The sequence below is a fragment of the Rhipicephalus microplus genome, chromosome 10, assembly GCF_043290135.1.
Source record: "Rhipicephalus microplus isolate Deutch F79 chromosome 10, USDA_Rmic, whole genome shotgun sequence".
Classification (NCBI taxonomy): domain Eukaryota; kingdom Metazoa; phylum Arthropoda; class Arachnida; order Ixodida; family Ixodidae; genus Rhipicephalus; species Rhipicephalus microplus.
In genome coordinates, this window is record NC_134709.1 from 41,665,295 (window position 1) to 41,726,242 (window position 60,948).

Here is a 60,948-nt window from a genome sequence, read left to right on the forward strand (position 1 = left end):
CAAAATGATGAATTAAAACGTACGGTAGGTACTTGGAAAATGTAGTTGCATCAGTCGCAACAGAAGATTCTATAACGGCAGATGTCACACGCACGGACATTGCTTTTTTTTTTTTTTCCACACGGTAGGACTGAATATCAGTTCATTCCCTTCTCGTCTCTTAAGTGAAAACATAAGATTAGAGCAGAATAATATACTCAACACCTCGAAAAAAAAAAAGAAAGCAACAGTAGCAGGAACCAAATTAATTTTCGTCTACAAACGTAGGTGTGAGTTTTGCTGAGGAACAACCAAACGAACCAAGATTAACTGAAAATGTTTTAACAACGATGTTAACGAGTGATACGAAAGCTTTATGCCAGTATTCAGCAGTGGTGCCACAAGATTCTAGTGCTCTCTGTGTATAGTTTTATACGAGTGCTCATTTGAGAGAGAGAATAAAATGAGGCAAATGCAGGGAGGTTAACCAGAATTTGGAGCATCCGGCTTGCTACCCTAAACTAAGGCAAGGGAGAATGGGGAATACAGGTGGGAAAGAAAGCGAACAGCGAAATAAACGCACGAAAGAGAAAAAAAAGTGATCTGGGGTGCTATAGCCTATTCAATAGGCCACTACCATGCAAAAAGTTCACTAAGGCCTTCACTGATTTTCTGTGCGAGGACAGATCATGTCGCCTTTCAAGCACTGACTGTTCTGACGAGGGAAGTGACAGCGAACACGCTCTATTGTTTCCTCGATGCCGCAATCATCGCAAGCAGCACTCTCTTCCACACCGATTCGGAAGGCGAAAACTTCGGTGAAAGCGACACCAAGCCACAGCCGGCAAAGTGCCGTTGTCTCAAGTCGAGATAGTCCGGACAGAGCCATGACCCCTCCCCTCCCCCTGACCCCCCGCCTTTGAGGAAGGGGAACTCTGCGCACGCTTATGACTACGCGATACATTTTTCGATGATGACTTATCTATAGAAGACTTATAGATAAGGATTACCAATAGCAGACACATAGTTGCCGTTAGTTCGAACTATGAAACTAACCTATTGTAATCTTTCTGCATCGCAACAAGAATCAGTAAGGTCATGAAACGTTTAACGTATCAACCCCCAACTGTTTTCATGCTTACCGTCCACTGTTCGGTTTGTAGTTAAATGTACAAGGCGGTAAGGATGACAACCCAATATGGGAACTTCAAAACACAGATGCAAAAAAAAAACAACAAGAAAACTAACGATAATAATGTATCATCTTAATCGTTAACTACGATAGCAAAGATCAATGTTGATAATGGTATGATCAATGTAATTGTTATGCTCCTCTACGAAGAAGGGACATACTGCCCCATCGCAGTGGTCTAGTGGCTAAGGTACTCGGCTGCTGACCCGCAGGTCGCGGGTCCGAATCACGGCTGCGGCGGCTGCATTTCCGATGGAGGCGGAAATGTTGTAGGCCCGTGTTCTCAGACTTGGGTGCACGTTAAAGAACTGCAGGGGGCCGAAATTTCCGGAGCCCTCCATTACAGCGTATCTCATAATCATATGGTGGTTTTGGGACGTTAAACCCCACATATCAATCAATCGAAGAAGCGACATACTGACGCAGGAATTAAATCAGGTCTCGCGTTTCTAACGCTAACTGCAATAAGAAATGAAATAAAAGAAATCTACAGGTTCATACAGGATCAGGGAAAATAACCTGACAAGGAGCCCGAAAACAAGCTAAACACAAGGAAGTGAGTCGACGGCATCACGCGAGAGGTCTTTGCCGGACAACCTTGAAACAGAACGGTAGGCCTAATCCCTGTGAAAACCTCAAGTATATATACTGCGCGCGAGGCGTACGAAATCCTGTTCGTCGTTCGCTTCCGTCGGCTGAGCACATGCCCCGACAAAGTAACGCGGCGTGAGAAGCGATCTACACACTCAGCCCATGTCTTCGGGCATACCGATATTGCAGCGCTATTGCGAACGCCGCTAGTGAGAACTAAAAATCGTTGCATACCATTCGCGTATCGTAGCGCCGCCCTTGGCATTGCGAAACACGGCGCTCGTCTCGCGAAATCCCGCAAAACACACGACTACACGAAAGCACCGAGTCACGCGCGCATGCATCTCAGACAATGGGATATCGCCGCTCGTGTAAAGGCCGCGGTAGCATCTGTTGTCGCGAATAATCTAACAGGCAGTTACATCCGGCCAAATGTGCAGCCAGATTCTTTTTATTTTTTATTTTTTTTTTTCAAAGGAGGGGTGGGGCGGGATCCTTTTGCATGGCCGTGCATGCGTTTGCACGTGTGCGCGTACACACTAAAATGTAGAAAAAAATTCGGCAGATCCCACGTACCCGGGAATCGACGTTATGCGAAGCACGCAGAGGGAAGGTGACCGTGTTGCAATTTTTTTTTTTGTTGAGCAACACGTCATGAAATGACGCTAAATATATGTACAAATGTTGCACGCACAGGCAAATTTGATATGTGGGGTTTAACGTGCCAAAACCACCATATGATTATGAGAGACGCCGTAGTGGAGGGCTCCGGAAATTTCGACCACCTGGGGTTCTTTAAAGTGCACTCAAATCTGAGCACACAGGCCTACAACATTTCCGCCTCCATCGCAAATGCAGCCGCCGCAGCCGGGATTGGATCCCGCGACCTGCGGGTCAGCAGCCGAGTACCTTAGCCACTAGACCACCACGGCGGGGCGACACGCACAGACATATGTTGAGTTGCAGATGTTCACATAACCAGTTGTTTGCACTAGCGCAACGATGCCAACTGGAACATGCGTGTTAGCAACACCAAAAGCTGATATCAAGCGCTGATGCTGGTGAAGATGCTGGCCCTGGACACTGCTACATGAGTCAACTGCAGCGCGTGTCGCCTAACCACAATTGACGTTAACCCGACATGACGGCTGTATCAAATGAATACATATGTAATGTTTTTAAACTTGGGTTGGCTGCACTGCAACCACGACTGACGTTTTACGAAGATTAGCGTATATTTCAAAAGTTCCGAGACCTGGCGTAGCTCTGTGATAAAATGCTTGCCCGCTATATACGCAGAATGCTTGGGTTTGATTCCTGTTGGGACCCTGAAATTTATTATTTGCATTCATCGGGGGGGGGGGGGGGGGGGGTCAACGCTGCCTATGTCAAATGTCAAGTTTTTCTTAACACTGACAATGATTCTATGCCTTCGTTGGGACGACGCTACCGATGTCAGGTATTGTTTAACGCTCACGCCTTAAAATTACCCATGTGTGTTCTCGTCGTTCCTGGGTAAATACTAAGTGTCAATCACCTGCAGCACATACCCGCCCTTGGATATGTGCCACTGTCTGGCGAGAAGCGTTTGACGAGGTACGCGACGGTATTGTGACATTATTAATGCCTTGACCACCGTGTTTGTCAAACTATCTTACCCTTCCATGCTAATTTTGGTTCACGCCCAGTTAAGGAGGTGACCACGAGAGCGCCCAAACGTAAGCAGACAGACAGACAGACAGACAGACAGACAGACAGACAGACAGACAGACAGACAGACAGACAGACAGACAGACAGACAGACAGATAGACAGATAGACAGATAGACAGATAGACAGATAGATAGATAGATAGATAGATAGATAGATAGATAGATAGATAGATAGATAGATAGATAGATAGATAGATAGATAGATAGATAGATAGATAGATAGATAGATAGATAGATAGATAGATAGATAGATAGATAGATAGATAGATAGATAGATAGATAGATAGATAGATAGATAGATAGATAGATAGATAGATAGATAGATAGATAGATAGATAGATAGATAGATAGATAGATAGATAGATAGATAGATAGATAGATAGATAGATAGATAGATAGATAGATAGATAGATAGATAGATAGATAGATAGACAGACAGACAGACAGACAGACAGACAGACAGACAGACAGACAGACAGACAGACAGACAGACAGACAGACAGACAGACAGACAGACAGACAGACAGACAGACAGACAGACAGACAGACAGACAGACAGACAGACAGACAGACAGACAGACAGACAGACAGACAGACAGATAGACAGATAGATAGACAGATAGATAGACAGATAGATAGATAGATAGATAGATAGATAGATAGATAGATAGATAGATAGATAGATAGATAGATAGATAGATAGATAGATAGATAGATAGATAGATAGATAGATAGATAGATAGATAGATAGATAGATAGATAGATAGATAGATAGATAGATAGATAGATAGATAGATAGATAGATAGATAGATAGATAGATAGATACGCTCAAAATCGCCGAAGCTCGCTAAAAAATGCTTCGCACTTAAAAAGTACGTCCTCTCCCGCTAAACTGAACCCTGTGCAGATGCGAAGCCGCGGGCCCTAACGCTTATACACTGGCGGTGGCGCTGACGCTGGTGCTCCCCGCGCTGTTGGGCAACGGGGAAACCTGGGGAGGCGCAAAGCACGCAGTGATGGACCGGTGTTTCCTACTGGAGCATGCCAACAGCTGCTAATGGGCCGTGAGAGCCAGACGACTCCGATCGGACACAGAGACCCGCAGACCACTTTTGTACTCCTTTTCATACATCAGATGCAACGCTGTGGAGGCTAGCGAGACTTCTTGCAATCAAATGCGTTCGCACTAACTTGAAATAGTACGATGATTTTTCCATCTTAGGCATGCTTTTACTTGATCTTCGGTCTTAATAATAAATAAACAGCAGAAGGTCCAAATGGCGGACGAGACGGTGATGTCGCGAGCTTTTACGTCAGTGTCGCAGAGCGGGGAGACGCGTTCATTGGTTTATGACCACTGAGAGACCGAACCGTGTCACAGTTTTATCACCGTGTGACAGCTTCGGAGCACGGCTACATGGCGCCGCCTGCGTCGCTGGAATGACCGAATACGTTGTTCTGGATCACTTAGCATCTCTTCGTTCTCGCATCTTGATCTTTTATTCGTCGCCTTTCGCGACGTTGTGCGAGCGCGTTCGTGCTTGTCTGGAACTAGCATTTACAACGATGAAAGCCAAGCACGAGATGCGCGTAGTCACACACCTTGCTGACCGAGCTTCTTGCATAGCCCCCACAGCGTTGCACCTGATGTATGAAACGGAGTGTGGTTAACGTGCACGCTGCGAATTTTTATTATTCAACAACGCACAGGAGAAATCTCTCACCGGCACCTTGGAGGTATAGTTGGTTCTAGTTCACTATACTAGGAGGTCAAAATCCAGTGTCTACATATAGGGAGTGGCTAATGAACGGTTGTGCAGCTCGAGCAGTCACGAAACTCGCTAGCAGACGCTGCCTGCGACGGCGTTGCGAGGCGAGAGAGGGGCGAGAGGACTTGCATGCGTAGTGAGGGTGTAAGCACCGCGAGGAGGGATGCCTAGAGGAGAAGGAGAGTGCAGCGAGCGTATGCTAGCAGACCCTGCCTGCGTAGGCATTGCAAGGCGAGAGAGGGGGAAGCGTTGAAGAGGAGAGAGGGGAGGGACGCGCATGCACAGTAAGTGTTGTCACGCCGTACACCAAATTGAGCTCGACCATTAGAAGCTTCGCATCTAAAAAACAATGACAACATATCCACGGAGTGCATGATGATGAGTAGGGCGAAGCATCCGCCAGTCCGTCTGCGCTGCTGCCCGTCCGTTCGTCCTGGCGTCCGTCCGTCCGTGCACTCGTCCGTGTGTATTTCCATCCGTTCGTGCGTCCGTCCGTCCACCCGTTCGTGCGTCCACCCGTCCGTCCGCTCGTCAGTGCATCTGTCTGTCTCTCCGTCCGTGCGTCTGTCCATCCGTCCATCCATCTAGTGAACACTCCAAGTACCGCCATCTCGCATCGTTTCATCATATATTGAACATATAGAAAGTACCGCCATCCAGCAGACATTCCAAGGACTAAACGGGGGGAGGCACGGCCGGACTAGAGGAGCGGCACGCGCGCACTTTCTTACAGCTTGCGCTTCGTGTCTAGTTCCCACCGTTCGCCACCTATAGTTCATGGAACTGCCTCCCAACACTCGCTAAACCTTGCTAAAACCAAGGAGGTTACGCCCAGCGAGTTCAACGTGGCAACCAGATAGTGCTCAAAGTGCGTCCTTAATTCTGATAATAGTTTTTTTTTTGTTGGTAAGCGTCAAGTTCAAGGCAAACTTTATTGCAGATTAAGTCACCGATACTCTTCTCTGTAGGTTATTTAACCAGAAACAACTATCTTTCTGTTTATGATTAATGCACGTGCGTTTCCTCCTCCATTCAAACGAGGGCGCGCGTGCCACTCCTCTAGTCCGGCTGTGGAGGTGGCCACATTGTAAAACGACGCACTCATACTACGGTGACGACTAGTACTACTACCGCCACTACACACATAGCGGACGTCCCACCGACGGCTTCAGGAGCTTCGCCTCTAAAAGGTGTGTGTTTATCTTTTCGGCGAGTTCTGGTTTGCCACATACATGGCTCTCTTCGGAGAGGCTGTTAAGTCTCTTTTGCGTAAGACTCTACGGAGGGAGTATAGCGATCTGAAAAGGGAGTTGACGTGTCTCCTCGAAGGTAATCATAGACGTGGAAACTTAGAAGTCCCAAGAAAAAGTCACATGACTTTTTTTTACTTATTTTGTGCACCAATACATACAAAACTTCAAAATATCAGCCAGGTAGGGCGGAGGGGGAGGGATGATTGGAAACTTGAAAACAACGCTGAAGGTCTGAAGTTTTTTTTTTTTTTTACTGATACAAAGGAGTATGTCTTTCGATCGTCATTGAAATAGATACTGAACCCGATGTAAATAGCACAGCAAACTTGTAACTGGTTAATGCCAGAGATCGTGGGCCGCTATTCCTGTATCCGTACGTCTTACATATAATGTACGTGATTTGGCGAGATAAATACATTAATTAGATAGATAGATATGTGGGGTTTAACGTCCCAAAACCACCATATGATTATGAGAGACACCGTAGTGGAGGGCTCCGGGAATTTTGACCACCTGGGTTTCTTTAACGTGCACCCAAATCTGAGCACACGGGCCTACAACATTTCTGCCTCCATCAGAAGTGCAGCCGCCGCAGCCGGGATTTGATCGCGCGACCTGCGGGTCAGAAGCCGAGTACCTTAGCCACTAGACCACCACGGCGGGGCGAATACATTAATTAAATGCTGGATATGTTAGCCTGCAGCTATTCGGCTGACATGATATTCGAGGTCCTTGGTGATGATTATGATATATACATTGTTAAACACACACACACACACACACACACACACACAGAGAGAGAGAGAGAGAGAGAGAGAGAAAGACAGAGAGAGAGAGAAATTTTAGCCCTATTTACAAATTTTCGTTAGGGCTTGAGTCCGGCAAGAACATCAGCAATTCTTTCGTGGCGCGTAACGAACAGGTGCTCTGCCAAGCGTCCAGATCAGTGTTGCTGAGTGGGTGCCTGCATTCTATTTCAATTCCATTGCAGAGAATTAGAACTTGTTGTCATTCCAAGCAATTCAATTCCTCGGAATGAAAAAAAAAAACTTAGCTCCTTCCCGCTCCGGGAATGGCCAGATAGTTCATTTCCATTTTTTTAGTTCCTTAATGCAGAAAACGCATCTTGATAGTTTGTTCGAGTTAAGAATGAACACCCCATAAAGCTCATAAAGCTGTTATCATCACTTAGAACTACAAAGGCTAGTTGGCGTTGTATCTTCGGTAAGCACGCTTCTTATTGTACAGGGACGAACTGAATACACCAAACACAGCGCGCAGACTAACAACTTTACAGACGTTTACCTCACATCATTCACAAAGGAAAGCATCTCAAGCCTGAGGCTACATAAAAATGTTCCCATGGGCACGCGCATTAAAAAGGTGCTTTCGTGAAGTCAATTCCTTTTGAAGAAAGATTAATGCATTGTACGTGCGCTGACACATTCGTCGGCATGTACCTGTGTCATCGTATAAAAGCCGGTCATGACTCATTCCAGTTTATCATGAACCTGCGACAAGATTGTAGTGTTTTCGAAAAGCGGCGTACACTGACACTGCGATACATGTGCTGCTGGATTGCCCGGACGCGTGATTAGTTGGGACATTATTTCAATCCTCGCACAGTGTTGTGGTTAAACATATTCCCATCTGTCCGGCATACCTTCGGCCACACGTCAAGAGTAATGTTTAAAACTAGTTCCTTGTTGCGATTCACAAACTTTCTAACGTGGTTGATACTGTGAATTCCCTGATTTTGTGATTCTGTCAGTGCCTGAAGAGGCCCCGCCACGGTGGTCTAGTGGCTAAGGTACTCGGCTGCTGACCCGCAGGTCGCGGGTTCGAATCCCGGCTGCGGCGGCTGCATTTCCGATGGAGGCGGAAATGTTGTAGGCCCATGTGCTCAGATTTGGGTGCACGTTAAAGAACCCCAGGTGGTCAAAATTTCCGGAGCCCTCCACTACGGCGTCTCTCATAATCGTATGGTGGTTTTGAGGCGTTAAACCCCACATATCAATGAGTGCCTGAAGAGCTCTTATTAAAGACAATTAACGGCAAAGAGAATAGTAAAGAAGAGGAATCGGCTACCGACAAAGCAATAACAATGGTGGGTTTATGCGAGAGTCAAGGTTGCGCTAAATATCTTACAATATGGCGAATAACCAACTAGCCCAACAACAAGTTTTATTGATGCAGCAGTAAGCGTTTTAACTTTTTTTTTCATTAGCAAAGACATGCAAATTTCAGTTTTGGAGTTTCTGCGCTCCGCTTAGCAGCTGAGCGGGAACGCGAGTGCGCATGCGCGCTCCGCTACGGCCGCCGTTCCACGCGCTACCCGCACAGCCGCAACGCACGCGCACCCAAGCGGGGGACAAAAGCGGGCCAACTCGGAGCGGAGCGGGTCGTGAAAACGTCAAACTAAAGCTAAAACAAACACTAAAACTAAAACAAACACGAGAATACGGAAACAGATGACACTTTCATAAAACAGGATAGGACAAGCGGCTTTTCGAACTTCAACACTCTCTCGCTCTCTCAAATCAGCAGAAAAGCATGGAGACACCCGGCGACACTGCCTGGGAGTCGAGACCACACGCGCTGGAGGCGGACGCCGAAAGACTTGACCGCCGCAGCGCCGTACGTCAAACGGGTGGAGGATGGCTGCCTTCTTTCCTTTCACAAGCGAGCATCATAACGGCGTGGCGAGCAATAAACGTCGGCGTTTCTGCGACGACGTCGATTGTCTGCCGCTGCTCACGGAACAGGAGGGCGGTGGCGAGGGGTAAGGTGAGTTCGTGGGCGAGGGAACCACCGCGAACGTTGCTGGTCGGGAAAGCGGCCGGTGGCAGCGCGACGTCGCGCAGCAGGGAGGGAGGAGGATCAGGAGAGGAGGCGGGAAAGCCGCAAAGTTATATATCTTATCCACGTCAGGCGAGTCCAGTGAGCCGCCAGTTACACTTCCTCCCGCGCCGCGCGAAGCGACGTCAGGCTGCGAGAAGGGGAACCCGCGTGCGCGCCTTCGAGAAAGCGGAGACGCTCACAGAGGCTTCCCCCGAAGGATTACGATACTACTACATGGCCGGCGGAGTTGCGGCTTCCTTCGGAGATCTTTCCCGCGTACGCTACAAAACTTCGACGGAGGAGCAGGAGGTCGTGCGGAGCGCTGACGACGCGAACTTCGGAGTTGGTGGCTTTACGATCCGGGCAGGGAGTTGTGTCGAGATTCGTGAGCGCCCACCGCACTCGCAAAGCTGAAAACGTGGCGTCGTACAGTTTCGGAGCACAGCGAATCCGGTCGAAAAGGGAAACCCCATTCAAACGGGTGATTCGGATATCATCTACTGACCAGCAGCATCACCAGTATCATCTACTGACCAGAGACCCAGTGGCGCGGAGCCCGATTGTCCAAGTGCTTACGAAGTGGACGTCGGCACACGTGACTTTTTCTACCGCCCGCCCAAGAAACGCTTGTAACTGTGTAAAACAAGATCGCATACGTTTGTCCAGCACACCGTTTCCTGTCTTCGGGTTATTCAAGAATGGACGTCGATTTCGGCTACAGGGCCCACCGGTGACGCAGTAGCCCTGAGGTGTCCGGAAACAACGAGGTGAGGACATCACCAGCTGACATCGTGTTTATATATTTAAAAAAAAACGACTCGTGACGGATTTCCTTGACGCAAGGATACGTGAACAGCGGGACAGGAAATCTACGCTCCCTTTTTTTTTCTTTTTTGAAGTTTCAAGACGACATCTCCGATGTGCCACTCCCTGTACCCGTCGCCCGATTGTAAAGGATTCGCTGCTTCTCACACGTCAAGCTACACCCGACTGTCAGTAAGCAATTTTCCATCTCTGTTCTTCCGGAGCTGCCGTGCTGCTTCGACTCGTTGAAAGCCCAAGGCAGACGACTGTGCACCTTCCCGATTTCGGGAAGATTGAATGTTCAGAGTTTCAAGTCGACTAATTTCACCCGGTCCGAGTTCTCGTCATGATGGTGACCACAGTATGGCGTGGTGTATGACGCTTTTCACTCTGTAAGCATACGAGTCCGTTCGAGCCACCCACAGTTGCGTTCTCCGCTAAAGAAGAGACAAGGAAGAGAGTGAATTTGCTAGCGCTTCGTGAGTGCCCAACAGGACGCCACGTTCGGAAAGTTTCGCCAGCCACAAGAAATCACCGTCGCTAACACCGTCGACGAAGTTCGGATGCGCATATCCCGTTGAGCCATCGGTTCCTCTTCAATTTGACGAAAAAAAAAAAAAACCTCCGGGACAAATACACCATTCTCACCTGTGTGCCCTCAGTGCAAAACGACGCTACAGGGCTAAGCTTGGGCGTGAGGACCACAGTTGCACGTGAGTTATACAAACTTGCTATCTTACGGTTTTCGTTTGTAAGCAGAACCGACATCTAAAAGAAATTCCGCTATTAAGGGAGCACATCTTTTATGTACCACGTTCTAGTGGTATAAAAAAAAAGCACAATACAAAAGTTTTGAAACTTTTTGAAAACTGAATATGTGAACTGCTAAAGCTACCAATTGAGCAGGGAATTACGAGCCGCCCTTACATCTTTCTGCGCTGTGCTTTTAAAATATGGTTGAGACACAGCAGACTTATAAAAACTACGCCAGAATAATATTTTGAAATATATTTTTCTCTTGCAAGAATTGTAAGTGCATGTGTTGTGAACACGCCAAAAGGCGCGTTGCTTCACATGAGATTTTCATGTGCGGAGTATGCAAGGAGAAAGACTCCGTTCCTTAAAAAAAAAGTGGGGGAAGGGTGTGGATACTTTGGTTAGACATTCTGAAAATGTACCATTTCGACAGTAGCAAAACATAGCACATGCACGTTGAATAGGCCGCTTTGCCCTGCATCAATAATGCGTATTTTATTTTAAAAAAACACTCTGCATAATGTTTTTTTCTGTCATATGCATGTTCTCGCGTCCTAAAACGATAATCTTGTGGGTTAACTAGGCTTTACAATACGCATTTTCTTGAGCCAAATGAAGAGGGATGAGAATAACTGCAATTGCCTGTTTTGGGGATTTAGGTAAATGAACCGATACAGCGCCGAGTTGGCTACATGTTCGGGGTGAACGACATATCCGCTTGCCGATACCGCTCGGGCATTGTTTCTCCGCGTCCTTGCTATTTACCTCGAGATAAGGGTTACACTAAGAGACCTTTATTGCTAAACTGCGTGTGACCAAACGATGGGGTGTAATGACCCAAAGCACACAAGTGTTTCTGCAAGTACTGTGGCTTGTAAGAAAACTTCGAAACACTGTGACCTGTAAGGATCCTTGAAGGAAATCTATGGTTTGTAGAGATGCTTGTATGAGACACTTTGGTCTGTATGAACACTTGTAGGAAATGCTATATGACTTGAAAGAATGCTTAGAAAACTTATGGGTGATATAAATGCTTGTATGAGACATTATGATTTGTATGAATGCTTACAGGAAACTGATTTGTAAGAGTACTCGTACTATATCTAAAGAAAGTCGTGTACAAAACACTGTCGTTTGTATGGATACTTTTAGGAAACACTATGGCTTGAAGAGATGTTTTGGAAGCCTGTGTATTTTAGACATACTTATACGTAAAGCTGTGGTTTGCACGAAGCGTTGTAAGAAACACAATGATTTGCCGTAATTAGAGAAAGAAACAGTAGTGTTTGCAGAAAACATTACGACTTGTATAAAACAGTACGTTAGTAAAGGGATAGCATGGTTTATAGAGACTACTTGCGGGGACATTTGTAGGTAGCAATATGGGTTGAGGCGCTCGATCATGGACGAAACTCAGCACGAAATTCAGCACGAAACGCTGAATTTTGCATAAACCTCGAAGCATACGTGAACATCGCAACAAGACAACGAAACGGGCTAGTTGGTGAACGCCCAAGTGTAAAGCAAAAGCTTTTAAAACGCAAGAAAAAAAAACGAAGACACGAAAACTAAGAATTGAACAGGCTGACTGGACAGTTTTTAACTCACATCCGAATATTGAACAGAATACGATTAAAAATGCACTATACAGAACCAATTGGACACACGTAGTCAACCAAGAGCCCTAACTGCCCTCTGAACCAGGACAAAGATAACAGCATAGTGAGTCAGAATTACGTCTGCATAGTGAAACAAACAATCCATCGCGTTACACGATAAGAAGTGTGACTTTACTGATAAGTGAACATATTTTTACGATGCCGTTGTCTTTGCCCTGGTTCTGGGGGCTGTTAGGCCCCTTGTTCGACTACGCATGCGCGGTTGGTTCTGTTCTTTAATGTTGTTATGTCCAGTAAAAGTTCGCTTGTGGGTTAAGTGCTGTCCTGTCAAATTCTTAGTTCTTCTGTCTTCAATTTTTTTTTCGCGCACAAAGATTTGGCTTTCAACATGAATATACGTGTACATCGTCCATACCCGTGGAGAGTTCCGGGAAGACAAGATATGGCAAAACCTGCCCTTAGTGAAAACCGACTCGGACTGCGCCCTAAAGCCGTGCTTGGCGATAAAGCGTCTCCGTAAACCCCTGCAGATAACAAGGCAAGCCGAGACAACTAAACGTTAAAATACCAAACTATAGAGGAAGCCACGGCTGTTACACATAGCGTGTTGAGCCACGCGGCCGCAATCAAAACGTATACAGACGCCGAGCTTCGCTTTGTGTCCAATTTCGCTTATCGGTGATGAGTCGCCGCTGGCCCTCCACAACGGCCGCTGTATTGAATGCCACTCACTCTGAGTAATCGCTCTTTTTTTTCTTTCCATTCCCGTGCATGTTTTTCAATTACCAAACGCTATTTCAATTCGCTACGAGCAGATAGACAAGGCCAGTGCCGTGGCAGATGATATGTGCGGCATTTTCTGGTACTTTTTTTTTCGTTTAAGCATCCAGTTCGAACAAGTTCGGTCCAGTTCAGCATCCGGTTGTATCAAGTTTTTCTCCAAGCAGCTTTTTTTTTTTTTCGCTGTTTTGCCGGGGTAAGAAATCCTGTACAGGTAAAAATATCCGCAGCATCCGCGCCTTCATAGAATCATAATCGCCGGGCACGCAACACACAAAAAAGATAACTGTCGAGGGGCGAAATATATAGGGAATTAAGTGTGTTTCAGTGCCACTAACGGGAAACCCGGGGAGGGGCGAAGTGTGCAGTGTTTTGAACGACATATTGTTGTTGAGGCACTAGGTTCTTCTATACTTTCAAAAAACGCCTGGTTTCAGTTCCCTATACAGCACGTAGGGAAGGGTGTTTCTGCCCTATTTGTTGGACTAACTGTTGCCTTCTCAATGACCGGCGAGCCGCCACGATGATCTACTGGCTTGAGACACTCGGCTGCTTATTCGCAGGTCGCGGGATCGAATTCCGGCTGCGGCGGCTGCATTTTCGATGAAGGTGAAAATGCTGTAGGCTCGTGTGCCCAGATTTGGATGCACGTTAAGGAACCCTATTTTGTCGAAATTTCCGGAGCTCCCCACTACGGCGTGTCCAATAATCATATGGTGGTTTTCGCACGTTAAACCCCAACAATTTATTATTATATCAGTGGACTGGTGGCCATTATTAGAATTTCTCTGCGGCCTGCATAGAAGGGTCTTTCTGCTCCACTAACGTAGCCGGCTATTTGTTGGGGTGTTGCCTCCTTCGTTTTCAGTGGACCGGTGGCTGGTAGCGGCCTTTACTCATGATGTCGGTAACGCGTTGCAGGTGACACCGTTGTCAATAACGCGTTACTTTTTTTTTTTCTTTTAGGGACGAAGCTCTTCAAGGCGTGGGTTGAGCGTCCAGTTGTAATCGTATGTAGCCACCTCCTGTTCTTGAACCGGCCGTAGAGGGCGGTACATGTATACATATAACAAAATGTATATACGCTGAAAAATGCAAATGGTACGATGCTAGAGAACGTTACTCGTGCGATAAATGAAAATCACAGCATATCCATGGAGTGAATGATGATGAGTGGGGCAAAGCGTCCGTCCGTCAGTCCGTCCGTCTGTTCGTTCTCGCTTCCGTCCATTCATGCGTCCGTGCGTCAATCCTTTCCTGCATCCGTCCGTACTCTCGTGTGTCCATCTGTGCATCCATCCGTCCGCCCGTTCCTGCGTTCGTCCGTTCCTGCGTCCGTCCGTTCATCCGTGCGTCCATCCGTGCGTCCGTCTGTCTATTCGTGCATCCGTCCATGCATCCATCCGTCCGTACGTGCGCCAAACAGACAGACGACGAACGGATGCAGATAGCGAATAATTCACGGTTTCCCGATAAAACCCTTCGAAGCAGCTTCGCCCTACTCATCATCATTCACTCCCTGGATATGCTGCATTTTTTTTCTTTTTTTGCTAGAGTTGCGAATAACGTATTTAGTTGTTTTTTTTTTCGGTAACGCGTGCAGCACTAGATTTATACAACGTAGCTCATACCCTTCTTATGACGAACCATGAGTACATGGCACATCGTGATGACGGGAGAGGCACACAAGCCCATCACATACGCAACATTGTAAGCAGGCAGCTGCGTGTGTGCACATGCGTGCGTTCGTTGCGACGGCTCTTTTTCAGTTCTATGTTCTCAGGTGTTTAGACGCGACACGATCGGGTCGCGTGATGTCACGCGCACAGAGGACTTCGTTAAACATGTCCGCATTGCGAACATGCCGGCTCACGATCGACCAGTAACGTAAGCGACGCGTAAACAACGTCAAATAGCAGCAAAGGGAACACGTGTGCCTGAATCGCGACAGGCGCCATTACACGTTTCCTTTCGCGCAGTTGTGGGAACCGAACCCGCGACCTCACTTTAAGGGGACACTAAAGAGACACAATGTCTTGGTTTAGATTGACACATTGCAGCGGGTTCGAATCCCGGCTGCGGCGGCTGCATTTCCGATGGAGGCGGAAATGTTGTAGGCCCGTGTGCTCAGATTTGGGTGCACGTCAAAGAACCCCAGGTGGTCGTAATTTCCGGAGCCCTCCACTACGGCGTCTCTCATAATCATATAGTGGTTTTGGGACGTTAAACCCCACATATCAATCAATCAGATTGACACATTGCATGCTGGGAACTCTAACGCCATATGTTTCGCTATCATATAAGTTCATTATCAGCTGGGAAAATCAAGGTTGACGCATTATTTTTATTTAACTTTCGCGCCGAAATCTGCGAGCAGGACGTCAAAAACGTTTAAATGTATAATTTCCTATCTCGCAACATTGGCTTACTGGAATTTTCTTAAAAGTTGTATTTAAAGTTGTATTTAACGCCACCACTTCAAGCAGGACATCTTAGCCACCTTTTTTTTTACTTTTTGAACTGAAGGGCTTTTCACACACACACACACACACACACACACACACACACACACACACACACACACACACACACACACACACACACACACACACACACACACACACACACACACACACACACACACACACACACACACACACACACACACACACACACACACACACACACACACACACACACACACACACACACACACAATTTTCTGGACCGATAGTCATAGAAGGATAGTTTCCGGTACAGTATTAAAAATCAAACGCAGGTCAATCGCAGAGTTTCAACAGAACGGCATTCAATAACATAATAATTAAGACAAGCATTATATCCATCATACACAATTTTTTTCAATAAGTTGCGGCTAGGTAGTCAGTATAGATTCGTTAAATATCCTGGGTACATCATAATTCAAATAAACGTTATAAGCAAAATAAACAAGGTTTTTTATAAATTCCACCTATAGGTAATGAATACGGCTTTGTTAGTTATCTTTCTTTGCAGTGAAAAGTATTTACGAGACTGCATAAAGTTTGGTGAGGTTTTAACTTATAGGGATGAAATATTTCCATGTATTAGTTCCACTGGATTCTAATACTATTTCGCCGTATACATTATAACACTTAGGCGAATTCAGCTTGTCTTTCAGAGCGTGTCTCGCATATACCGCGTATTGGAAAATGAAAGACGTCACTTTCTCACAGCGACGGATGTCACCGTCTGCGTTTGCGACTCTTGAAACACGATGTCCTTGTCAAAGGACACTGCGGTACTGTGCTGTGTGAGGCAATCACGTTGTTTGCAGGTATGGGGTAACACGTCCCTGTGTTTTTTGCAGTGTCCGGGAGACAGGTGTTTTTTTTTTTTTCACTTGGAAAAAGAGCGCGCCCCATCTGCTGCTGATTAGGACAAACGAGCAACGACACCGTAGTGAAACAAAGCCAAGAGGGGCAGATGGGCGTGCGCCAGGAAAGTACACAAACGACAAGGCGTAAGCTAAGCGTTTCTATTTATGGGGTTTGAGTTGAGCCTTTTGTTTTGCGAGAAAAGTCTGGAGCAGCTTTCAAAGCGGTGAACGCTCTCTCGAAGCCCTTCAAGGAAGAATTGCGACGAGCATATATACTTTGGTCCATATGTCGTCGTACTCCTTCTGTTAACTGACGTTCTAAATCTCAGCTCTATAAAGTATCGGTGATTTACGCGTCGAAACGCGATGTGATCAAAAGGCACGTCGTATACAGTGTGCAAGTCCGCGAAAAGTTTGAACAGCTGGGAGTGTTTAGTAACGTGCATCTCGATTTAGGTACGCGGGATAGTCCTAAATTTCACGCCCTTCTTAGTGCAGCGGCGGTGCGCGGGACACGAACCGAGCCTTCGTGCTCAATAATCCCAACTTTTTTGCTAAAGGAACACAATTTCGCATACCACAACAATATTAAGAATACGGACAAAAAATGCAGTGGCAAACATGAAATGAAATAAAACAACGACTAACGAGGCAACCGACAAACAGTGATTGCACAGATAGAGCAGCGGGGCGCTTGGATGTCGACACTGTTGTTGGCCGTTGCTTCTACCTCACGTTTTAGTTAGAAGCTTTCTTCGATGCTTAAATTGTAGCGAAAGGGCGTAGCACGTAGTATGACCATGTTTGGTATTATTACGGCGTCTGTTTTGACACATTTGCGAAGAAAAAGGCAGCTGAAAGATGCGGGCATGGCGCTGTAGACAAGTCTGATTCCATCCGCACAAGGTCATATCTCACTCGAAGAGCCTGCGATGTGTATATGTGCCGTGTGCGTGTGATACGTGCAAATGGGTATCTGGTCTTTATCTCTCCATTTCTTTTACTTCCTCATTTCCTTCTCCCCTCGTGTAATGTAGCAAACTGGACTTAGTCTAGTTAAGCATCCTACTTTTCTGATATTCTCTTCATCTATCGTGTGCTTTCACGCATGTATAAACGGGACAATACAAACGCGAGCCTCAAGTATTGCCGTCGAACAATGGCGCATTTCGCGTCCCCGATAAACGGACATCCGGGCGCATGGGAAGCGACAACGTACTGTTGTTGCGCATGCATGGCTGCGGGTCGATTCGCTCGATTCAGCGGGCAACAATCAACGACTGTTTTCGAGCATCCGACCAAATGTAGGAGAGACGGAGAGCCTTATACTGAAGTGGCCCTTGAAGTGACCTTGATTGAAGTGACAGGCAGTACGAGGGGAAAAGAAAAAAAAAAGGGGGGGGGGGGAGTGGCATTTTGGCATCCTTATTCAAGCCTTTTGTTTGGAAAGGCTCAGCGAGCGTCGAATGTGATCAATGGACCTGGTCAGAGTTGGTGAGACTAATGCTTAGTAAACATCTCGCGTATGGAGAACCTCACTCATGGTGAACGCCGAAGGTTTCAAGTGAACATCAAGCGTTACTGAATCGAGTGGTGAACACCGGAAACTAGGAAGAAGTTTTGTGATTAGTGTCAAGAAGGAGGAGATGTTGGCAGGGAAATAGGGTTTCTAGCCTGCTGCTACTCACGGGAGTAAGGGGTAAAGGGAGAGATGGAGAGGTGCACGATGATATATAGCACATTGAGTCGCTGCACACGCGGTCCAGTGTGGGGTATCACGTGAAAGTATCTCAACATTAGCTGCACATATTCTAAACCTGTCTCGCAGAGAGCTTAGCAAACACTTCAAGCTGCGTTGGGCGGGATCTATACGCGTTACCAAGCGCAAAAAGGGTGGACACTCCTGACGAGGCAGCGAGGCACCTAAGTGACTATCTTTCAGTCGCGTATTGAGGGCACAAGCACAGGATGTGATGTATAGTCTCTGACGCGTGATATACACTTGAGTTAGGGTTCTAATCCTGTCTAATGTCGCAAACGTATAGTTGTGTATATGCAACACCCAGCCGCAGTCTATATATAGCAGTGAACTCTTAACTTCATGAAAACGCTTCGGGAGCCGAAAAGATGTGGCCAACCACTTTTGGTAAACGTTGAGACACTTAGGATAGTACAACCTCGTAATTTAATGTGGCTGTTTATAATATGAAGTGGCGGGTAAGCGTTAACACCTTCAGGCTGTCAGCACGTTTTTTTTTTGTTTGTTTCTAACGCGAACATACATTCGTCCGTCCGCCTATGTATCCACCCGTGCGTCCGTCCGTTCATCCATTCGTCCTCTCGTGCACCCGTCCGTCCATGCGTTCGTTCGTCCGTGCGTCCGCCCGTGCGTCCGAGCGTCCGTGTATCCATCCATCCATCCATGCGTGCGTGCGTGCGTGCGTGCGTGCGTGCGTGCGTCCTTCTTTCTGTCCGTCCAGCAGTCCATCCGCTTTGTCCCACTCGTCATCATTCACCTTGTGGATATGCTGTGATTTTTTTGTATATCCTGCTTGCTCTTCTTCGCAGAGGCTATGGTGTGTCACGTGACTAGGCTGGCCCTTTTATACACGTGTGCTTGCGCACAATATATTTCTTTAGTTGCGAGTCAGCGCCTGTGTCCTCGTCCGTTTCTTACATATAGTCCTCGTCCGTTTTAGCGCTGTTATTCCTTTGCAATGAGAGAGTTGCCAAACGGATGCTTTTCTGTTTAAATAGCTCCCAACTTTCTTTTGTTAGTGGGTATCAAGCAAGTGTGCTTGCAATAGTTACCCAATAGTGTTTTGAAAAGGCTCTGAAAGGCCGCTCCTCTAGCTTTCGCCGTGACTGTGCTGCGCCTTCCGCACAAGTCTGTCGTTTTTGTGTGTGCGTGTGTGTGCGCGCGTGTGTGTGTTTATCTTCGTTATGCGGTTTCTACATAAACACAATAATAAGAAGGGCTGAAGCTAACAAAGCAATAAGACTATTTCAAATGGAAAACGCACTCGCTAAATGTAAGGATGCTGGCAGCGACGCTGGCCTACTCGTGCCTATAGCGCTATATATAGTGTTTGTTTACAATTGCACCGTGCTCGACGACTAGCTGTTTTTGTAGCCCGTACGTTAATTAGGTCCGAGGGGTCCCATTACCCGTTTCTGCAGCCCTCGGAGCAGGCGACGATGATGCAGCGCTGTTAGTCGTTCCTCGCACGGACAAACGCAAACACGGCGACGGCAACAAGCACGCGCACGAACGAAATATCTCGAAATGGAAGCGCCCGGCCCGACTTGCGAGTCGCGAGGCACGGTGTGCAGGGCATCGGTAGGGAGAGTAGCTGCACCCTGGCCGGTGTGTGTATATATGTAAAGAAACACGTTTTGAATTAGTACTGCAACAAAAGAACATTTAATATTGCCGAAATGTGCTATTGTTTTCACTGCGGCAATTCAGTGCTCGAAATTTTTTGCTGACCTCCAGATACTTGGGGACGAGAGTACCACGTTACGCTGCAAAGGGAGATCGTTGAACGTCCTTTGCTAAATGCACCGTTTACCTCCGTTTGCGTAAGAGTGGCCGTGCGACACGGACCGCGCATCTGCCTTTTCGTAAGGACGAGGGAGTTCGCGGGTGCCCGTGTGACTGGGGTATCAGAGTTGTTAAAGTAGCCTTGACGTCATCTATTGTTTCATTGTGATGCCGATAAGGCGATAACGAAGGTCATCAAACCGCTGTTGCGGTTGGCAGGCGCTATGCCATCTATATATATGCGGTGCCTCTGAGAGGAGCAATGTGCTACCAAACAGTGCCAAAAACTGCTACAAGGGCTGTTTTAGACTTTATCAAAAGCTCTGGGCTAGATAATAAGCTGTAGGGTGCTATGCTAAATGGCTGCTGTACATACGGACCACCTTTTCCTATCCCCATCATGGTTCCTCATCCCTTTTTCTTTTCCTCTTCCTTTATCGCCTGTGTGGAGTAGCAGGCAAGAACGCAGATCAGGCCGACCTCTCTACCTTCTAATAAATTCTCACTCTCTCTTTCTCTCCTGTGTCTGATGTGGTCAATGATGTCGGATAAATCGTTTTAAGAAAGTCTTAGTATAGGAGGGGGCTTCAAACTGCTAAATTTATATAATTTGGAGCAGCGAATGACTCGATTCACCAGTCGTCTGAAACTGCGCGCACTTCTCGTCGCGATTCAACAGCCAACGAGAAGATATATCCACTGCTTGTAAAAGCCCACCTTGAGAGCGCTTTAACGCTTCAGTAGTGGGAGATCTGGCGCATTTGTAACTACAGATGTCACGGGATTTCAGAAATAACAAAATAAAAAAGAATATCCGAAAATTAGTAATTTTTTCATTTTGTTAGCTGTATCAGAAGGTAAAAAAGTCATATTTAAGATATTATACAATCAACGTCCTTTTGTTATAGGGGAGGGTTTAAAGTGAGCCAAAAGACAGTGTGTACGTGTGTGGGTGTGAGATAGATAGATAGATAGATAGATAGATAGATAGATAGATAGATAGATAGATAGATAGATAGATAGATAGATAGATAGATAGATAGATAGATAGATAGATAGATAGATAGATAGATAGATAGATAGATAGATAGATAGATAGATAGATAGATAGATAGATAGATAGATAGATAGATAGATAGATAGATAGATAGATAGATAGATAGATAGATAGATAGATAGATAGATAGATAGATAGATAGATAGATAGATAGATAGATAGATAGATAGATAGATAGATAGATAGATAGATAGATAGATAGATAGATAGATAGATAGATAGATAGATAGATAGATAGATAGATAGACAGATAGATAGATAGATAGATAGATAGATAGATAGATAGATAGATAGATAGATAGATAGATAGATAGATAGATAGATAGATAGATAGATAGAGTATATGCATGCGTTACTATCAGATAAAGAAGGCCGGGTATATAATACGCGGTATGGAGCATACGATGCACCTAATGCAGAGGTAGAGCTGCAATTTATTACCTTTATTTACCTTCAGTTGCCAAGACAGCCAATGCTAATTCAAAAGTTAGCAAGTAATGTGACAATAGTATTAATATGACAATAAATGATACGTACTTCGCTCAAACTACATATTTTCTGGCGGAGTTCAACCTCCTTATGCAGGCAGACTAAAAGGCAAACCACATTTAGCCTCGTTCACAAGCATACCCTGCATACTGCGCACATAATACTTCATACGGTAGTTCTACTCATACAGGTAGTTCTACTCATACTACATACGGTAGTTCTACTCATACTACATACGGTAGTTCTACTCATACTACATACGGTAGTTCTACTCATACTACATACGGTAGTTCTACTCATACTACATACGGTAGTTCTACTCATACAGGTAGTTCTAGTCATACAGGTAGTTCTACTCATGCTACTACGGTAGTTCTACTCATACTACATACGGTAGTTCTACTCATACAGGTAGTTCTACGCTTGTAGAGTACGCGAAACGAGACGAACGCGTCATGGCGTCGACGGAGTCCCGCTTCACGAAACGACGGGCTGTCGGGCTTCGTGAGTGACGTCACCGCTCTATGTGGCGCGGGCCTTGTGCTGTCAGCCTAAAAGGGCCCTCAATCATTCGCGAGCGTAATTCGCCGCCGAGTCTATACCCTTCGCAAACGTTCCCCGCTCGGGTTGCAACAGAATTCGTTTCGCTTATAACCATGAGTAAGCGAAGGTTGAAAGGAGTCGTTGACAGGTATTCCGTGCGCGGAATAACGAGACACTTTAGTCAGCTCATTGAAAAGAACTCCAAGCTTGATTTATATTGTCACGGCGGCTTTACAGCCCAGTTTTACCAAATGAGAAGTTGCAGCAGTAACCGCCTTTAGAGCATACAGTGGCCATATAGCGCTTAAACTTCCATTACTTAACCTACCCATCGCAGCACTAGCTGACACTGAATATCAACCATGGTGAACACTAGCTTATATGGTATAGTGGCTTATTAAGACAACCGTAATAACCTACTGCCCCTATGCGCCGACTGCACGATAATGGTTACTTCTTGCGTCGACTGTGTGTACGGTTACCGGTTGCGCCGACTCTATATGGTGTGGTTACTTGTGGCACCGGTTGTGTATGCTGTATGATTGCCTGTTGCTGTATGCGGTACGGGTACATGTCGCACTCACAGTATGTGGTGGTTACTTGATGGCCGACTACATAGTACGCTTACTTGTTGCGCTGTGTGATTTTTTTGGTGCGCCGACTGCATGGCATGGTTAATAGTTGGGCCAACTGTGTCGCGCAATTACTTACTGCATCCGTTATTGTCTATATTCATACGGTGTCGCCAAATATACCTACACAAGGATCCCATGTATTCTTACGCTTCACCTCATGCGCGGACGGACGCACGTTTTTTCTGAAGGAATTACCCCTATAGGACGTCAAACAATTCAGTAAAGGCGGCGTGACTACAAGCGCGTGACATTAATGATGACCCGGCTTCAAAGAGGCTTGGTAAATAGTTACTACGCTCGCGCACAAAGGCCTGATTACCATGCACTCGGATCGAACGCACGCAATCCCAACGACGTGGTGAAAAACGGCTCTGACAATGATGGCTCGGCTAAAAGATCGCCAGTTTCGCGTTAAGTCTGACGAAATGCCACGACAGATGAGGTAACATAGCCTCCGGAACTATATAGTCGGTTATCAAATCACCGCGCCGCTTTAACTTTTTTCTTTTGTTGTTTCTTTTTTCCTCGTTGGCGGAACTGCCTTCCGGGAGGTCGCGCGTCTTCACGTACGTTCGAGACCGAGCAGGGCCGGTCAATGTCACCGCCGTAGCGATACCGTGACGTCATTCCAAGGTCACTGCGTGCCTTGCAACACCGTCCGAACGGCATCCGCAATCGTTCCGGATAAAGACTATAGACAAGAAACGCGGAAGCGAGACCAGGGGGGTCGCCACGTATCAAATTCCCTGACGTCATTGCAAGGTCAAAGCGAATACGTCCCACTTAAGTTCTGGGATTTTGCACTCGAAAACGACGGTACAATTACGATGCGTGCCGTAGTGCGGGATGCCGCATTAATTTTGTCCAGCTGGGGTTCCTCAATGTGCAGCTACATTTGAGTACCCTGTGGCTTCTTTCGTTTCTTTGACATCGAAACACGACCGCGGTGGTCGGGATTCAAAACCGCGCCTTTGAGCGTATAGCAGCGCTGCACTTTAACAAATTTGCGTACGCGTCCGCGTAATACCGCTTCCGAGTTGCGTAAAGGGCACAAATAAGTAAAAACTTCGATAAAAGCAAATACAAAAGGTGACGCTACAATCGCGAAAGTTGTCAAGCTGGTCGTCGAGTCTTCGGTGCACTTGCAACCTTCTCACTCTCCTGTACTGCATAAAATGCCCCGCCGCGGTGGTCTAGTGGCTAAGGTACTCGGCTGCGGTGGCTGCATTTCCGATGGAGGCGGAAATGTTGTAGGCCCGTGTGCGCAGATTTGGGTGCACCTCAAAGAACCCCAGGTGGTCGAAATTTCCGGAGCCCTCCACTACGGCCTCTCTCATAATCATATGGTGGTTTGAGGACGTTAAACCCCACACATCAATCAATCAACTTGTACTGCATAAAATCAGTGCGTAATATAACCTTACGTACTCAAGCGCAATCCTCGTAAAATTGCCCGTTGACGCGCGAATTTGTGCAACTGACGTGGTCACCTGACGCTCCAATCGATACGCTTAAACGTCGAGGCTCTCCTTCCATGGGCGTTCGTATAGCAGTGGTGATTCTTCCAGTTAATTTCAATTAGGCTTTCACTTTAATTAACGCTGATATCTCAGCCCTTGAACAGTTTTTTTTTCTCCTTCTACCGCGTTTCTCCTCGCCCGTCGGTATACGAAGACCTCGCTGGAGGGTGGACGGTTGTTATGAGCATGCCATAGAATGTGCGGCAAGTCTCCTTATTAGCCCGTATACTATGCTCTGTAGTCTGTACTTACAATTTTTAGTAGTGGCTTTCCTCCTCTGGATTTTCTATGCTACCCTAGAATCTTTTCGTTTCGCTTTCCCCGTAGTCTTCCGTCACAAATCTTCCTGCTTTGTCTCTGCATATTTCACAACGCTCCCAAAACTGTCCCTGGGACTCGTACATACCCGCCACCTGCTGTTTCCTAACGTAAAAGCGTTAACCACAGCAGCTTCGCGACCTCGACACGACCGCATATCGAATCTGATGCCGAAACGACTCAGCTCGACCTGACCTTATACGTGCTAAGCCACCCGGGCGCATTGCGTGAGCAAACATGACCCCGATTCTCTCAGCTCGATTGGACTCGCTATCATGGCGATCATATGAACGCGGCCACCGCGTTTCCACCAAACTGACGATCTCGACTTCATCTGTTTCAAGTAATCGGTTTCTTGGCTGGCGTGCACTTTCATTATGCCTGTGTATACGTGAAGCAGTTACCTTTTAGTGGACAATCAATCGAATTCAATTAAAGACCACCGTACCACGGCCAATTTTTACTCGCTGCGATCGTTACACTATATAGCATCAGTTGTTTTCAGCTATGGTGAAGCTTTTATTTTATTTTACTTTTCTTGCGGTCGATCACCGATCACCGTTGTAACTTCGCATCAGTGAAAGTCATTGTTACACGTGGCACGCTGGCATTTATATATACAAACCATTAAAAAAGATCTAGTTTTGAGTGCAGTGGTTCTCCGGTCAATTCGTTTTTTTTTCCCCTTTGTGAACTTATTCTGCATGTGCTGCTTCGAGAGAAAAAGTGAAAAATCATAGCTAAAACTACAGTGTACTAGTACGCTGTAGTAAAACGCTTAGGAAGCCGAAAACACTGAATTACCCTTTGATCACTCACTCACTTACTCACTCATTCACTCAATCACTCACTCAGTGTTATGTGTTACACAGTACGGCAATGGCCACCAATATGTTCTAGATTACAAAAAAAATGTTTATTCAGCCATACGAGGAAGGGGCAGATCAGCCACTCATTCGTGTCGGGGTGGGGCGGTTGCTAGTAAAACCGAAGAAGAACCTCATCACAATATAACTATTGTTAACTTGTCCCTCGTTTTTGTCTTAAGCGGCGATAGAAATGGGCAATAGGCACTGAACGGAGGTAGAGGAGGAGGGTGACGCCACAGGCTTTCGGGAGGGAAGGTGATCGCCCTAACCGCAGCCCCCCCCCCCCTCTCATCTATGGATTCCCCCCTGATACGAGGTCATATGAAATGCACGTGCTGAAATGCACGTTGAAAGGGGGTATGTGATGCAACGCGCATTTTGCGCCATTCGAGCTCCGCACGTTCGAAGGAACGCGCGTAGATGCCACGCTCGAAACAAGCTGGCGACAGATAATGACACCTGTGACTTTCACTTTTCGACCTTGTCAAGGCTTCGAACGACTGGCTCCTCGCCAACACTCGCTGGCCAGAGAGCGCGTAAGCGTTTCCCATTACTCGGCGAGAGATCGGCTCTTAGAGATGCACGTTTCCATTTCGTCTTCACATGGCGTCCACTCCAGCAATCACGTGCCTACAGATGAGAATCGCTAAGCGACCACGGACCCATCAGTCTGAGTAATCTGAAATTGAGGGTACTAACGTGCCCACACCACTTTATGATCATGAGGCACGGCGTGGTTGGGAACTCCGCATCGATTCCGACAAACTGGCGATCACTATCACACACGCACCTACGTGTGATTATATGCAGGTGTTATTACATTTCGCTTCCATCGAAATTCGACCGCCGTGGCCGCGGTAATCGAACGGTTGCTGCGTTAAAGAGAACCTCGAAAAAGGCGAAAACCTTCGGAATCTCATCAAACGCGAAAATTAACCATTGCTGTCAACACGAGTGATTAAAGAAATCATCAACCGATGACGTCATGAAAAGTTTCGAAATCGTACCTCCAATCAGCGCCTCGTGTGTTGCGTACGTGTATGTGCCTGTATCGTCCTGGTCCTTCGCGCCGTTTCCCCGAGATACGTTGAACCAACTAGCTGACGAGTTGACCCTTGAATGCCAAATCACGAAGTCGCAACTCGTGGCGTAACGTGATGACGTCATCATGTGCCGTCGTCGCCTGATCGAAGGTGATTTAATCAAAGGGCCCGTGCAAAAACAGGTGACGTGAAGAAAAAAAAATGTTGCAATGCATCTGATGCTGCGAGCAGGACAAAGGCAATTGATACGCGGGGTTTACCGTCCCAAAATCACCATATGATTACCAAAGACACCGTAGTGGAGGGCTCCGGAAATTTCGACCACCCACCCGGGGTTCTTAACGTGCACCCAAATATTAGCCAAGGGCCTACAGCCTTTTCACCTCCATCGAAAATGCCTGCAGCCGCCGCATCTGGAATTCGATCCCGGGACCTTCGGGTCAGCAACCTAGTACCCTATAGCCACTAGAACACCGCGGCGGAGCCAGGGCAAGGTCAAAGTGCTTTCACGTCGTCAGCAGCGTTCAGAGGGATGGGGAAGGCGGGATACATCCACACAGAAGAAAAATAACGTTTTCGCACAGAAGTCGTCGTGGGAAAATGAGTAAAGGACCCTGGGAGTTCTTATACAAAAAAATTGTGGTAGGGTGTTCCACACTCGCCATCGTTGCTACAGGCGGCGCTGACTACCAGTGAAACGAAACACGGACACTGACCAAGTATGGTGATGATCTGACACTTCGGAACCGCATAAGGGTTGCTTGTTCACTGAGCTGTGCTGGTAGTCGTCAATCGTAAAGCCAATGGGAGACGCAACGAGCGTGCGTAGATAACAGGAATTGTGTTTGCTGTCCTATATTGATCGTAGCTGGCGTTGATTGGACAATTAGAGATGGTTTGGAGCCGACGGGATGACGTGTTTTTTCCTTGACGATGACAGCGGCATTGCCCCAGTCAATGGCGTGATCATGTTTATGCGCATGCTCAACAATAGCATTTGTCGTGTGATTTGTTAGTGACAACACGCTTGTGCTGCTTGAGGTTCGGGTGAACTTTCCTGTTTCGCCAACGTATACACTTGGCGGCAATCAGCACACGGTATCTTGTGCACGACTCCTGAGAATGACTCAGTAGGTCAACCCCATACATTGACATGATAGGGAGGGGACACTGCTACAAACCTTAGACTACCCCCAGCCCCCGGAGGGGAAGCCTGCACACGCCTATGTAGAGATAGGAAGACGAAAGTAAGACAGCGCATAAGAGCGATCACTAGGCGGAAGGCGTGAAGTAAAACAGGAAACGGGCGATCGATAACGGTTGATAATGATAAGGGAAACACGAGTGGTATACCGAGGAAATGTGAGTGGAGGGCCCGCGGCAATTGATGGCCGACGGCGAAAGAAAAAGCGGAGATAGAAAGTACAGGCACGCAATCGAATCGGCTGATGCAATACAGGCGAAACAAAGTGTTGTACTTCGTCTAGCGGCGGATTCAATCAGACTGGGCGTAATTATGTCGACGAATATATCGGCTATGCGCACACGTCGGCGACCACAATGATGTCTGGTGAAAAAAAAAAAAAAACTGCCAGGACTGTGCGAGCCGCGCAGCATTGTTCCGGCGGAAAAACAAAGCTGGGAAAGCGGCCTTTCAGCGCCTTTTTTTTTTCTAACTCTTTGGGTAGCTGCTACAAGCATACTTGCAGGTTACCTGCTGCGCCATAAATCAATGTGTATCAGGCAGGCATTCATTATGCCATCCTTTGGAGAAGCCTGGTACTTGCTGCATACTTACAAGGAACTTTGTGCAATTTCTTTTTTCGTGTGCTGTGGTAGACTACGATGAAGAATTCCTTCAAAAGATTTTGTAATCCCTAAAGTCCCCCACAGTGGGTATGCGCCACAGTTAATAGGTGAACACGATCAAGCTTTTTGTAAAGGGTTGGAGCATTCGACGACACACTCGGTGCACAATTCGCACTATGCGACATCTGGTTGGTCCTTTGCTGTGCTAAAACGCTTTATTACTCATATTAACGTGATTCCTTTACCGACATGAAGCCTGCATGGAGCCAATGAGGGTGGCGATTTGGGCTTGTTGGTATGGTTGCATGATGATGGATGGTAGCGCAGACAACGAACACGGACAAGAGAAGGCACATAGACACAACACAGCGCTAACTTTCAACAACAGTTTATTACACGCAGATCTCCGTGGTGTATGCGATCCACCACGTTGGCGTGGTGGATCGCATACACCACGGAGATCTGCGTGTAATAAACTGTTGTTGAAAGTTAGCGCTGTGTTGTGTCTATGTGCCTTCTCTTGTCCGTGTTCGTTGTCTGCGCTACCATCCATCATCTGCATGGAGCCAGTTTGCAAAAATGTTCCAAGCGCCAGCGTGGCTCAGCGGCAGAATCTTGGGCTGACACGCAGGGACCCGGGTTCGAATCCTATTCACCCTCGGTGTATTTTATTTACTGAGTTTTTTTTTTCTGATTTCGTGCGACAATGGCTACGGACACCGGCGGCGGCGGGCAACTACGGCGTGCACGTTAACCGTGTTGTGTTCTCATAACAGCTTTCGCAATAAAAAAAGAAAAAAAGATATGAAGGTTCATCTATATGCACTTATAGCTTCCGTCTACATAAGTCTATTGCTAGTGACATTTTGATTTTGCTGGGTGTTCGTATAAAAAATAAAAACTATATTTCAGAATACGCAAATAAGTTTTGAAGCATCCGGAATGGTGGCGGAAGGATCAACTGACAGCCACTCGTGTGTAGCACGGAGTTGGAAGGAAATCCATACGGATTTCTCAGAAAGAAAAAAAAATCGTCCGGGTTTAGCGGCGTCTTTCGAGGGCGGTCGCTCTACCAATTGAGCTAACCAGCACGCTAGCAATTTGCAGCGCAAAGGGAAACGCGAACCACATGGGCGCAAAATATTGCAAATCAGTTCTGTAGAATCCTCCCGCATTGCCGAAGGAGGCTATATTCTATTGACGTTGTAAGTGTGACATGATGTCGTGTTAATAAAGCACGTTTGAGATGCTTGTTTCGTGAACAGATTTTTTGATAACGATTCATTTACATCCTCTTGGGCCTCAAGAGTATTACAGTGAGAAGCGGCAATAGTTGTTCGCTGTTTTCTTGATACTTGGGGCGTGAGATACGGCAACGATGGAGGAAGGAGGGCAGCTCCCCTAGTTCTCACCCTTGGGGTGAGTGAGTTGGAAGCGAGTATTTCGACGAGATGAAACAGCAACTTTGGATTGATCATGCTCATGAGCTGGCGAGTAACACAAGCTAAGCATAACAATCCATGGCCAACACTCTATGGCCAAGAAGATGAGAGTCCAATCACAGATTTCGTGGACCAGACGTGGCCACTGGGCATGAAGCTATGTGTAACAGTATGTTTCGTTTCGATGTCATAGCGGTGTAGTGTGACAAGTTAAAAATTGAAATCGGCAGCATGTTGCGAACCAACTCAATCCTATCGGGTAGTTCCGACTGGTCAGGGTTCTAAATCAAGCACACATATTCAAGCTAAGGCCTCGATAAAGGTTTCATAAATTTGTTTGACTATAGAGGATCGCGGAACCGAGGTTACGACAAACGAAAAACAGACCGCGCAGTTGGAACCGTTGGTGAGGTCGTTAGTACCTACATAGAATATTAAATAACGCGCACATTGATCTGAATCTGATACAGTTGTCAGTGCGCTTTCAATAATGAAAAATTTTATTGAGCGAGGTCATGCGGCAAGAACAAACAGCAGTGACTGATGTTCCGACTATTCACGTCTGCAAGAATCGCTGTCTGAACTAAACTGAAGGGCACATTATCATGTAAGAGGAGAGAGTGCGCAGAGAACAGCTGCGCATGATAGATGCTGACGCTTGGCATTACTACATGCCGTGTCATTCGCGAAAGTTAATCTCGAAGAAATGTGCGAGCTGTTCTTGTCTCTCCGAGCATAATGTATGTACCCAGAGACTTTTGTTGCACAATCAGCCATCCACAGGTCGCAAATGTATTACATCTCGCACAGCAACGCAGCTGGGCCATCCCGTACCAGAGCTGAGATCTATTCGGTCCCTCTTAATTGCCATCCGTATGCCGTATCGCGTACACCTCAAGATTTACGCAACCACACGCGATGCGCAACAGGTGCTCCCAGCCCATTTGCTGTAACAGTTTCCTCTGCGCAACTCAATTACAAGTGCTTGATGGAGTTTTGTGTCGCCATGCAGGGATTGCAGGAAATCGTGCGAGTAGCCCGCGGTGAACTCACATCTTGCGTGGCTGTCGCGGAGTTGCCCAACACCCACGCACATATTCCATCAGATTTCCGATTCGTTCTGTACACGGTGGGCAAATGTCGAAATTCTCGTTAAAACGAATCAAATAAAAAAAAGAAATAAGAGCGGAAATCGGTTCGGCAAGAACAGCAGCTGCAGGAAAACCCCACGCATGATGCAGCAAAAAAAAAAAAAAAATCAAGGTCACACACTGTGACACGTGGTTTGAAAGGCGGGCAGTGACGTCACCAATAACTACGCGCCACGACCTTACGTCACTATACAACTCGTGGTGCACTTAGCAACAGGGTATACGTTCACTACGACGTATATACATGCGCTGTCGTTGTGCACGTGGTCGGAACACAACAGCTGCAACGGGTCGTGGCCGCAGCTGCGTCCGTTAGCTCGGAAAATGAAATCGGGTAGAGCCCGAGTAGGAACCGATTTAAAAATAATGCGCGTGTCTGCCTGCACGCACGTACACAGTGTGGCACGAATAGGCACTGAAATGTTCAACTATCAAGCTCACGTGGTTGTGCGGCGGCATAAGAAGAAGTGACGTCACAAATCGTCGATAACGCTGACGATAGGTGAGTTTTACGATCGATTAGGAGGACTTGATGTCGGGCGAGTTGGTGCACCTTCACAAAGGAACTGCGTAAACTAACGAGCACATAGACCAGGCACTGCGCTTGTCCTTGTGTGCGATCTAACCCGGGTGACCATATTGGTCTAATTAGACCATATCGTTAGAACATATAGGTCAATGAACGGCCATGTAGGTCTTTAATTTTCGTAGTTTAAACATTTCGTGAAGATTTCACACTGGAGTCTCTCTCTCTCTTTTTTTACTCTCCAGCACATTTAACTGGACAGTCATGAATGGTCACAGCTGTCGCGAAAGATCCTGGACCACTTTAGAGTATACTCAGGTCGGCCCCGCGTGATTTGTATGTTAAAAGAGGGCCGTGATGTCAATCCAGTCCGCCTCCAGATGGCTCATTCACCCTTTCCCTACAGGAAAGGTCGTGACAGACGCCTCTTGATCTCGGAGGTTCCCGTTTCGGCGAGTTATCCGCGGCCCTGTATACGACGAAACTCTTGTAAAACGGTAATAGTGTTCTCCCTACACAATGTGTCGGCTGGAGCCCTCGGAAAGCAGACAGAGGAAGAGCATGAAAAGTGAACTTTACTGTCCTCAGGCCCAAGCTCTACTGCCCGGTGGCCGTTCCATAGCATGAGCTCGTGCGCTCGACCCAGGGTGTTACCCACATATACGTAGACGACAACCTGATCACGTCTTGCGCGATTTTTTTTTGTTTACATAACCTTTCTTGCGAGTGCATTTCGCCTTTCAAAGCTCCTGTGACATACAATGCATACTGAATTGCGCAGTGCGCGGCAAGAAAGATACAATGTACCGTGTTTTACGAGACGCTCGTGTCGACAGCTTTCGCAATCCGTCGTGTGTTGGCGCCAAAAAGTACGTAAAGGGAGAACGGAGCAGCGATAAGGCGAAGGAGACGCGCCGGAAGCGTGAGTTATCGAGAGCTTTAGTGCGTGCGCAGGGCTGGTAGCAGCTGTATGCTTTTTCGTTTTAATATTACGCGTAAACTCATGCGGTGCGTTACATTCTCAAAGCTCTGCAGCTCCTACCGGCCATTTGCCTAATCAGCGAAACTTATTTGCTATTACGTTGGCGTATTTTTTTTTACTAAGGTGTTCTGTAAGAATAGTAAGTCTTTCATGGTCAGTTTTCGACGTTGTCAATGTCTATAGCGTCCTCATGACTCCATGCTGTATGGCGTTGTGGAGCGCCCATAATACTTCACCTGGTAAAGTGGAGGAAGCAGATCAATAGAAAGAACCAGGGATAAGGGGGAAGTGCATCCCTCATTATCATGTAAAGGGGGCGGGGGGGGGGGTGCCTGCCCTCATACCTTGACCTTGTTGTGCCGCTTTATAAAGTCTACGAAACAATCACATAATATCACCTCTCTTGGCTGCCGTCGGCTAATGTAATATTGTTGGCTATATGAAGGTAATTGAAGGTAACTGATCACTAAAGGTGATCATTTCTCGCTTCTTTCGTTTGTCGCAGTATCCTCGGCTGAGACATCTCCACGAGCTAGAAGCAGCCATGAGCGCACTAAGCACTGCAATGGCTTCACCTGCAGTCGCGGCCTCCCTGCTGCTGCTGTGGACCGCGCATGGGACGACGTGCATGACGATCGGTGAGCCGACGCCGACGGAAGTAGAACACGGTGACCTCTCGCGGCAGCCGCCGCACTACGTCATAGAGGTGGTGGAGTACGTCACGAGGGGGTACGACATCGAGGAGCCATCGCTGTTCGTGGTCACCAACTCGACGAAGATGCCAATTTCTCGTTAGTACATTTCCACTTGCTGTATCAGTGATAAAAAATGTGTTTTACATCTTGAACAATTTTAAGAACGTTTGCCAACTAAAAGTAACTTCGCATCAGCAGCAGCTGATTTCAGTTACATACGGCAATTGTGGCAGATTCGGGGGGAAACGGGCACGTTCAAGCACCCCGACATGTGCAGTTTTCATAGTAATAGTCACATTTAATTATATACTGCAAAGTCCCGCATGTGTGTTGTAAACGCGCACGTTTACAATTAGCACTAATTGAATGTTAGTCTAAAAGAGCAGCTGTCACCGTGGTATCTGGTGTTGATTGATTGATATGTGGGGTTTAACGTCCCAAAACCACTATATGATTATGAGAGACGCCGTAGTGGAGGGCTCCAGAAATTTAGACCACCTGGGGTTCTTTAACGTGCACCCAAATCTGAGTACACGGGCCTACAACATTTCCGCCTCCATCGGAAATGCAGCCGCCGCAGCCGGGATACGAACCCGCGACCTGCGGGTCAGCAGCCGTGTACCTTAGCCACTAGACCACTGTGGCGGGGCCAATTTCACAATCGCGAGAACGACGCTTGGTAAACGAGAAAACGCGTGAAAAAAAATCCCGCACATTATTTGCATAGGTGGCTTCAGCTATGAAAAGTTGTTTGCAGCGAAAATGTAAACGCTTAATGCGAATCCAAAAAGAACCATTCGACTTCGCGGAAAGTAAGAATTTCTTCAACTATATCGCTACATCGTTGACATTCGCAGAAAAATATTAAGAAAGCAACTGATGCGATACTGGTTAGATCAGTTATCAATTTTGAATAGTTAACAGCAGCTATTTGCTATATGCTAGTTATAACTTGTTGAAGATTTCTTACTAGTTAAAAACACGACAGCGTGGTTTTAGTCAAGTTTGTTGCATTTGGACTACGAGGTATTGTTCTCAACTAATAAATAATTTGTGACGCGGCGTTAAATGTAATTTATTCCAGTGCGCCAAAATTATTAGGTGACCCAAACAATTTTTCACACCAAAACTCGGCTCCAGGCAGGTGCCTCAGTGTCAAGATCACAATTGCACAAATAAATTCTCAAGAGAGATTTGTTCGTTTGGCATTTCATGGGGTTATCAGACACTGTGTTATCAGACAAGCGCATCATGCAGACACTGTGGCCCATACTCACAAACCAACCTTGGCCTTTCCTCACGTTTTCCTCACGTTTTCCTCAAGTTTCTGTACTCTCTACGTGCGTTATAAGCGCACAGTAGTGGTAACACGGTAAAATATAGCGACGAGATTTGTTCATGTATATACTAGCCTACTTTTCTCAGCAAGCGCAATAACGGCTTAAAACCGATGAGCAAAACTCGTAGTAAGGTTGAGGTTGGTTTGTGAATACGGGCCTGTATGTCCGGCCCGCCCATGCATGGTGCGCCGTGTTGGCCGTCCGGCATAGAGCTGATCACGCAATAAAATGAGTCGCCTCGCAGCCACAGAAAGGCGCTGTCGCGAGGCGGTGCATACGTCATCGCGGCATGGCTAACGAGCGGTTTTTGTCGCGCGTCTTGGAACAAGCGGCTGAATGGTGAATGCACGGTGAAACGATCCTGCTGAAATGTCGAAAACCGCCCGCTTCCGTTGCTGCAAGAGACAGTCCAGCCGAAAGAACATATCGATCGTAACTCTCAGGCGCGGGGCTTACGGAAAATAAGGAAGATGGACCGATACATTCCAAAGCAAACAATAATAATGCCCGGTGGTTTACGTGCCAAAACCACGATATCGTTATGAGGGGGCTCCGGAAATTTGTAACAGTAATTGCTGGGTTCAAAAGTTACAAAACCTGTGTGAAAGTTTCCAACACCTAGTGTTACTTAAGGTGCACTGCCATTGCCCAGCACACGTGCCTCTGACATTTCGCCTCCATCGAAATGCGACCGGGCCAGGGTCGAACCTGCAACCTTCGGGTTAGAAGCCGAGAACCACAACCGCTACGAACGCGTTGGACCATATGAAACAGTAGGACGACACACCCTACGCACCGTTTGCAGCTTGTAATGCAAGTGCAGTTAACTACAAGTCATGCGCCTAAGCATGACTTCGTTGTGTTGATAACGGCAATTAGATGCATAGTTCAGTGACGAAGTTGATGTCTTAATGGTGGACCATGATATCCGGAAGTTCCTCCAGATAAGAAAGAAAACTGATACCTTGTGACAGTGGATTGGTTTTCACGGTCGCACGTAGTTTATAAACGGCTACAGTACAATGTATACAGCGCACGAAATATACACCCTTAAAATTTTATTTGCTAATAACTTCGCGCGAGCACAGACCCGACGATATATACGGTTTATTCTCTGATATAGAGAACACGTAGCGAGATAAGCGCCCGTCAGCTTTATGAACACATGATCGCTCACGCAAGGCTGATACTGTGCGTGCATCTTTAAGCAAAGAACTCACAAGAGGGCGCTCACGCGCGATTGTGCTCTCCGCGCATGCGCATCATCTATAGGGAGTCTCGTTACTGCTCGCCATATTGGCGTTACCATAACCAGTGGTGAACGTTGGCGCGATATTGGTAAAAATTGAAAGGGTGTACATCACATTACTTTGCCTACTCTTTCGGTTCATCTGTGTATAAAATGGTCACTTTTGCGCATGTCGTTTTGAAAAGTCGTCTGTCCTATTGGTATAGGAGCTTAAGTCCCTCCGAGAAATGGGGGCCTTTAAGGCAATTACACAAATAAAAACTCAAGAGAGATTTGTTCGTTTGGCATTTCATGGGGTTATCAAAACTACACGCCAGTGCCATGACAGCAAAAAAAAAAAGGCTTTTTTTTATCCACAGAGATCTCTCTGAAAGGTCTAGGTCGAGCATCACTTTCGAAACGGCCGCGCTAGACGAGGGCATTTCATTTCTTGTATACATCACTTTCAACTCAGCCTAAAAGCTAAAACCACGGGTGGCACAATCGTTGACCTATTTCTTGGTGCAAACGAACTTTTTGCTAGGAGTCGCGCTAGATTTCACACCTTTGCAACGGATGTATACAAGAAATGAAATGCCCTCGTCTAGCGTGGCCGTTTTGAAAGTGATGCGAACTGAACTGAACTAACCCCGTTTCGCCTTTATCTTTTACGCTTGCAGACGCAGTGAGATCGGTGAACCCTTTCCTGCTGGTGGCCCTGGTGGTCACTGCCTTGCTTGTCCTGCTGCTTGGTTTCGCCTACGTGACGCGCAAGAGCGACACCGAGGACCCGGACTCTCCGGCTAACAGGCAACAGCAGCGCAACGCCAGCGCCGCGTCGCGCCACAACGGTGCCTTCGAGCAAGACACCGAAGGCACGGACGCCTGTCCCGCGCAGCCTCCTTCGTACGACGACGTCGTCAAGGTCCCCTGGACCATATGGGCGGCCACGCAGCAGGGCGTCTTCACGCAGGGCACCGGCGCCACTCCGCCGCCTTCGTACGAAGACGCGAGGAGGACTTTCCCGTTCCCGGAGTGCGCGCAATGATTACGTCACGACACTAGCGGATCGGACTTAATGAAAGTCGTTAAATTCCTCCGTGACGACGTCCTTATACCCTTCTACGACGTCACTCAATGCGCCAGTCAGACGCGGCTTGAGGGAAGACGACGTCAGAAGGCAAGCGGACCTGACCTGGCGGAACTCTCAACTCCGTTCGTGACCAACTTCGTGTGACGTTTACACTCCCGTAGTGCGAGTTTGTACGACGTCAGTTCGCGAGTCAGAAGGATGTGGCCCGAAGTAATTCACTTACTCTCTCCCTGATATGACGCTCGCAGGACGTTCGTGTTTCCGCAAGATAGTGTCCTATGGCGTCCCCTTTATGACGTATGGAGGAAGGCGTCACAACGCCAGCGGATCTGACCGAACGGAAGCCTTGGCCCCCTTTGTGACAACCTTTTTATGACTTCTCCATAGACACATATAGTGCCAATTACAAGGACGCAAGATCGTGAGCCGGATGGGTGAGGCCCAACGGCATTCTCTTGCTATGCTTGCGATGACGCTCGCAGGGCTTTCCGCTTTCGCAGCGTGCCAACCTGTGACGTATCTTCTCCGACGGACGTTAGGCACGTTAAATGGCTGCAGGTTGGACAACAAAGTGGCGCGCCTGTTTCGGGAGTGCTCCGTGTTCGACGCCATGACGTGGACGGGTAGTGCGACGATACCGATTGCTTTGTCTTCCGGGAAAGCCCGATGATGGATCCTTACAAGCTGCGAGGTGGTACGCGTGTTTCGTTGTGGAGTGTAGCGGAAGCTTCTTAATGATTCATTAGCCCTAATAGTGAGGTAGACTAAGGAAGCGACGAGCGAAAGACATTACCTTCTCGTGCCAAAAAAGTCGCCCTTCTTGCCGAGTTAGGAAGAGTCAGTACTTCACGAATCCATTGTAGGAAGAGGACCCGGAGCTACTGCGTCACTACGCGCGTGTGTGCCTGCTTTTAGAGACGTTTAAACGGGAGCAGCTTCAACAGTAAGCTGAACAGTTGAACAGGTGTGTGCGACAAGGAAATGTGTGACTAGAAATGGATAACTGCCCACCGTACTTCAGCAGCTGGGCTTGCGTGGAATCTTCGACTATGAACTGAAACTGCCGTGATAGCTAAGACACCATAAGCGGGCACGTTCACGACATCGCTCACCAGAGTACGTGATATTCACCAACGCGCCCATCAGAAGCTAGTTTACAAATTGCAAGGGGTGCGGCGCCATCGATACTGCTTCCTCTGCCGTGTCACAAGAAACGATGCACTATTTCTTACTTCCCTATAACTGTAGTTAAATGTCAGAGTCTTCAAGTCACGTCGGTAGTCTCAAACACTGGAACCACTTTCCGTATAAGAGTAGCAAGAGTGCCCAAGGACGTGTCTTAGTGGGCGTCATGCGAAAGACAGTGCGTGTTGATTTGTCACGAGAACAACGTTTTAACGAGCAGGACATTACGTCATCATCGTCTTCATCAGCCCGACCACGCCCACTGCAGGGTAACGCGTCCTTCCACGTGTCTTATGCCGTGTTTTGTGAATCAACACATTCGCGTACTTGATGCGGCTACTTTATCCCCGCAAGCTTTTTAATATCATCTGTTTAACTAAATTTCTTCCCTCTCGTACGCTTGCCTTCTCTTGAAATCCAGTCTGTTACTCTTAATGACCAAGGGTTACTTTGCCTACTCGCTACATATCCTGCCTATTTCTTCTTGATTTAGGCTAATTAAGATCTCCTTAACACCCGCGTGTACACTGACCCAATCTGTTTTCTTCTTGTTTCTTAATATTGCATCTGTCATTATTCCTTGTACAGAAGTACATGAAATTAAGATAGCGGTAAACAACGGTGGACTGATGTGACTTGTGAGACGCGGTCGTCGCTGAGCTTTGTACACGTTAGTCAGTGCACATAACTAGCAGGTTATTAGCGGCACAAGCATATGTTTGTGTGACAATCTGATCATCAGTCCCGTTGCCGATATTCCGACAGGCGCTTACATTTCATCCCCACGAAAAAGATTGCTCAAGCGTTTATAATCCAGGGAAGCCTTTCTTGACGCTGAAACGTCTCAGAATGGCGCGATCGATTGAGCGAAGAGCTACGTGCAGTAGCAGTTATTTATAGAACTACGAGACCAATGAAATGACTCCGGCCCTTTCGTGCGTAGAGTGCTGCGGCCGCTTGTGATCAGTGCAGAGCTCGACTGCTTTAGAAAGTGTGCTATAGTGTGAAAAAAGAAGACTGCATATTATGTTAGTCTGCCTTGGAACACGTCATCAAATCAACTGTGGATGTGCCTTGTGCCTTTGCGTGGATTTACAGCTCCTCATTAAAGTCGTCATCTATCGTGTTTATGGCTTCTGTTGCGTTAAAAAAAAGAACACAGAAGTGTTCATGAAAGCTGCCTATGATTGGTATATAAACACGTTAAAAATGTGTGCTCACGTTAGTGGGCCCTTCGTTCTTATTAAAGCAGACGCACTTTATGAAACCTTACTTCCTTCAACGAGAAAAAGAAAGTTATTGACCTGCGCTGGCTGTAGCAAACGTTGTGTATATTAAGAGAAAATTTTAAAAAAGAATTCTTTTCACATTTTGTCGTGAAAATGTTTCGCATTGACCATCTGTAATCACCTGCATATTTACCCAATAAATTGCACGCACAATTTCACGTTAGTACCATAATATGACGTGTAAAACACTGAACAAATTAGCAGAAGATTGTAAAAAAAATGAAGAAATGGGCGAACGAAAAGTTCATAACAGCCCAACACGCGCGAGCACGTGGCGGCCTCTCGCGGAGGCCACGCTAGCTATGTAGCTCGCGAGGCTCAAATCAGCTAATTGAATTTGGATATACAGCGCGATTATTTGGGAATGTGGCATCGTTTGTAGAACGGAGGGGGATCGATTTGTAGCCGACTTTGAGAACTGATTGAAAATTGCAGGCTGCTTGCTGCACTATGTTTGTCTCGCGTGTTTCCCGTATCTTTGACTACCGATCGGCAGAGTTTGCTGACAATGCAGAAGTGTCGCTGGGCCCCTTTCAGTCGGGGTCCACCCTCAAGGAGGGGGCAAAGGTAAGTATAAAGTACCGACACTCTCCTCCATATTCTCTCCAAGTTTTCAACCCTCCTCTCCTGAGTGTCCGAACCTTATCTATATCTTCTCCCAAACGATTACCGCGCAGGCGCCTGCCCATATAACTCGGTTCACGCCACTTTCCTATCAAGAATGTCATGTCACGCTGATAACACGCGCGATGTTCGTGACCTTTCTCGGGTGGTGGCCCGAGAGATAAGGCTGCGGGGCGTGGCGGCTTGGTTAAAAGATAGACGGTACTTTCCTAAAAAAATATCTGCGGTCTTGAGGCGAAGGTGGAATGTATCTGGTAGGCTTAGCGACCCAGGACCTTCCCCCTAATTAGGTGACATGAATGGCGGGGAGGGGGGCGCCCCCTGCACCTCCCGTACGCACGCTTATCGCACATTTTAATGAAAAACGTGGACAGAGCTTCAGTAGGAGAAAGAATAACGTCAGCGTGATTCAGGGTAGTTGGCCACCAATGTAAGAATGTAATGCTTTCTTTGTATAACTAAATTTGGTAGCATTATTACGAATAAATGGAATAAAACAGCATCGAATATGACTATAAAACAGTATCAAAAATATCCTGAGCAACTTTTAAAAATATTATTCGGGAACATTTAGAAGTCACGCCACAGAACACCTACGAACATAAAGCAAGCTCCTCGCAAGATGAGGAAACGTAGCGCCCTCAAGGTACTGTCAAGGTTACTATCCTTAACTTTGCACAAGCTCCAAGATCGGCACTTGCAGTGACACGAGGATCCCTGGATAGCGTGCTACAGCAAAGAAAGACAATCCACTATACCAGCATGGTGGCGCCATCTTGTTTGGGTCTCGCAAAAGAAGGCGAGAAAGCTAGCGCCAGTTTCAAATACCCTTCGTCTGGATCGTTTCGCTCCGTACCAGCGAAGATGCGTAAACCATTTCGAACTTCGCGCCGTCGCTTCAATTCTTTGAGTGTCCAAAATTTAAAAGGTTCAACCGACGCTTTTAACAAATCTTTCCTCCCGTTAACAATTGAGGATTGGAATCGGCTTCCAAATGCAATAGCCAACGAACGAAGTACTGTGAAGTTTAAAACCTTACTAGAAAATCATTTTACAACCGTGTACCGCCGTAATTTCTGTGTAGACAGTTTCCTTTCTCTCATTTTTTTTTTAAATCATGCTATTAGTTGTATAACGAGTTCTGTTTTTATTGTTGCCCTGTAATTCCAATTCATGAATTTTAACCTACTTTATGTTCTCGGTCTGGAATTGCCTTTGTGCATCCTTGTTCGACCCCCCCCCCCCCTTATGTAATACAACGTCAGGGGCCCTTAAGGTAAAATAAATGATGATGATGAAATGATGATCAATGAGTGACACCTCAGGGGATTTCATAAAAAGTTTCACTAAATACGGAAGGAAACAACTAGGTTACTTCTTTGTAACAACTTAAGCTAGCAGTCGTTACCATAGGCGTGCAGAGGGTTCTTCAGGAGGGTGAGGAGGCGAAAATTCATCGGAGCGCCCCTTCCCTTCGTATTAAGTCAACGTATGGCGCAGACTTTGCAACCCCCCTCCTCCTCTCATGTGTTGGGGTGATGAGAGGGAAAGTAGCTGCAACTCTGCCTCTCCCCCTCCTCCTCCCGCCTCTCCTTGCACACACCTATGGTCGCTGCGGTTTCCGACACAGTCACCACCAATTTCGTTGTTCACGTTTGTCGACTACTGCAACGGTTCCATAAAAGCGGATAAATTTTGTACGCATTCGAATGTTGCCGTCATGGAACCAAGTGCACGAAGGTGATATCAAGAAATACAGTGCAGTCCACTTATAACGATATCGAGAAAACCTAAAAATATGATCGTTATAACCGGTGATCGTTATATCTGGACTGCCGCCAAAAAATCGTCGCCGGACGTACCTTTTGTAGCTCCAGGCTTCATTTCGCTATTTTCACCAATTAATAAATATTGTAAATAGTAGGATGTCAAAAACAAGACTTAATTTCTTACTCCGAAGAACGCATCACGGGTTCGCTGAGGAAGAGAGACTGACCGACGGCGGGGTGGGAGCAGTCGGAGGAAGAAAGCACAGCCAGAGGTACACAGCCGGAATGCCAACGAGGCCCCGCCCCGATGCCGCCGCGCCGCTTTGCTTTTCGCTTTTTTTATTTTCTCTCTCTTTCCCGCTTTCGTTCGGCAAGCTACGAGTAGCTTGCCGGCTTGCCGTTGTATTCGCTCGGAGGATTTCAAGCTGGACGGTTGTGCCCTCGCGATCTCCGACTTCAGCGTAGCTCCCGCCGACTGGTTCGCCCTCCGCGGTCTCCTGATGCCGTGCAGCTCTCGCATTGTGGCACCCCGCCCTTGGACTGCTTCGACCGGATCTCCACTTTCCTATCTCCTTCTTTTTTCCTCTCGCTGGCTGGCGGCTTCTTATCCATCTATTTTCCTTCTATTCTTTTTATTCCTTCTCTCTATATCTTTTATTCCCCATATCCCATTCCTCTGCTGACCTGTTGAGGTGTCCTCGTAAGGAGAGACAGTTACGGGTCGGCACCTTTCTTTTCTTTTCTTCTGATATAACCACAATCTCTCTCTCTCTGTAGAAGGCGGGGAGCCGCGGAGCGCGGTGCTTTGCTTTTCGCTTTTTTTTTTAAATTCTCTCGGCCTCTCCGCGGTCGACGCGCGGCGAGGCGCCAAACGTGACACAGCGGGCGCCAACTGTAGCGCGTCGCGCCAACTCGCGATGCGCTCCTCGGCTTTTTGAATGGCCGGGACGCGCTGCCGGCGCTGTGCTGCAGTGGCGGCAGGTACTCGCCTACGCTAACTTTTCGTCTTGTCTCGGCATAGTTCGTTTCAGAGGAACTTATCAATCTAAATGTTACGATTATTCTGAATGAAACATGCCGTCCACGGCAAACTTTTCATCGTTGTATCCGATATGCGGTGGATAACATATCGTTATATATGGTTTTTTCCCCATAGCCCCAATGCATAAAATGAGACTGTTAAGTCGACCCATCGTTATAACCGATATATCGTTATATGTGGTATCGTTATAAGTGGACTGCACTGTATTGTGAAAAATGGAAGTCGACTTTAACGCATCGTCATAGCATGCAGTGCGAGACAAATTGTCCCTAAAACAGCCGCGGTCTATGAGCTTTTTACCGGCCAAGCTTACACATAAACAAATACTATAAAGACAAAATACTATTAAATGGGAAGCATTTCTTAGCGAACATCGGTGACATTGAGCGTATCTATCTATCTATCTATCTATCTATCTATCTATCTATCTATCTATCTATCTATCTATCTATCTATCTATCTATCTATCTATCTAGCCGCTTACGTTTGGTTGCTCTCGTGGTCACGCCCTTAACTTGGCGTGAACCACAATTAGCATGGAAAGGTAACATTGTTTGACGAATATGGCCCACTGGTCAAAACACGAATATGCCACAATCCCGTCGCGTACGTCGTATCACGTCCCGCCAGACAGTGGCACATACGCGCTGGCGGGTATGTGCCGCTGGTATGGGGCTTTTGTATGTGCCACAGGTGATAGCCAATTAGTGTCTACCCAGGAACGAAGAGAACACACATGGGCAATTTTTAACACATGAGCGTTAAGCAATGCCCGACATCGGTGGTGTCGACCCAACGAAGGCATAGAATAAATGTCTGTGTTAAAAGCTGACATAGGCAGCGTTGATCCCCCGACGAATGCAAAGAATAAATTTAAGGTCCCAGCCGGAATCAAACCTAAGCATTCTGCGTGGCAGTCAAGCATTCTACCACAGAGCTACGTCAGGTTTCGGAACAACTTTTCAAATAGACATTAATCTTCGTGAAACGTCAATAGTGGTTGCAGTGCTGTCTACCAAATTTTATAAACACTACATATGTACTCTTTCGATACAGCCGTCACGTCTGGTTAACGTCACTTTGTGGTTAGGTGCCATGCGGTGAAGTTTATTTATGAAGCAGTGTCCAGAACCAGCATCCTCGCGAGCATCAGCAGTTCATATCAGCTTCTGGTGTTGCTAATACGCATGTTTCAGTGGGAATCGTTGCACAAGTGAAAACAACTGTTGATATAAACATCTGCAACTCTTCAACATATGTCTATGCGTTCAATATTTGTACATATATTTAGCGTCATTTCATGACCTGTCGCTCAATAAAAAAAAAAATTGCAACATGGTCACCTTCCCTCCGCATGCTTCGCATAGCGTCGTTTCCCAGGTACGTGGGATCTGCCAAATGTTTTCGCATGTGGCTCTCCGTAATATCCTTCAGCTGCTTCGAGAAAGCCAGCAACATTTCAACACGACTGGTGAAGCTTCCATAAAATGGAGGAGTTGTAAACTTCGCCTGACGTTGCTAAGTGGTAAAAGGTATCTCTTGGGTATTAAGTGGAGATCACAAAACCACAACAGCAAGAATAACTACAACAACATAATAGTAATAATAAGTGGGGGGCGTGATGTCTCAAAGCTACGGTATGATTATGAGATACGTCATGGAAAATTTGGCCACCTGCGATTCTTTAACGTGCGCTTAATCTTAACTTTGGCCTCTGGCATGTTGCCTCCATCTAAATGCGACCACCACAGCCGGGATTCGGTACCGTGGCTACTAAAAAAAACCCTAAAAAAGTGAAACAACGTACCTTGCCATTTCAAGATACGATTCTTTAGTGCCGACCTGCATCAATCGGAGAAGGCGTACGAAGTTCTGTTACGTTCGGTTGCCCTACCAAGCTCCTCCGAAGCAGCGCCAAGTTTTTGCCCAGTTTTTTTTTTCTTTAGGCAAACAGAGAAAAAGAAGTGCCCATCTTGTGGCGACTGTGAAACTGTCTCGTCTACAGCATACATACACTGGCACACATGCCTCCGCGGCTATCTCCGGAAGCAGACACTACGTCATGGCGATGCAGACGGCACGCTATAGCAAGAATGCCACGTCATTGCAAAGCCCGGCGGTGGTTGCCGTGGTAACGCAGTGGAAAGAAAAAAAAATGCGTACCAGGTTCTCGAAACGCGTCGCTTTCTACACCGGAAAAAAATTATCGAACATCGAGATTTCGTGGTGGTACAGCTGCCCGAATTCTATCGCGCGGGAGCGGCGACTTTTCTGTGCATTTTATTGTTTTTATTTGCCCAGCTGTAAATGGCAACGTTTAAGTGATTCCACGGTTAAATTGTCGCAAACTCTAGTGCATAGTATGTCACAAATTCCACAGAAGTGAGGACCATGCAGCCGCAAACGTACTTCAGAACTATATACGCAACATGTCGCGAGCCACCTCTTGGGTTCGTACACACAAAATAAACAATTATTGAAAACATACCTTACGTCACCCACACGACAAAGAACTAAGTGAGAGCTGTTGCCCGCGCTTTGCGCTCGCCACCCTCAGCTAGAAAACGATTGGTTTTAGCACAAAATACTTCAGACCGGACTGCACCAGATTTTTCAGGCTCACCCCCGTATTCTAGAACGCCCCTTCACTCAACGCTCCACCTTCACTTGAGAAAGCCGATGGGAGCGCCATCTATAGGCAGGGAAAGTCACTGCGTATCAGTGATAATTTGCTGCTATTCTTGAGTAGCGCCGTGTTATTTTCAGCCGAGCAGCGGTGCAGTGCGCAACTCTGTCAAGTGAAGGGTGAAAGTCGAGTCAAGGAGCGTTTGTGAATACGGGGGTCACAGCTACGTTCCTCGTGGTATATTTGACAGCCGACATTCAAGGCGGCACGCATCTTATCAATTGATTGGTCGAAGATTTTTCGGTATGTCGCGAATTCGCGACTCCAGGCAGTAAAGGCTTAGGGAAAGCAAGAAGGCGAACAAAACTAGAGCATACAAAGCGTGTGTTTAAAACCGCCAACACAGCTGTGATGAAGCCGAGCGACTGCAGTCACGAGTGATGCACGGCGAAAAAGAAAAATCGCATTTAAAAAATTACGCAGGCTTCGCACTATACTATAATGTCAATACTGAAGGCAGCGCGGATCTGGGTGGCCTTCTTTGTTTCCTTTCTTTCATCCTCACTGTATTTTTTTAGCTTTTTCTTATTTTTCTATTTATTTCTACTTTCATTAAATGTATACTTCCTATTTCCCCTTTCATTCAATTCAATTTCTCGACTGCCCCCTTTTTTTCTAATTTTTATGCGTGGTTTTGCCGGTAAATAGGTTCGGCAAGAACAGCAGCAGCAGGAAAACCCCACGGATGACGCAGCAAAAAAAAATAGTGTTTCAAGGTTACGCACTGATGTGACACGTGGTTTGAAAGGCGGGCAGTGACGTCCCCAGTAACTACGCGTTATGACCTTGCGTGACTACAACTCGTAGTGCACTGAGCAACAGGGTACGTTCACTACGACGTATACATGCGTTGTCGTTGTCCACGTGGTCGCAATACAACAGCTGCAATGGGTCGTGGCCTCAGCATGCATTCGTTAGCTCGGAAAATGAATTCAGGTAGAGCCCGAATAGAAACTGATTTCAAAATACTGCGCCTGCCTTCGAGCGTGCAGTGGGGCAAGAATATGCCCTGAAATGTTCGACTAAATAGACCGTCAGTGCGGGCGTGGGCGTATCTTGTTATTTCCTCGGTTTGTGGCTGCAACGTTCACTTCCGGAAAAGAAAGTACGACCGAAACTGTTCGCCTGCCCACGCTGTCGGGCCCAGCTGGGCGCACTTTGCGGACATGCGCGGCCGGGATTCGATCCCGTAGCCACTACAAAACAGTGTGAAAGTGAAACAACGTACCTTGCAATTTCAAGATCCGATTTTTTTTTTTTTCCTGCAGCCAACCTGCATCCCTCGGAGAAGGCGTACGAAGTTCTGTTACGTTCGGTTGCCCTTCCAAGCTCCTCCTAAGCAGCGCCAAGTTCTTCCACAGTTCTTTTCAGGCAAACAGAGAGAAAAAATACGTTCACATCTTGTCGCGACATTGAAACTGACTCGTTACAGCCACTGGCACACATGCCGTCACTGTCGTGGCTATCTCGGGAAGCAGACGCTACGTTATGGTGGCTAGAATAGCTACGTCATGGCGAAGCAGACGGTATGTGGACGGTGGCCAGCAAGAATGCCGCGTCATTGAGAAGCCCGGCGGTGGTTGCCGTGATAACGCAGTAGAAAGAAAAACGAAAGAACCCATACGAGGGCTTCGAAACGTGTTCCTTTTATTTTAGAAAAGGTATCGAACTTCAAGCTTTCGTTGTAGCCGCCCAAATGTTTAGCTATCGCGCGGGAGCGGCGACTTCGCTGTGCAAGCGTCTGCGCCGTCCGACGGAACCGAGTCGCAAGGAAGGCGAGAATTAGCCCGTGGCCACAAAACGCGCTAGACTTTCTCCTTGAGGACGTAACAAAGCATATCAGCGCACTGCTAATGAACCACGTTCTACTGCTAATCTCATCAGTGTGGGCGTATCTTCAACGTTCACCTTCGGAAAAGAAAGTATACGACCGAAACTATTTGCCAGCTGCTCGCGCTGTCGGGCCCAGCTGAGCGCACTTGGTGGACATGCGCAATTACTCTCGCACTATTTGCAACTCGGATTCATCAGGGAGTTTTAGAATAGCGTCTGCAAGCGCTGCGGGCGCCATATGAGTTTGCCTAGCTGCGATCCGCAACGTACGATCGCAGCGACACCGTAGTCTCGAAACCAGCGCTTGTGGGCCACATGCGGGCCGCCATCACCGCCCGTAGGCTCGAAACCAGCGCTTTAAGCCATTACCGCACGCAATTTTGGATTTTTTTGCGTGCGGCCCGCGAACGCGAACGACGACTCGCGTTATGACGCATGCGGAGTGGCAGCGACCGCACCGCAAGGGCTCGTGGTGCGCTGTTCTAAAACTCCATATCGCGTCTGAATCACGGGCTTGCGGTGTGCCCGCATGCCGACCCGCAAGCCCGTGACTCTCGCACTGTGTTGTATGTTGGGTAAACAAACCCGTGTTTGTTGATGACCTGCCTCGAGTGCCATCTCTGCGCCCTATGTCGGAGAGTCTACGAACCCGGCCGTAGTGTTTTTGTACGCGACGGCAGTGGAAAGCGTCGCGTACCTTCCCGGTCACTTCGTACGGTATAAGACTTTAGCAAACCTATCTCCACAAGGTTCAACCTGCTTATTACGGCTTGATCTATGCGAGGCAGAGCGGAAAACAAGTAGAGAGAAGGAAACACACTGGAAAGAGCGCTGACGAGCGCTCTTTTTTGTATATATTTTTTTCTGTCTACTCGTTTTTCGCACTGTTTCGCAAAGATGAAGTTGCTCACTTACAATCATAAAGGCGCTCGAAGAACAAGGGAAAGAATACTTCCCACGTGCTGTGTCCGAGATCTAATTGATTTATTGATTTGTGGGGTTTAACGTCCCAAAACCACCATATGATTATGAGAGACGCCGTAGTGGAGGGCTCCGGAAATTTCGACCACCTGGGGTTCTTTAACGTGCACCCAAATCTGAGCACACGGGCCTACAACATTTCCGCCTCCATCGAAAATGCAGCCGCCGCAGCCGGGATTCAATCCCGCGACCTGCGGGTCAGCAGCCGAGTACCTTAGCCACTATAGACCACCGCGGCGGAGCTGTGTCCGAGATCTGTACAGCAACATGGACGTGCTGTTTGAATATATACCTCCTGCACGCCTAAGCACGGGTAACTGGACGCGCGTATGAACGGATCTTCCAATGGTGCGCCGACAGTGTTCCCCCTTGCCGATCAAGGCTCAGAGCATACCTAGACCCTAGCATACCCCTTATTCATGGTTTCACCATTTTTACGCCAAGCTGTACGAGACGACGACATAGTACGACAGCACGGGCCCCTAAAGTGCACGAGACCCTAAAGTAGTGAATAACTTATTTTTGGTGACTTTGGCCAGCCTATATAGCAGGTCTCGCTGTCAGCGGACTTGCACTCATTGATGGGCCCAGTCCTTTCACACCGCACAGTTTCTTGCTACGAACTTGAGCAGATCACCGAACCTGTACTTTATACGCGCGCGTATTCGCACTATGTGGAAGAACTCACCTGAATTCACGAAATATTAGAGCGCATTCACCCTCGGTTGCATGTACAACAAAAATAGGAAAAAAAAATAAACTGACCTTTATATATGCGAAGCAGCTTATGAACGAGGCCACTGTAACGAGGCTTGTCCCATAGAGTTTCTTAATATAACTGAGGGAACTCTGGCACTAGAGTCTATGGGAGCTGCAAACCTGCATCACACGGCGCTTCAGCGAGCATGGGAATGATGGGTAGTACACACATTTGTCTATAATTTTCGTACTTCTGACCTGCTTCTGGCTCCGTGTGTGTTCGTGTGGCTTAGAGCTGTTTTTTCACGAAAACACAAACTAGCAAATATTCACCGTTTGCGCTTCACAGCCTTATTCTTTTAGGCTTACCATTTTGAATCAAGTCACTAAGTTCAAAAGGGTTCGTTCTTTCTTTCAAAACAAAACCGTAACCAGCAATAAACGAAGCCGCAAGTACGATTTGCCACCCGCAAGTACGAAGACTAGGCAAATGTGTGTACTACCCATCATTCCCATGGTAGGGTGGCTAGAATGGGGAATCATTCCCATTCTAGACACCCTACCCATGGTCACTGAACGATGGATGGATGGATGGATGGATGCTATGAGCGTCCCCTTTATAACGGGGTGGTGACAAGTATGCCACTAGGCTCGACAAAAAAAAAACTTTTTTCTTTTTTTATGTTGGCCTAATGCCTCTACTTCGATAAATTCTATCTTAATGGAAAAAAAAGGTAAATTTTCAGCTTAAGTTCTCTGCCATTTACGGCACACTGTCCATATTTTATTTTTCCAATATTTATTTTTGTCCTTTCTCTCTAATTTTCTGCCACCAATACTCTAACCGTCTCTTACTTATTTCAATCACGGGTGTGTTCAGCTTTCCATTGTTGTCCCTAAAACCCAAGGCTTCCTGTAGGCTCGTGCCCAAACGTACACCTGGGTGGATATCTCCACATTCAATCAGAACATGCTCCGCCGTTTCCTTATCTTTCCCGCAGCATGTGCATTGTTCTTCTTCTTTACTGAATCTTGCTTTATAACTACGCGTTCTAAGGCAACCCGATCTCGCTTCAAACAGTAAAGCGCTTCCCCTTGAATTATCGTAAAATGCCTCCCTCCTTATTTCATTTTTGCCCTTTTGGTAGTTACTCAAAGCCGGTTTTTTCTCCATAGCTGCCATCCAGTAAATCCTCTCCGCCTCCCTGACTTTTCCCTTAACGCTCTTTGTTGACATATGGCTCACAATACCAGCCGTATATTTACTAGTGAGTCTTCTAGTTCTTTTTCTCCACTGTGTGTCCACGCTCTTCCTATACAAATAACGGAAGACCTTCTCTGCCCATCTACTCTCCTTCATATTTCTTAGCCTTTCTTCGAACCTTATTTTGCTCTGCGCTTCCCTCGCCTCAAAACCTGCCCACCCCATATCGCCCTTTACAGCCTCGTTTGTCGTCTTCCCGTGAGCACCCAACGCGAGGCGTCCCACAGTCCTTTGATTTACATCCATTCCCGATTGCACCTCTGCCCTCATGCACACCACTGAGTTCCCAAAAGTAAGCCCTGGAACCATTACACCCTTCCACAGACCTCGAAGCACCTCATACCTATTGTATCCCCACAACGCTCTGTGCTTCATTATTGCCGCATTCCTCTTTCCTTTTGCTGCCGAGGCTTTTTCCTGTACCTCCATGTATCTATCACTCTCATTTACCCATACTCCAAGGTACTTGTATTCACTTACCCTCGGTATTTCTTGGCCTTGTATGGACACCGTCTGATCACAGGGATCATTGAATACCATCAATCCACACTTCGTTACACTGAATCCTAGTCCAAGAGCTTCACCTTCCCTTCCACGATCGCAGCGCCAGAGTGCCCTCTAGTTAATTTTGGGAAACTCTATGGCTTGTCTCTCCGCCTACTTCCGGCGTGACTGCTAGTGCTAAATGTGCCCGCTAGAGGCGGTAGCAGCGCTCACTCTCCCCAGTTTTTTCTTCCTCCATAGCTCTTCCCCCTACTAGAGTGTACTAGAAGTGTCCAAGGAGGATATAAAAACTTGCTGGAGTGGAAACGACGCCCGTCAGGTGACGCCAGCGGCAGCCATCTTGCCGGAGGCAGAAAGCGCGCTGCCGGTTTGTCGCCTCCACGCTTCGTTGCTGGTGCACGCTGTTCTCTTCAAAGTTTTCAATGAGTGCAAGTCTTGCTCTTGGATAATGGTTACCTCCTGCGTTGCCTACGGATGCACAAACAGGCTGAAGAAAGGTTCTGGCCTCACATTTCACCTGTAAGTACATGAAATTTAGCGTGTTCTACTCGCGGTCATTTCAGCCGCATTGTAGTTGCTTGCAGGCCCGCGCATGAAAGAGCAGCAAAATGGCATTGTGTGTACGTGTGCCGCAGTTGATTGTCGTATATTTCTTGACAGGTTTCCAAAGAATGCAGAAGTTCGGAGTCTTTGGGAGCGGGCAGTTCGCCGTGAAGGGTGGCGCGCTAAGGATGGAGACCGCCTGTGCTCTGTACATTTCAGTCCTGAGTGCTTTGACCGCACTGGGCAAACGACGCGACTGCGGGTGGGAAGTGTGCCCACGTCGTTTCCAGCTTTTCCGCCTCATCTGCAGAAACCTGTGAGTATTACTGCCATCGTTGGACGAGAAGCGTAATGTTTAGCGTGCATAACGCTTGTGGTGTTACGGCCGCTACATAATACTTGTTCCACGAAATGTTGTTGCGAGTATACGTGGCATTGATTGCGTGCCGAGAATTGGCGGTACTGTGGAGGAGTAGCTGTAGTTTTAGCATATCGTTACCATGTTTGCGTTACCGTTTACCGCATTACCGGACGCCGCCGGCGAAGGTGAAGTTACCGGTAATGGTAACTGCTTCACCTTCGCCTTAACTGGTGATCAAGATACATATTTATTTATTTATTACTGCTGACCTGTTTACCAGGTATTAAGCAGGAATGGGCATGCAGCAATGTTTACTACAAAAACATTATTGACATCCACAGCATACTGACAGTGGTTACAATTCAATACTTAAAGGCACATCCGGCGAATGGAAAGTATTACCAGAGCGGGTGCATGTCCTTTTTGCTGGCATACAATGTCTCGTGCACGATTATGAAAAAGCTTGTTACTTAATACATTTATTATTTCTTCAAAGAAAATGTGTAGCTTAATTGTACCACATTATACGAGTGAGGTTTCATTTAGTTTTTGCGCTTGCTGCCTTTTTAGCTCGTCTGAGAAAACGTATGCTTTCAAACCCAGGTCAAACGGAAGCGTTCCGACCCCAAGTCTCGAGATTTCCCGGCCCCGCCTGGTCCTGAGTGTTCTGGGTTGTGCGACCTGCCTGGAGCTGAAAATTTTCCTGAAGACTCGCCAACCAAACAGTTCTACAAAGACAAGGTCCTTTCCTCACAAGAAGAGATAACCCAGTTGAAGAAGAAGGTCAAAACACTGCAACAAACTAAACGAAGGCTGGTCAAGAGAAATGAAAGCGCCCAAGAAATCATCAAAGAAATCAGAGAGCAAAAACTCTTGTCAGAAGAAGGCTCACATGTGTTTTCATCTGTTTTCTCGGATGACATTCAGCAACTACTTTGCAGGGTGGGCAATGAGCAGAAGGGCAAGTACCCACCTGAGCTGCGAGCATTTGCACTGACTTTGCATTTTTACAGTCCAGCCGCGTACGAGTATGTACGATCCAAGTTCAACGAAGCCCTCCCATCCCAGCGAACACTAAGGGGCTGGTACAAGTCGATTCAAGGAGCTCCTGGCTTCACAGCCGAAGCATTTGCTTTCCTTGAGAAGTTTGCGGAAGCACGTGATGAACCCTTCTACTGCGCTCTAATTGTAGACGACATGGCCATCAGGAAACACGTAGAGCTAGTTGGAGATAAGGTAGTAGGGTATGTTGACTTTGGAACTGGGCTTGACGATGACGGTCTTCCTGAAGCTGCAAATGCGTGTGTCTTCATGATCGTTGGAATCAACGTCAGATTTAAGATGCCAGTTGGATACTTCTTAATAGACTCACTCACAGGAGCAGAGAGGGCCGAGCTGGCCAAACAGTGCATTGAGAAGCTTGCGTTGGTGAAGGCTGAAGTAGTCTCTCCCACATTTGACGGAGCCTCGTCGAATTTCACTATGGCCAGGTGTTTAGGTGCTCAACTTCGTGTTGACTGTGAGCAAATTTCTTCAAGCTTTGTGAACCTAGCTGACGATGCTAAGAATGTTTACATTATCCTAGACGCCTGCCACATGATTAAGCTTATCCGTAATTCCTTGGCGAACTTAAGCTACATTGTTGATGCTGAAGGAAAGCACATAAAGTGGGCCTACATAGTGGCATTGGAGGCATTGCAGCGTTCCGAAGGGCTGCGGCTGGGCAACAAACTCACGAAAGTCCACGTGCAATGGGAAAAACAAAAGATGAAGGTGCGATATGCTGCGCAAGCATTGAGTTCCTCTGTGGCCGACGCCTTGGACTTCTGTGAAAATGTGCTGAAGCTACCCCAGTTCCGGGGCGCCAGTGCAACATCGAAGTTCGTGAGGGTCTTCGATCACCTGTTCGACCTTTTTAATTCTAGGAACCCTTTTGCAAGGTCGTACAAGGCTCCTCTGCGGAAGCAGAATGAAGCCTGCTGGAAGCCATTCTTTGCCTACACCCAAGCGTATATAAAGGGATTGAGAGATCCGGCTGGGCGGCCAGTTTTAGAAGGCTTGAAAAAAACTGGTTTTGTGAACTTCTTGATCTGCATGGCGAGCACTGAAAAAATGTTCGACGAGCTTGTTGGCCAGGGTAAGCTGAAGTACTTGTTGACGCACAAACTGAGTCAGGATCACGCTGAGAACTTCTTCGGATCTGTTCGTGGCCGAGGTGGGTATAACAACAACCCAAGCGCTGCTCAGTTCATGGCAGCATACAAGCGTTTGCTGGTGCAAACAGAAGTGACGTCTTCTAGCTCGGGAAACTGCACCAAAGACATGGTTTCCATCCTGAATGCCACTACTGTTGTCGCCCAGGTAGACGCAACAAGTGCGCTCACAGACATGCGCAGGTCCTCGATCTTGGAGCCTCACGATGACCACGACTACACGCACCCTGAAAACCTTTCTGCCGTAGTTGTTGCGGTGGTGCCTTATATCGCAGGCTTCGTTGTACGCCAAGTGTGCAAGACAACAACATGCGAAGAGTGCATTGCAGCCCTGTACTCAGATGAGCTAGTTCCCCTAGTTGAGCAGAAAAACAGAGGTGGGCTTGTGTCCCCGTCCAAGGATGTCATTGGCTTGTGTGAAGCCGTTGAAAAGGGGCTGCGACGGCTACAGATGAGTGTGGAACACTTCAAGCAGTTAACTCCCAGTCAAAGCATCTCGTTTTGGAAGTGCTACGACTGTCTGTAGAGGAAAAATGGTTTCAGAAGCTAGAGCAGCACATTCTTGACCTTGATCCCCTCGACAATCATATCTACAGCTTGTGCAAAAAAGTTGCGGAGCTGTATGTGAAAATCCGCATCCACCTTATGACAAAAGAAAGAAACCGCGAGATCATCAAGGACAGGGTCAGGCCAGTTCTTTCAAGAATGATCATTTTCAAACATTAGTGAGTCGCCCCGCACTGCTCGTTTCGGCTATACTGTTCGCATATATTTTTAATGTTTGTGTGATTGTGTTTTTTCTGCCATATTCGAGTTTCTCAAAGCGTTATCGTAGGCCATTTCGCCACCAAAAAGCAAAGAATAAATGCTTACAACCTGACACAACTGTTTTTATTGCTTTGAAGACGCGAGAAACTGCACCTGCTGCTTAGATAAGCGCGAGCGCAGCTGTACTCGGCTGTTTCTTGCCTCTGCCAAGATGGCCGGCGGCGGCTCGGCGCGGCTTCACCCCCTCCCATGGGTAAGCATAGGCGGCTTCCACTCCAGCAGTTTTTTATATCCTCCTTGGAAGTGTCCCCTACGCCAACGCTAGGGTGGCCAGACCCACGCTCATTCGGCAGTGGCAGTACCAATGCGCCCGAACATGGCCTCCAAGATGGCGGGCGCGCGGCGTGTCTCAATCCAACGTTTCTAGACCTAGTTCTAGAAACGTTGTCTCAATCATTGGCCTGTCCCAATCACGCGGAGAGAACGATTTTCCAGAGGTGGTCGCGGCCCGCTCTTCTCTCCGCACGCCGGCGCTCCTACGGAGGATCGAAAAGGCTGCCGAGCGGTTGGCGTAGCTTGCACGTGGCAAGAAAAAAAATTGTTTCGCGCTTGCATACAACCTCGCGCTCATTTGGAAATGCTGGGTCAAGGTGTACGAGAGACAAAGTCAATGCTGGGACGTATATATTCTTAAATTGGCTTTTTATTTTCTTCTGTAGATTTGCGCCGCACTTATAAGTGCTATGCCTCTGCGAAACATCCGCATGTGCTGGAAACCTACTATGCGTTGAAGTTTGCGGGTTGTGTAGTATGAAGGGCACTGGTGAAGAAAAAAAAATGACAGCACTATCCGCAAGCGAAGTCAGAAGAGAGCCGCGTTATCCGCTCACGGGTTACACTCGATCAATTAAAAGGGTTCATTTTTCTTTCCTTTCATGAAACTAGCGCTGCTTTTCATTGTAACGCCGTTTCAAGAATTCTCGCAGAGCAGACGCGCAGATGTAATCACAGTGGACACAGTGTGAATGGCGCCAATTCACGCTGCGAGTATTACGGTGGTCGTTATATGTTGGACAATGTAAGAACAAACATGGAGATCATTTTCTTGTTCAAGAAGAATGCAGCACGCATTCAGAGTCTGGTATGAAACACTGCGCGTTACATACAATTCACACGTACTGTTTCTTTCTTCAGTAGTCTTGTCTTGTCTCCTAGGAGATCTTGGCTCATACCCACATGGGGGATTGGCCACACTGTACCTCATAATAGATCATTTTTTACAACGCTTGCTGAAAAAATAAAGAGAAATTCTATCTCGAAGAATACTTCGTTTTCTTCGGAAAGTCTCCGTTCTGCTGCATGTGCGACCCTTTGGTTTGGATGGAGTCAAGATTACGGTAAACACGATACTGATATATATTGCCATTGTGCTACCAAAAACAATCAAAATACAGATGACTAAAGAGGAGGCAATGACAACTCGGGCGCACTTCCTCTGTGAAAGACGCGGGGAGCAATTGTAGGTCGGCTAATCGAAGCCCTCCAGAATATTACGACAAAATTACTTATCACCTTACTTCAGTGATATCCTTAGGACACTCATTAATTTAGAGTGCCGTAACCCATTGAACGACGCGACCCAAGCTCTCAAGTGCGCATGTGCACAATCTTATCCCCCTTCCCTCTCCCCCTTACTTTCCTATATATATTCACGAGTGTGAATAAAACTGGCTGTTCTTTTCTGTTGGCATGGTCCGACTGTCACGTTTACTGCTGGAGCGGCGTGGCCGCCTCCCAACTAACAGTGGCGACGAGAATACCCACCGATACGTGTAAGCCGGGCGCCAGCGGCGAGACCAAGACGAAGACGCCCATCAGCCCGCCCGCAGCCATGGCCCTCAAGCTTCCGGATTTTGCAGAGGAGACAGATAAGTGGCAAGCGTATCTCGTTAAGATTGACGCCTACTTCGAAGCGAACGAAGTTACGGACGACGCGAAGAAAAGGGCCTTGTTGGTGGCTGCGTTAGGATCGAGGACCGTTGAAATCCTTTGCGGCAGAATCGCACCGCGAAAACCAAGCTCGCTGAGTTACGAAGAAGTTGTTTCAACCTTGAACGAGCACTATGATCCGTCCCCTAACGAGATATCAGAAAGCTTCAAGTTCTTTCACCGAAACCAACAAGAAGGGGAGTCCGTGCAGGCGTTTATCGTCGAGATTCGCAAGCTAGCGCATAACTGCAACTTCTCTTCAATGTTGGAGCGAATGCTGAGGGACCGCATCGTTTGTGGAGTGCGCTCGAAAAACCTGCAGAAACAACTATTAGCCAAAAAGGACTTGACGCTGGCAGAAGCGGAAGCACTAGCTCTAGCAGCCGAAAGCGCGGAGTTAGGGTCGCAACAGATGACCGGGCAAGGTGACGCCGTTGGGGTGTTCAACGTGCAGCGTAGCAGGCAACCCGAAATCAGCAGGAGCGAACGGAGCAGCTTATCGCAGCACTGCAGCTGCTGTGGCAAACAGGGACATCAAGCCAGGGAATGCTCATTACGACGGCGCAGGTGCTACAAATGTGGGCGACAAGGTCACTTGGCGCGAGTATGCTCCCGGACAGCCACCACCAACAGAACCTTCGCGATAACAGAGTGTTCAGCGGAAAGTGAAGATAACGATTGTAACGCACTACAAATATGGTCAGTGAAGGGTAATGGAAGCCTGGTTCCGCCCCTACACAAGCAGGTTACATGGAACGGAGTGCCACTGAATATGATAATCGACACAGGTTCACCTGTCTGCGTAGTGCCTAAAGCGATATACGAAGCCTATCGTCATAAGTGGCCACCGCTTTGTAAAGCTGCATTAACTCTGTCATGCTATCTTGGGAAGATACCAGTGCGGGGCATTGTCAAAATGCAAGCTTCCTACAAGTCTGCAACAGTTGACTGCGATCTCGTTGTGTTAGACTGCGAAGGTCCTAGCCTTTGCGGCCGTGACCTGTTACAGATGCTCGAGACACAAGGGGCACCGCTTCTTCACATCGCGTCACTCTCATCGGACGGGAAGCTGGAGAGTCGGACAGCGGCACCCGTGCTGGAACAGTACGCAGACCTTTTTGCGGAGGGCCTGGGAGCCATCAAGGGACCACCAGCACGGCTTCATATAAAGGACGGAGCAACCCCAAGGTTCTGTAAGGCAAGAAAAATTCCATTTTCTTTGCTAGACAAAGTGTCCGCCGAGCTAGATCGACTCGTGGCCGAAGGCATTATTACGCCAGTTTCCTATTCAGAATGGGCAACCCCGGTGGTGCCAGTGCTGAAACGTGACGGAACAGTCCGCATCTGTGGCGATTTCAAAGTTACTCTAAACCCAGTATGTGAAATGGAAAGTTATCCTCTACCCGTAGTGGACGACATTTTCGCTACGCTTCGTGGAGGGCAGCAGTTCAGTATCTTGGATCTACGTGATGCCTACAACCAAATTCTTCTAGACGAAGATTCGCGCAAGTTAGCGGTTATAAACACTCACAAGGGCCTCTTTTGTTATAACAGGCTACCGTTTGGGATAGCCTCGGCCCCTGCGATTTTTCAACGAACAATTGAGCAGGTGCTGCAAGGCCTCCCAGGGGTTCAAGCGTACTTAGACGACGTCCTGATAGCAGATGCGAACGATAAGCCAACTGCGAACCTGCAAGCAGTCTTGCAGCGGTTCAGGGAGTACGGCGTGAAGCTCCGCGCGGACAAGTGCCGAATAGGTGAGGAGTCAGTTACGTATCTAGGACGCAGAATTGACGCGGCAGGGTTGCACCCGTCAGACAAGAACATCGAAGCAATTAAGCTGGCACCGACTCCTCACAATGTCACGGAATTGCGGTCTTTTTTGGGCATGCTAACTTTCTACAATAAATTCTTGCCTAATCTGTCCACGCTCCTGAGTCCCCTATACCTTCTTCTGGAAAAGAAATCGAAATGGTCTTGGGATGAGCGCGAAAACGATGCCTTCCGAAAAGCAAAAGCCGTTTTGTGTTCCGCGCCTGTGTTAACTCACTTCGATCCCGCACGAGAGCTATTTCTGGAGTGCGACGCGTCACCCTACGGTGTGGGAGCGGCACTATTCCACCGAATTGAAGGACAGTATCAGCCCCTTGGATTTCGATCCAGGACGCTTACTGCCGCAGAAAAGAATTATGCACAGATTGAACGTGAGGCGTTGGCTCTGGTTTATGGCGTCACGCGATTCCGAGATTATCTGCTGGGCAGACAGTTCACGCTTCTAACCGACCATCGACCACTGTTGGGTCTCCTAAGAGCGGATCGTCAGACGCCGGCTATGGCCGCTGCGCGCATTCAGCGTTGGGCCATCATACTTGGTGCCTACCGTTATCGGTTGCAACATCGACCGGGTAAACTCATGTGCAATGCTGATGCTCTTAGCCGTCTACCCCAACCGTTGCAGGAAGAAGTGGACCAGGAGGACGAAGCTCAAGTTCTGACCCTGGACCAGTGGGATCAGCCGGCCCTGCCATGGAAGGAACTCCAGGCACTCGCCGTCGCGGATGAGGTACTTTTCCAGGTACGCAAGTATACCCGGGAAGGTTGGCCGAAAAAACTCGACACGGAAACTACAGAAATCGCCGATTTTTACAAAAGGCGGCATGAGCTGTCTGTTAGTGAAGAACTTCTTTACTGGGGCCATCGCTTTGTAGTGCCGACAGCAGCACGCGGGGAGTTGCTAAGGCTACTGCATGAAGCCCACCAAGGAATTTCCACCATGAAGGCGAAGGCCAGATCGTTATTTTGGTGGCCCGGCGTAGAGCAAGACATCGAGCGCGTTGCGGCGACATGCCAAAACTGTGTGCAAGCGTTGCCGATGGCTCAGGCAAAAGAACCAGTAAATTGGCCCGAGACGCACGAAAGGTGGTCGCGGTTACATGTGGACTATGCGGGACCAGTAAAAGGGAAAATGTTACTCATCGTTGTCGACGCGCACACCAAGTGGATTGAGGCGCTTCCCGTGTCGCAGGCCAACTCGCATAGCACAGTCGAGGCCCTCAGAACGATATTTAGCCGTTTTGGTATACCGCGCACGGTGGTTTCTGACAACGGGACGCCATTCACGGCACGAGAGTTCGAGCAGTTCATGGAGCGCAATGGCATTGCGCATATTCGAACACCTCCCTATCACCCCCAGAGTAATGGACTAGCAGAGCGAGCCGTGCGCACTATCAAAGATGGCTTGAAGAAGATAGGCGGCACTTGCCTCCTCACCTCACTGGCACGTGTATTGTGCAATTATCGGAACGCACCACACCAGGAGGGTCCTTCTCCCTCAGAGAGGCTATTAGGATACCGTCTGCGCACAAGAATGGAGATGTCTTTTCCTTCCAGAGTCTATCCTGCCAAAGCTGCGAGTGACCCAGGCTGGAATTTCGCACCGGGAGACTACGTGTACGTGCGAAATTACGGCGCCGGAGACAAGTGGTTCCCAGGCACAGTGGAGGCTACGCGTGGCACTCGCCTCCTGGAGGTAAAGACTGTGGATGGCCTTGTCCGCCGCCACGTGGATCAAGTTCGCAAGCGGAGCCCAGATGAAACGCCAGCAGCCGACGACATGTCGAGGCCATCTACACCGGTTTCCCCAGGGCCGGTACGACTAGAAACAACGGCGCCGGCTACCTCTCAGAGTACCCCAGAATCGCAACCATACGTACTACGTCGCTCCACACGAGCCAAGAAACCGGTCGTGCGTTTTGGCTACTAAGGGGGAAGAAATGCTGTAACCCATTGAACGACGCGACCCAAGCTCTCAAGTGCGCATGTGCACAATCTTATCCCCCTTCCCTCTCCCCCTTACTTTCCTATATATATTCACGAGTGTGAATAAAACTGGCTGTTCTTTTCTGTTGGCATGGTCCGACTGTCACGTTTACTGCTGGAGCGGCGTGGCCGCCTCCCAACTAACATAGAGCGTAAGTGGATGTGCTTCAGTTGATCGCCTAATACATGTCCGTATGCAATAAAATAGTAAAACGACATGTGTCACGATCGGCAATATGAATAAACGACAATAATTAGCCTAGTTTTCACCTATACATGTCTCCAGAAAGGAGGAGTATATCTAGTACTGCCCCTCACAATAATCTGTATCGGAGAAATTCAGCAGTCACCATACTTTTCTCTGTAAATTGGATCGAAATAAACGCAACAGAAAAAAAAAAAAGTTGCCTTCACTGCAGCCAGAAGATTCTGGCGGTGATT

At 47.6% G+C, this 60,948-nt stretch overlaps 2 protein-coding genes across 3 annotated transcripts; both read left to right on the plus strand.

The window, feature by feature from the left end:
- The first annotated feature begins 9,420 nt into the window (after window positions 1-9,420).
- Window positions 9,421-39,249, plus strand: LOC119181920 (uncharacterized). 2 transcript variants are annotated; one of them, XM_075875540.1, is made up of 3 exons: window positions 9,421-10,854; window positions 33,088-33,373; window positions 36,526-39,249. In XM_075875540.1, the coding sequence occupies exons 2-3, from the start codon at window positions 33,127-33,129 to the stop codon at window positions 36,891-36,893; spliced, it is 615 nt and encodes a 204-aa protein (XP_075731655.1). In that variant the 5' UTR covers window positions 9,421-10,854; window positions 33,088-33,126; the 3' UTR covers window positions 36,894-39,249. The 2 variants fall into 2 exon arrangements, with proteins under 2 accessions (XP_075731655.1, XP_037289058.2); XM_037433161.2 differs by lacking the exon at window positions 9,421-10,854 and adding an exon at window positions 31,438-31,576.
- A 19,896-nt stretch (window positions 39,250-59,145) lies between these two features.
- Window positions 59,146-60,599, plus strand: LOC119176190 (uncharacterized). The gene is made up of 2 exons (XM_037427357.2): window positions 59,146-59,263; window positions 60,079-60,599. The coding sequence occupies exons 1-2, from the start codon at window positions 59,247-59,249 to the stop codon at window positions 60,449-60,451; spliced, it is 390 nt and encodes a 129-aa protein (XP_037283254.1). The 5' UTR covers window positions 59,146-59,246; the 3' UTR covers window positions 60,452-60,599.
- Window positions 60,600-60,948: the final 349 nt, after the last annotated feature.

What these genes read in the sequence shown, in the direction of transcription:
- LOC119181920 (XM_075875540.1), top strand. Translation starts at nt 33,127, where the DNA reads ATGAGCGCACTAAGCACTGCAATGGCTTCACCTGCAGTCGCGGCCTCC. An exon ending in GACGAAGATGCCAATTTCTC is followed by an intron (nt 33,374 to 36,525) that starts GTTAGTACATTT and finishes TTACGCTTGCAG; the next exon opens with ACGCAGTGAGATCGGTGAAC.